Here is a 72,089-nt window from a genome sequence, read left to right as displayed (position 1 = left end):
ATTGTTCTGTTCATGTTTCTTTTTATCTAGTTTGCGAGTATTAGAGTTTGTTTAAATAAATATTGCTGCAATTAAGATCCTGCATTCTTCCCTGCTTCAACCAACATGTGACAACATCCACATTCAAAGAGAGAAATGATTATAAAGTCAAAGGACATAAACTGAGCCCTAAAATACTAGCATAAGTTTGATGAGTTTTAATAAATAAATGATGCATGTTCCTGAAAATCTCCATGAATGAGGAACATAGATCTTCCAATTATTACTTTGAAAACATTATAGGCACAAATCCCATGTTTCTGTCAAGAGAACTATTAAAAATATTTGATCAATGACACAATTATCTAATGTAATAAACACATTAAACATATACAACAGTGCCATAACGTTTTCAATTCAAGAACTGTTTTTTTTCCCAGCTGAACTTTTGTTTATTATAACAGATGACATCATAAACAGCAGGTTTAAAGGTGTTCTAAGTGATGTTGGGTGATGTCACTTCCTGTTGATGTGTCAAACAAAAAGGAGGCCAGATCAACCTTCCCTCCATATCATCATCCCGTTCCCTCCCCCGCCCTTCCGTGCTTCCTGAAACAGGTTTTTCCGATGTAAATTCTGGACTTTGCGCGTTCCTTCTCCTTTTCCCTCTTCTTTGTTATTTATTCATCAGAACGTCGTCTCTTTGGTCGTGTTTCGGCCATATCAGAATTCAAGAGAATATAATTCTAAAGTTAGTCGTTGTCTAGGACATCTCTCTTCTAGCTAACTTCCCTCTTCATGCTTCTCTGTCCTCCACTCCCCACACCCCCTTCATGTGCACGCGCACTAACCCCACAAGCCCAAATAATTATTGTCGGTTATTGGCTAGAACACTGTTTGTTATGATTTGTGGTGCAGGTTGGCCCAGTTTGTTTTTGTTGCAGTTTGTAGAGCCTGGACAGTCTACAGAGACCGCATTTTTTTACAGTGTGTTCAGGGGACAGGCAGCTAGCGGATAGTGAGGATATGTTTGCTGTATGTGATAAAAAATGTTTCAGCCTAAAAAATGTGTGACCAGAAGGGAAGAACACACACTGCAAGCACATCATCAAGGAAAGTGTGTTTCTCACAGCGCACCATAACCTTTTATGGAAGGTTTGAGTGGTTTGTGTGTGTGTGAGGCACAATGCCAGCAAATTAGCTCAAAGAGGAAAATAAATAATTATGACAAGTTATATTTGAGTATGTATGTGTGCGTATGTATAATATATATATCACAATGTATGATTTTTTAACTATTTATTTGTATGATACAGCTGCAAATAAGTATTTGAACACCTGTCTATCAGCTAGAATTCTGACCCTCAAGACATGTTAGTCTGCCTTTAAATGTCCACCTCCACTCCATCCTAAATTAGATGCACCTGTTTGAGGTCGTTAGCTGCATAAAGACACCTGTCCACCCCATACAATCAGTAATAATCCAACTACTAACATGGCCAAGACCAAAGAGCTGTCCAAAGACACTAGAGACAAAATTGTACACCTCCACAAGGCTGGAAAGGGCTACGGGGAAATTGCCAAGCAGCTTGGTGAAAAAAGGTCCACTGTTGGAGCAATCATTAGAAAATGGAAGAAGCTAAACATGACTGTCAATCTCCCTCGGACTGGGGCTCCATGCAAGATCTCACCTCGTGGGGTCTCAATGATCCTAAGAAAGGTGAGAAATCAGCCCAGAACTACACGGGAGGAGCTGGTCAATGACCTGAAAAGAGCTGGGACCACCGTTTCCAAGGTTACTGTTGGTAATACACTAAGACGTCATGGTTTGAAATCATGCATGGCATGGAAGGTTCCCCTGCTTAAACAAGCACATGTCAAGGCCTGTCTTAAGTTTGCCAATGACCATTTGGATGATCCAGAGGAGTCATGGGAGAAAGTCATGTGGTCATCATGTGGACCCGAAGCACACAGCCAGGATCACCAAGGAGTGGCTCTGTAAGAAGCATATCAAGGTTCTGGCGTGGCCTAGCCAGTCACCAGACCTAAACCCAATAGAGAATCTTTGGAGGGAGCTCAAACTCCGTGTTTCTCAGCGACAGCCCAGAAACCTGACTGATCTAGAGAAGATCTGTGTGGAGGAGTGGGCCAAAATCCCTCCTGCAGTGTGTGCAAACCTGGTGAAAAACTACAGGAAATGTTTGACCTCTGTAATTGCAAACAAAGGCTACTGTACCAAATATTAACATTGATTTTCTCAGGTGTTCAAATACTTATTTGCAGCTGTATCATACAAGTAAATAGTTAAAAAATCATACATTGTGATTTCTGGATTTTTTTTTTAGATTATGTCTCTCACAGTGGACATGCACCTACGATGACAATTTCAGACCCCTCCATGATTTCTAAGTGGGAGAACTTGCAAAATAGCAGGGTGTTCAAATACTTATTTTCCTCACTGTATACACTCACCTAAAGGATTATTAGGAACACCTGTTCAATTTCTCATTAATGCAATTATCTAATCAACCAATCACATGGCAGTTGCTTCAATGCATTTAGGGGTGTGGTCCTGGTCAAGACAATCTCCTGAACTCCAAACTGAATGTCAGAATGGGAAAGAAAGGTGATTTAAGCAATTTTGAGTGTGGCATGGTTGTTGGTGCCAGACGGGCCGGTCTGAGTATTTCACAATCTGCTCAGTTACTGGGATTTTCACGCACAACCATTTCTAGGGTTTACAAAGAATGGTGTGAAAAGGGAAAAACATCCAGTATGCGGCAGTCCTGTGGGCGAAAATGCCTTGTTGATGCTAGAGGTCAGAGGAGAATGGGCCAACTGATTCAAGCTGATAGAAGAGCAACTTTGACTGAAATAACCACTCGTTACAACCGAGGTATGCAGCAAAGCATTTGTGAAGCCACAACACGCACAACCTTGAGGCGGATGGGCTACAACAGCAGAAGACCCCACCAGGTACCACTCATCTCCACTACAAATAGGAAAAAGAGGCTACAATTTGCACGAGCTCACCAAAATTGGACAGTTGAAGACTGGACAAATGTTGCCTGGTCTGATGAGTCTCGATTTCTGTTGAGACATTCAGATGGTAGAGTCAGAATTTGGCGTAAACAGAATGAGAACATGGATCCATCATGCCTTGTTACCACTGTGCAGGCTGGTGGTGGTGGTGTAATGGTGTGGGGGATGTTTTCTTGGCACACTTTAGGCCCCTTAGTGCCAATTGGGCATCGTTTAAATGCCACGGCCTACCTAAACATTGTTTCTGACCATGTCCATCCCTTCATGACCACCATGTACCCATCCTCTGATGGCTACTTCCAGCAGGATAATCCACCATGTCACAAAGCTTGAATCATTTAAAATTGGTTTCTTGAACATGACAATGAGTTCACTGTACTAAAATGGCCCCCACAGTCACCAGATCTCAACCCAATAGAGCATATTTGGGATGTGGTGGAACGGGAGCTTCGTGCCCTGGATGTGCATCCCACAAGTCTCCATCAACTGCAAGATGTTATCCTATCAATATGGGCCAACATTTGTTATTACTTCAGTGGCGAATTCAAAAAGCATTTGAAATTCAAATGCTTTCTTTACTGGTCTGGATCTCTTAGCGCTGTGTGGTGTTGCTTGATCAGGCTCGCGTATAGGGCTCGCGAGTCCCGCTTCACAGGTCAAAACTGATAAACGGTCCACACAAACACAATAAGAGTAGCTCAGTTTAGTTCCTTACATTGCATTTGCTAGTTGATATTGTGGCCGCCCCACCCGCGACGCGCCTTCATTTGAAATAACGAAATTTTGGTCGGCAGAAAAAATGGTCCAACGAACCGTTCGGTACGTAATGCGTACCGAAAACCGAACCGAAAGCCTCGTACCGAACGGTTCGATACGAATACGCGTATCGTTACACCCCTAATATATATATATATATATATATATATATATATATATATTACACATTTATTTATTTAGTTTAGCTTTCAGAATTAACTGTAGTAGAATTTTTTGTCCACCGAAATGACAATATTTTATAAACTCTTAAGAAAGATTATTCTCCTGGCTAAGAAGAATATCCTCCTTATTCTATTAGTACTATTTAATTTAAGGGTACACGACAACGATATGCTTAAAACTGAGAAGTTTTTCCCTTTGAGTTTTCCGCGTAGACGACACCGTTGTCAATTCGATCCCCATTCACATGGGGATGGCAAAAAACGACAAAAAAAACTGTATTCTGCGTTTTTTAATAGTTCATCAGCATCATGAATGAATGAAGAATATGAACACCAACCTCTTTGTTCTTCAGGATCTTCAGTGTGTTTCATTCTGCAGGGTTCTGGATCACTCATGTTCTCACTGTCCTCTTTAATAAACTCAGTCTTTGCAGATTTCAGCTCTTCCTGATGCTCGTCTTCACTTGTAGCTGATGAGAATATTCCAGCATTTTTAAGATAATTACAGTGGGAGGAGCTTCACTGATGATGTGACTAATGTGGGAGGAGCTTCAGCTTCACTGATGATGTGACTGATGTGGGAGGAGCTTCACTGATGATGTGATTGCTGTAAGAGGAGCTGATCTGCAAAAATCAAAGTTGTCAGTTACGGAGTTTGTTTTAATACTAAATTACACATCTAAGCATTTATGTCTATATCTTAGGGCTGCACGATTAATCGTATTTTAATTGCGATAACGATATCTGTCTGCCACGATTAATTAACCATAATCGTCGCGAGATCAATGTGTAAATACCAAGCACAAAACAATAGGGGTGTAACTAGGGCTGGGTTTCGATTCAAATTTCAAGAATCGATTCGATTCCGATTCTCAAGATCTTGAATCGATTATCATTATTCGATTCGATCCGATCTGATCCGATCCGATCTTCGAGATTTAGATAATGATTTTTGAAAAAAGCATTTTTTTCCAGCTGTTACCTGAATTACAGGACTGTAGTTATGCAACATATTGATACTATTATTATAGACATTCAACTGCAAATTAATGGAGTATTGGTGGTTGTAAAGAACAATCCCCCTTCCAGAGTGTTGATACAACTGCTTTCACAAACTTGCACTGGTGTAGACGACCGAGGACGCAGAGGTATATCAGCAGCAGTAGACCGATTATTTAGACGCAAACCTGATGTATTATTAAAAATGACATTAAGAATTTTCCAAAAAGCTGCTAGAGTTCAGATGCAAATGCACCTTTATTTTTTATTTTAATGATCAACATTTAGAACACATTTGTTCTAAGCCAGTGCAAATGTAAACAGATTGTTGGTTACTGGCTTCACAGTAAACAGACAACGTAGAGATGCGCGGATGGGCTAGCTATTATTTCAACCGCATCACAAAACTCACCCGTCCGCACCAACGTTTTTGACAAATTTTCAAAACAGCACCCGCCCGCCATCCGCTTAATGTATGCATATATTTTTTATTTGATTGGCTAACCGCCCGCCACCCATCCGAATTTAATTAAAATATAATTTTTCGTCACGTCATCCGCCCGATCCACGGTTTATCCGCGGAGTCCGCGGCTGTAACCGCCAACCGCGCATCTCACAGAATGTAAATAAAATTTGAACTTACAAAACCTTTAGAAAACCTTTGCTTTTGTCAAGCTCGTTCTCTGCATTGCTTCTGAACCCGAAATGGTGCCAGATCGCAGCTTTGAGCGTTTCTGGAGTCCAGAAACGCTCAAAGCTGCGATCTGGCACCAATCTGGAGTTTTCAAAGCAACCGCTTGCTTAACCTTACTGACGTTGTTTTAATGTCCTTCCACCTCGCGTGCATGCGTGAATTCAATGACGCGGCAAGTTAAAGTTCACGGGGAAAATCGATCCCCTGAGTTACGGATCGATCTTTAGAAATTAATATGAAAATCGATTCAGAATCGGTGAATCGATTTTTTTCAACACAGCCCTAGGTGTAACGATACCCTCATGTCACGATTCGATATCACGATACTGAACTGACTGCTGATAAAACAGCTTCACCGAGACGAGACTACAAAGAGATATGCATTTGTTTGTGTGTGATTCCTTTATAAAAGTTTCCAAACATACATATTTAATGGCATGAAATTACAGTGTAATCACTAGCCCCGTTTACACGCACACTTTTTTGCTGTTCTGATTGAGATCGTTCCGATTGACGGATTCCGGTTGACTGTTTACATGGGATGTTATCTAAACCGATCTGGTGTTTACATGTGCTGACACTTTCAATCAGAATCATTTTGTGACACGTCTGGAAGCTCATTATTTCCGCGTTTTCAATCCTGTCAAGCCGCGTTTCCACTGTCGGGCCAGTGCGTTTCTTTCCACTGCCTGAAGTTCTGCAGCGCTTCACTAAAACACGCCCGTAACACACCTCTCTGAGTACGTCACACAAACACATCATTTCACCAAAAAAATGGAAGTTTTATCAGAAAACTATCAGAAAGAAATCACTGGAAACAGCAAAACAAACACGACAAAAGCGACCGTTTGCAGGCATTTTTGTTGTTTAATTGAATATTTAAATCCCAAGCATCGATGTTTTAGCCTGGCTCCGCCCTCCTACGTACTTCCGCTCAATTTCATTTTCCTTCAGTACTACGTCTGGGACTGCTGTATATTCTTAGGTTTCCAGAAATCAATTTTTTGTAGGACCAATCAGCGAACAGAGGGAGTGGCTGAGAACGATGACGTTGAGATCGTGCGCTAGTTTGAGTTGACATACGTCACGACCAAATGTTAGCGATTGGTTATGGCAGATCCAGAGTGACTCTGGGCAGATCCAATAGTTTTAAACTTCAACAGAGTACCCGCCTACAAGGAAGTTAACGCTTGTCAATGGAGAGAAGCCAGACTCTCTGTACAAATGAAATGTACGAGAGTCTGGTAGAACCAGGCTATCGATGTTTTACCACAGTTTTACAATAAAAAGATACATTGATCATAATGAATTAATTTGTGTCAAAATTGCACATTGCTCACACATAAATAAAGTGGTTTACTGGAAGGTCTTTTTAAAAAAAAGAAAGAGAACAGACTTACTTATTCAGTCGCGTCTATTTCTGTTTATTTGGTAGCCTAGTTACAGGACATATAATATCACATTTAGAAATAATGATGATTTCTACATGCCACCAAAAATACGACACGAGGAGCACCTCTAGAGTTATATTTTCAGTTAGAAAAAAAAGTTGCTTTATTTTTTGATAGTAAAGAGATGACGTAGGCCACTGCAGATAAAATAAAAACAAGATTATGATAGCCTTTATGGTTTGTCTGATTTCTTCAGCGTTATTTACCATGTTTACTATGGTAGCCTAATGGTTAGCGTGCATAATCTTTTGCATCGGGAATAAATATCTCTACCTTATACCGTGATGAATCCACATCGGATCACAAACAGAAGCCAATCACACATGAAAGTGAGTTTTGAGGTAAATTATTTTAAAAGTCTTTAATGCTGATGTAAGCTGACAGAATTATCTGGCGCAAAACCAGGCATGCGCAGAAAGACGTCCACTCAAAGTAATCGGATCAGCTCGTTTACATGGTGTCATTTTTCGTTTGATCGGTTCATGAAAAGGTTTATTCCACCCCCTTCAATCTGACTGATTTTTCAATCGGTTTGAGCATTTTTATTTTCCGATTGAGATGTTGACATGGAGCATTTTCATTCTGATTGGATTTTTAACTGGTTATAATCGGAATACAATGCTACATGTAAACGGGGCTACTGTTAGCTCACTATCTTAGCTTTTTCTGTGCATTAGGTGAGGTAAACTGATAAATATTAGTGATTCTCGTTTCTTTATTAGAACACAAAAACTGGTACCGTTTTGAAAAGAAATTGGGTATTTTTTTATCTCTCTATTTAACCCATCTCATGGTGTGTGTTGCTAAACTAGGCTTTTATTAATTCTTTACACAGTTATGAACATTGATATTTTATGTGCAACAAGCATGCTCAGGCTCAGTGGCCTTACACCTAATTAGATTTTTTATCTGTTTTTTTAAGTGTACTGTTTTGATGCATTTTAAAAAGATGGATAATATATATTATTCAATCTTTCTGACAAAGAACAAAAGATAATGTGAATTACAGTATGTACAATGTTTTTATTTATTTATTAATTGCACAGTGTTTATTATGAGTGTACGTTCTGACGTACAAACCAGAAGCTCTGCCGTTACACTATGTGAACTCACTCAGAAAAAAAATAGTAAAATAAAGTTGTTATTTTTGTGCACAAAAAGTATTCTCGTCGCTTGATAAACTTATGTTTGCTAACTTTGTGGGCCAGCAAGTTTCAATTGCAGAGAAGCCTATGGAGGAGTGAGACAGCTCTCAGATTTGATCAAACGTCTTAGTTTGTGTTCTGAAGATGAATGAAAGTCTTAAAGGTGCCCTAGAATGGATTATTTTATTATTTTATAATGTTTCCTGGGGTGCCCTTATAATGTTAGTATGTTTTTTAGATCAAAATTTGTTATAATTTAGAAATAAAAGGCATATTTCCTAGCCTGATTTCATCCTCTGATTTGAACGCTCTGTTTGAAGGGGCGTGTCTGCTGTAAGACTTCAGTGTTGTTGCCCTCTGCTGTGATTGGCTGACATGCTTGCATATGAAATATCTGGCATTACATGTAGAGCTATCTGGAAAACTTTTACTATTACAGCTTTTATACGTTTTTACTATTACAGCTATCAGGATTAACGAATCGTGAGAAGTTTTTTAAGTAGCCTATTTAGATCTATTCCCATCACATAAAAGGTTGCAGTGATGACCATTGAGCAGATGACAGCCTGTTGATCGCGTGAATGAAGATCTTATCACTGCAATGCGATTTACTGATGCATAAACAGTGTTGAACGACTTTGAGAGAAAGATTATCTGTCTGAACTTGAACAATTACACATCAGAAATTCACATAACCCAAAAATTGCCCCCTTCGTCCGTTTGAGACGCCGAGAGAAGCCTGGCTGCTTGATATTGTTCCAGGTTAGAAAAACAGTCCGTGGTGAAATGGGCAGCGCAACTAACAACTTCGAATTAAACTGTAGCGGTATCCGATTATAGATAGATAGATAGATTATAGATAGATCTGCCATTTTCCCTATGATCCTCGCTTGTTTCTTCCCCTTCAGAACTTCTGATGATTCGGCTGTGCAGTTCCGCCTGGCACTGAGCATGGGCTGGCATATGCAAATTTTTGGAGGCGTACATATTAATGATCCCGACTGTTGCGTCACAGTCGGTGTTATGTGGAGATTCGCCTGTTTTTCAGGGGTGTTTTTCAAAAATGAGATTTAAATAAGAAAGAGAAAACTATGGTGTTTGAGACTCACTGTATGTCATGTCCATGTGTGAGTGTTATTCAGCACTTGCGTTCGGTAGAATGAAATGTCCTTATTCTATATCCGCGGGACTCGCGTGTGTCGCTGATATCTGTCGCTTATTAGCAATCGCGTCCTGCTTCATACCACAGTCATGATAAAAACATCATGTATTCACTCATCCATAAACATTAGATCCATTGGCTTGACGACAAGATCCATAATTCCGCTGGAAATTTTGGGTCATCATCGTACGCCTTTGTTATTGTAGGAGGCTAGCGACCCCTAGCGGCCAAAAAAAAAAACTACAGGTTGTATCTTTAAAGGTATCAGACGAATGAAGCTCGTGAGGGAACGCAGCGCTCTTTCACTTGCTCTACTACACTATCACACATTTGAGTGTGTTGAAGTTATAATGTTATTCTATAGTTTGTTGGCTATATGAGACTAGCAGTAAACTATATCAACATTAGAATAACATACAGATCATCATATTCTAACATTCATCATGTTGAACTATATAACATTGCTTAGTTTTATGCACATTACTCACCTGTCTAATAAAGTACATACAAGAGCTGCGTCTCTGTGAAGTCGTGACTCGTGAAGCTCTGTCGAGTCCAAGTTTGTCACGGACGCGGAGCTCTCGGTGTACTCTATTACTCAAGTCTACACTGTGGCTGCACTTAGTGTTTTTAAAGGACTACTTAGATTGAGTAGAAGTTGCACTTTAGTATTTAAAAACTTAAAGGGATAGTTCACTTTGAAAATAAATTTTGGTATGTTTTAGCTTACCTCAAGGGCATCCAAGATGTAGGTGTCTTTTTTTCCGCAGTAGTTTCAATTTTGATATTTTTAGGTCAAACCGTTCTTGTCTGTCAGTCATAATGCAGGTCGATGGTCACTGTATCAAAACACAAGCACAGAGTCCAAATTAAAACAATTCCCCATCGTCCAAATTAAACAATTCCCCATCGTAAGTACACATTGATGGCCTAAGACACGAAACGAGCGGTTTGTGTGAGAAAATGAACAGTATTTATATCGTTTTTACCTCTTGTAACACAGCACACGTCCAAATGATCTGACGGCGCGGGCGGGTATAGACATAGATGTGGCCTTGGCTACGGTTTCGTTCCAATGAACTGCAGTAGCCAAGGCGACATCTATGTATATATCTATACCTGCCCGCGCCGTCAGATCATTTGGACGCCGCTGTTTTCAAGAGATAACAACGATATAAATACTGTTCGTTTTCTCACACAAACCGCTCGTTTCGTGTCTTAGGCCATCAATGTGTACTTACGATGGGGAATTGTTTAATTTGGACGATGGGGAATTGTTTTAATTTGGACTCTGTGCTTGTGTTTTGATACAGTGACCATCGACCTGCATTATAGGACTGACAGACAAGAACGGTTTGACCTAAAAATATCAAAATTGAAACTACTGCGGAAAAAAAGACACCTACATCTTGGATGCCCTTGAGGTAAGCTAAAACATACCAAAATTTAATTTCAAAGTGAACTATCCCTTTAAATGCCTGTTATTTAATCAAATTGTTGAGAGAGAGAGAGAGAGAGAGAGAGAGAGAGAGAGAGAGAGAGAGAGAGAGCTGATCAAATAATCCCTTAGAGGATTGTAATATTATGAGTTAAAACGATTGTATGAACTTTTTTGCCTGTTTTAACATAAACAGTAGCATAAATAACAGCGTATGAGACATCTACAAAAAAAAACATACCTTTCTGAAACGTCCTGTAACCACTGTTCGTGCACAAGTTCTGCTCGATTCCTCTGCACTAATATTCTCTAAATCAGATTCGGGCTAAAACTGATAAGGCAATGTTGACGCCTGTGTTTACAATACACCGGGCCAAGCTGACCACCAATCAGAGCCCGTCGTGTATTCTTCTTCTTCTTGTTTAATGGCGATTAACTCCTAAGGAGCATTATCGCCACCTTACTGTGCTGGATGGCAAATTAACCTTGGGTGACAAGTCTGAAGTTTAAAACTATTTCCTCTTCCTTCTTTCACAAATGGACCATTGACTACATTTCCTTGTTGAAACTTACTCTATCATCCCACATACATCATCATTATTTATCATACCTGCAATAGAGGTTTCATTGAGCTTCATCCGGAGCTGCGTGTTCAGCTCCTCCATCCACACTCAGCCCCCATGGCGGGTTCAACATTTCAAGCATATTATATTCTAAATCCAAAACCTGAATCATATATAAATGCAAACAGCAGTGCACAGATCGCGATCCGCGTCTCTATAATATATTAAGTAAATGGGAGCGGGAATTCACCGAATTATGAACTCGGCACTTGAGTTGGTTTACACTGTACGCAATACCCCCAACCTCACATCAAATGTCAGTTCCTGTAGATAGGCCAACCTATATAAATATAATAATAAGCAGAAATGTGAAATGTATCTTAGCATATTAGAGGAAGACATAAGATCGAGTAACACTAATAGAGAGATACAACCACGATCGGATGATAAGAGCAAATTACATTTACATTACATTAACGCATTTGGCAGACACTTTTATCCAAAGCGACTTACATTGAATTCAAGGTACACACATTTTACATTTTGTCAGTTCTTGCTTTCCCTGGGAATCGAACCCATGACCTTGGCGTTGCTGGCATTGCTAGCGCCAACGCTCTACTGTGTAGGACTTTTTCAGTCAATTTAGGGGATTATTTTTCTTCCGTTGCACCTCTTGTGTGTGGGGTTCCACAGGGCTCTATACTGGGACCGATTTTATTTTCCCTTTATATGCTCCCTCTAGGTTTGATTTTTGAGAAATTTGGGATTCAGTATCATCTGTATGCGGATGATTCTCAAATTTATTTACCACTGAAACATGGGCATAAATTTGCCATTCAGTCTCTTCAGGCATGTCTGGCCGAAGTTAAGTGTTGGCTTGCGAATAACTTTCTCCAATTAAATGAGGATAAGACCGAGATGATTTTATTTGGAAATAAGGGGTGTGTGGATGATGACTGCCTGGGGTTGTTTCCTGGGAAAAAACTGTCTAGCGTGAGGAACCTTGGTGTCATTTTTGACTCTGAGCTTAAATTTGACCGGAAAATCAATTCTGTAGTTAAGAATAGTTTCTTCCATATTAGATCAATATCTAAATTGAAATCTATCCTTTCTTTTGACGATATGGAGAAGGTTGTTCATGCCTTTGTGTCATCCCGTTTGGATTATTGCAATGTGTTGTATTTGGGTGTGAGTCAGGCTTCTCTCTCCCATTTGCAACTCGTTCAGAACTCAGCTGCTAGACTTTTAACCGGTACTAAGAAGAGAGAGCACATTACTCCGGTGTTAATTAAACTACATTGGTTACCTATACGCTACAGAATTCAATACAAAGCGTTGTTGTATGTTTTTAAGTCTCTGCATGGCATTGCACCTGACTATGTTACTGATTTAATCAGCCGCTGTCAATCCAGTGGATCTCTGCGCTCAAATGATCAATTGCTTCTCATGGTTCCGCGATCCCGTTTAAAATGTAAAGGTGATCGGGCATTTTCTGTTGCAGCTCCTAGGCTCTGGAATGACCTTCCTCTGTCTGTAAAAATGTGTCCTTCATTGGGTGTTTTTCAGAGTGTGCTTAAAACTTGTTTGTTCTCTTTAGCATTTGATAATGCTTTGTAAGTTATGACACATACAATATGTTTGCATTGTTTTTATGTTTTTGTTTTTATTTTCTCTTTTTATACCTTCTGTACAGCACTTTGGTTCCACTTGTGGTGTTGAAAGTGCTTTATAAATAAAGTTGAGTTGAGTTGAGTGTGAGCTACAGGAAATTAACAACTCACCCCCTAACCCAAATCACCCTCACCCAAATAATTTGTGACTCTAATGAGAGCAGTCTCTGTACTATGGTACGGTCTAAATCATGACTGAAAATCCTCACAGATATCATTTTTTTTCTAAAAAGGAACATAATTGTGAAGATACAGCCTTTTCTAGTATCTTTGACAGAAAAGGTAGATTGGAGATCGGCCTGTAATTGACTAATTCTGTAGGGTGGTTTTTTAACAAGTGGTTTAATCATAGCAATTAAGCTTAAAAGCTTTTGGTATGTATCCTAATGACAAAGTAAACTCACTTAGTTCACTTAAAGGAGTCATAACCTAGTATTACCTTGGATACCTACTGCTGTATTATAGTCTTTCAGGCCCTTCTAAAAAAGAAAAGTGAAAAAAAAATAAACACAGAGCTCCTCTGACCCTTATTTCTGAAGGTATTATTGTCTCGCGAGATCTGATGCGATATTTTGGCTGTCGTGGACGGTCATTTTAATAATGCAAATGAGGGGCGCGTTGATTGGTTGCAGGAAGGAGGGGGGTTGACACCGCAGGTAACGCTTTAGCATATCATTCCAAAATGACATCATGGCGCAAGTTGTGAATGAACCCGGCCAGTGTATAAGCGTTAGGCAATCAATATACAACAATAGCCGAATTCATGATGATCTCAGTCATTTGTTTTTTGCAAAGTAACGTTAGCAGCCATTCCCCATGTTTACCTCGAAGCTAATACTCCCGCCAGTGTTGTGCCTGAACGCGTTCATTGAACGATAGTATAGATAGAACGATTCATATTTTGGGCGAACGTGAACTGAACGTACCGCATTACTGCCTGATGAACGTTACTGTGAACTCGTTCATTATGGTGTCTGTGAACGCCACGCTCTCTCAGTTTAACTTCGTTCAGTAGGATGCCAGATTTCTATAAAGCCTTCCAGGCGAAAACCCACCTAAAACCCACCGTAAACCGGCCCTAATATGTAGCGGAAAAACACCCAATCTGGCAACACCAGCCACCAGTGTCTATTGACTCCCTTGTTCGATCTCGTTCATCAAAATGAACAAATCTTTTATTCGAGTCATTTCGTTCATTTAAGGGGCTTTAAATGTTACTATTAACTGGCAAATTCCCCGAACACATCCACCTACGCAATCTTGATCATATTCTGAATTAAGAAATCATTATAATGCAGTCAAAAATCGTTTACAGGGAACATAAATAATTACTTCACCTCGAGTCTTTCGTTTATTTGTCTAGTGACAGACGCAATAGCATACAATAGCCGCATTAGCAGTTAGCTGCTGTTTGTTACACACAGTAGAGCAATAAAAACACAGTCTTACCGTTTCAATTGCAGGCAAGTCTCTGATTGTTGGAATGGCGCTTTTCCAGAGCTTCGAGGCCAACTTCGCCTGATATTGCCCCAAATTTGTGAAGGATTCCGGCGTACAATGTTTAGCACAGCACAGACACCTAACGATAAGCCAGTGGGAAGGGTTGTAGGAACCGCGTCATTAAAAATGAATTTAATCCACTGGTCCCATGATAGCTAGGTCCGTTCTTGGTAGAGAAAACACATTTACATGTTGATTCTGGCAGTCAACAACAGAGTAACTCACGTGTGCACTACGTTTCTGCATCTTTCTCGACTGAACTAATATGAGGGGGAGAGGGGCAGGGCTTCCTGCAGCATAGGTCTGCGGTGTCCATATATGGTATATCCTGCCCCGTCTTGACGTCAAGACGGGGCAGAAATCAAAATCTCGTTTTTTTGCGCGTGCACGTGGGCTATTTTACAAACCCTGAGGTAAACAAACGCTTCACTTTTAAATATCGGCTTCCCGGCCAGTGTATAATCATTATGCAATCATAACATACATTGATTCTCGTGGAAAAGTGAAAATTGCAGGTTATGACTCCTTTAGTAAAACTGCGTAGTGCGTCTGTGTTGCACGTCACACGCATCACACACATGACCAGCGTCGGCCAATAGTGAGCCTACGTGGTGACGTACAACACAGACGCACTGCGCAGTTATACTACGTTAAAAAACTGAAGATGAACAAAGGTCTTACGGGGTTGGAACAACATGAGGGTGAGTAATTACTGACAGAAGTTTCAATTTTAGATGAACTAACCCTTTAACCTGAACAAAGATTAATAAATGCTGTATAAGTGTAGTTCATTATTAGTTCATCTTAACTAATGAAGTAAACTAATGATAATTAACAAACCTTATTGTAAAGTGTTACCAAAACATCTCACACAAAACATATTCAGTGTAAATCTGTATTATTCATTTAACAATATTATAAATAAATCCAAAATATTTTTCACACAAAGATTTGGTACAATAAACAAGTCAACAATGCCTCTGATGTAGTTAGTGTGGTGTACTCAATTAATTAAGTCTGTTCATTCAAAAAGTCAGTTTCTCAACAAAACATAAATGCAAAAATATAACCAAAGATATCACATTTAGTAACACTCAAAGATCGTCACATTAAAAAAAATCATTGTATACAAAAAAAAAAAAAAAAAAGGAACAAAACAAACGCGCTCAACCGCGTTGTGTGACGTACAAAAGTGCGTTTAGTGAGTGAATGTGTGTGTGTGTGTGCAAGGAGGCCTCAGGAAGTCTTTTGGGGAGCTTAAGGTGAAATGTTTGGGAGTACCTGAGGTAAGGCTTAAAGGAGAACTCCGGTCAATTTTAACATTGAGCTCATTTTTTTGTACATTTGGAGTGCTGTCAATACAGAGAACAACGACAAAAAACGGTGTTGCCTACACCGTGTTATCCTCTTTTTAAAATTTGCACCCTGTTGACTTCAATAGGGCAAGTAGTAAGCCTGCTTTTTAGCCTCTTAACATCCTTTAAGTGTCATTACAAGTGCACAGAAAATGTGAGTGATTCCTTCCGAGTGAACACGGGTGGATCTGACTGCAGTAGATGTTAGAGATATTAATAAAAACGAAGTTAATTCAGCCAGCGCTCATACCTTTGTTTACATCCTGTTTTCGGTGGAACGCCATAGTAATCGATTGTCGAGTTCACGCGCGTGATCATTGGTAACTAAACCTATGCGCGTGAACTCGACAATCGATTACTATGGCCTTCCACCGAAAACAGGATGTAAACAAAGGTATGAGCGCTGGCTGAATTAACTTCGTTTTTATTAATATCTCTAACATCTACTGCAGTCAGATCCACCCGTGTTCACTCGGAAGGAATCACTCACATTTTCTGTGCACTTGTAATGACACTTAAAGGATGTTAAGAGGCTAAAAAGCAGGCTTACTACTTGCCCTATTGAAGTCAACAGGGTGCAAATTTTAAAAATAGAATAACTCGGTGTAGGCAACACCGATTTTTGTCGTTGTTCTCTGTATTGACAGCACTCCAAATGTACAAAAAAATGAGCTCAATGTTCAAATTGACCGGAGTTCTCCTTTAAGGAACAGGCAACACTCTGCAGCTCGTGTCAGAAGGGTCCACAAAACGCAGCGAATAATCCCTTTGGTTCGTTATGTTGACTGTAATAACCCAAAACAGTGTGCGTTGAAAAGTTCCACACAGGTAGACTCACATCAGCTTTCTTGTACGTTCACCACCACGTAAATCTTCAATAGCAGATAGTGTTGCACGGTGTACCGCTACTTCAAAAGTATCGCGATACTCGGAAATTAAAAACATCACGATACCTAAATTTATCAGTATCGATACTTAAAAAAAAAAAAACACCTCCCTATGGACATCTGTGTTTTTTTCCTGACGCACGCAGCAAAGAACCTGCCGCTGTCAGTGCCATGTGACAAAACACTACAGCGAGATGACTGCATGTGCGAGCACAAGTGGTCCACGACTCGTAGAAAAAGATGACGCGAGGAGTGACATATGGAAGTACGTTGCCTACCTTGCTCTGTTGCACGGTGCACCGATACTTCAAAAGTAAACCGGAAATTAAAAACGTCACGATTCCTAAATTTATTAGTATCGATACTTCTAAGAATGACCGCGTTCCAGATTTGAGACCGGCGACACACTGGCTGCGTGGCGTGTCCGTTTTTATTTCGGCTCCCATGTTAACTGCCTGCGTGACACACGTGTCTGGGCGCAGCTCGAGACGTGCGGAAAACACGTGCATGCTAGAAATAGAACCAACGCCTATTTTTCACGCGACACGCACGCGTGTTGGAAGCGTTTCCAGGCAAAACAGAATAGGAAAAGATGTTCATGTTTCTATGTAATTTTGACACGAATACATATTAATAAATGACATTTTGATGTTTTAAAGTTTTGACATAAATACAATAAATGTAATTAAAAAAAATATGATCGATTTTCAAATATTGCACCTCTCAATACAGAACCAATTATTCTGTAGCCTATTTTGCCGTCAACACTGCCCACGTTGTCTTTGCTGCTATATATTTATGTTTAACATGAAGTATTGGCCTTCCACAACTCTGTCCCTATATCTCAAATATATCACCAATGAGGCTTATCATATGTTACCAATATTAAACATTGTTTAATATAATCGCTGTTCATATTTTTATTCAAAGTTCAGAATCAAGATAAAGCTCTTATGTTTCTTATGATAAATGAGATAATGCTGCTAAATTTATAAAATATTTCATATTTTGTTCAAATGTTTAATATATCTGCTGTTCATATGTTCATTTATTAGTGTGTTATATGATTAGATTGTTGTCCCGGTTTTAAAATAAAGCACAGCAATGATATTTGAGAGTGTTTCTCCCTTTTCAGGAAAAGTATCGAAATTGCAATACTTGACTTGGTATCGGTATCGAAACAATAATTTTGGTATTGTGACAAGACTAATAGCAGACGAAAGATTTATGCATGAATGAAGAGAAACACGAGCCGTGACTCAGCTGCTGCCTCCACTGTTACCGGCCGCGCTCTCCTTTTCCTTTATGCTTCCTTTTCATACCTTTTGCATCATCCTTTTCTTTCACCGGATTGGTAATTTTTCATTCATTAATTGACAACTGATCACACGTGTGCAGCTTCTCTCTTCTGTGGATCCTCGACTCATGTGTTTTCAGATTTCCTGACTGATTGAATCTCTTGTCACAGTGTGAACACTTGTAAGGTTTTTCTCCAGTGTGAATTCTCTGGTGCAGTTTTAAACATTGCGCTGAAATAAAAGTCTTCTTACACTCAAAGCACATGTACTCTCTCACACCAGTGTGTGTTTTCTCGTGTCTATATAAAGTATGCCGCAGTGAAAAACTCTTTCCACACACAGAACATGAATGCGGCTTCTCCTTCATATGAACTGCCAGGTGTCTCTTCAGGGTTGATGCGCAAATAAATGTTTTGCTGCATTGATCACATGTGACCAGCTTCTCTCCTGTGTGGATCCTCTGGTGTTGCTTTAAATTGTTTAATGTAGTAAAAGTCTTCTTACACTCAAAGCACATGTACTCTCTCACACCAGTGTGAATTTTCTGATGTCTTTGTAAAGATTGCAGCAGTGAAAAACTCTTTCCACACACAGAACATGAATGCGGCTTCTCCTTCATATGAACTGTCAGGTGTCTCTTCAGGTTTGATGCGCAAATAAATGTTTTGCCACACTGATCACATGTATATGTCTTCTCTCCAGTGTGGATCCTCATGTGACTTTTAAAATTACTTTTGTTTGAGAATCTCTTTTCACACTGATCACACATGAACGGCTTCTCTCTGGTGTGGATCCTCATGTGAACATTAAGGTGTGATGATTGACTGAATTTCTTCCCACATTGATTGCATAGATGTGGCTTCTGTCCTGTATGAACTCTAATGTGTCTCTTCAGGTGTGCTAAACAACTGAAACTCTTCTCACAATGATCGCACAGGAACGGCTTATCTTCGGAGTGAACTCTCATGTGACTCTCTAGTTTATGTTTGCATGTGTAACTCTTCCCACACTGAGTGCAGGTTATAGGTTTTTCTGCAGGTTTGACATGATGTTCCTCCTTCTCTTCACTCAGTTCTTCACTCTCCTCCTTCACTTCTCTCAGTTCTTCACTCTCCTCCTTCACTTCACTCAGTTCTTCACTCTCCTCCTTCACTTCTCTCAGTTCTTCACTTTCCTCCTTCACTTCTCTCAGTTCTTCACTCTCCTCCTTTTCTTCCATTGGGTCTGAAATGAAAGAAAAACTTTCAACTACAAATTTTCTAAATAATTAAAAGAGAGGAATATGCAGTGGATGGAGATAAACATGTATCACCGATGCAACAGACAACTGCTATAAAATATTACAATTTAAGTCTTTTTATAAATTAATTTATACTTCCCTGAAACTTTCCATGAATGAGGTACACTGATCTTACGGTTATTTAAAAAAGAAACATTATAGGCACAAATACCATGTTTCTGTAGTGAGAACTATTAAATATGTTTGATCAATGATACAATTATCTAACATGATATGAACATTAAAATACACAAAACTGCCATATTTTGACACCAACATTTAGATTAGGGATGTCAATTTTCACAAATTCCCATGATCGATCGTCGTTTAAATTAACGATCAATTAATCGTTAGTCTTAATACTGCGATATGCGTCTGCTGCAGTGGCATGGCCAACAGCGTGACAGTTTTTAATCTAAATGAAGGGCTAGTAGGATTGTAAAATGTGATTGATCATTTAATTAAAATAATTATTTAATAAACAAATATAACGACGTGCTCTTCCTGGAACAACTGCACGTGCTGAATGAATCTGCTACCGTTAAACTGGAGCACTTTGCTAGCGCGTTATTTAACTAAAATAAACGCATCCTATATGAGATTAATCAGATATATTCAAAATAAACATAATATTAGAAATTATATCTGCAAATTCATGCACAAATGAACTCTTCCTGGAGCAACGCGACACGGCACCTAAACACAAATAATTCACAATGTTTTATTACAATATTGTTCTCTCTATAACGTTATGTAATATTACAGTCCCAATAGTCATTAGGGCTGGTCCGAATACCATTTTTTGAGCTTCGAATCTTCGGTAGTAATGAACATCGAATATTCGAAGCTTCGGAGAGAGGGGGCTGAACATATTCTTCTCTCTAATAAAGGCAGTATTCTCTGTGTCTATGTCCGTTTGCATTCTTATTATTTCGAAACCGTTCATCCAATCGACTTCACAAGGGAGTGCAGGTGCAATATAGATGGACATGCGAGACCCTACACATTCAGAATTAATAAACTTTTAGTAAACTACAGAACAGCGCGAGCGGGAAGCGGCGCACCTCATGCGGGCAGGGCTTATATGCTCCGAGAACGGACACTGAACTAGTGATATTAAACACACACAGAGGTCTGTTAAATTAAGCAATACTTTTAAGGTAGTTTCATATTTGTCTGGCTAACAAATTACTGACACAGTAAAGGGTAGATTTAAATGAAGAAAAACTAAATTTAAATAAAGAAAAAACGAAATTTAAATAAAGAAAAACGAAATTTAAATAAAGAAAAGCGAAATTAAGTTAAATTAAAAACGAGATTAATTTAGATTGATAATAATGGGTAAAAAGGCGAATACATTTTGTTTCTATTATTCTATTTTACACAATGTCAGAGCAACGCAGCTTAACCCAAAACACAAGCTCAAACATGCACTTCGGTCCATACAAACTCCGCTGTTCTGCGCTCCAGCCAGAGAAAACTCCTGTTGCTGGAACACTCAGGCGTCGGTTCTATTCTAACATGCACGTGTTTTCCGCGTGGCTCGAGCCGCGCCTGAGACGCGTGTCTCACGCAGGCAGTGTGCAAACTCCAACCTGTTAACATGAGAGCCGAAATAAAAACGGACATGCCACGCAGCTGAGACGCTCACGCCATGCAGCCAGTGTGTGCCGGCCTTATTCAAGCGCAAATGACAACGGTTTTGCGGGGCGGGGGATCCCAGGCGTGCAAAAAAAAAAAAAAAAAAAAAAAAAAAAAAATTCGAATGGCAAATTTTCAAATCGAATACCAACCCACCGAACGAATATTCGAATATTCGGGTCCAGCCCTAATAGTCATTAGGCTATTAGTCGTGCACTGCCGTTTGAGCTGCACGCGCTGAAGCTGCCGCTTTACTACAGAGTTAATTCTTAACCAAATGCATCCAATATGAGACAAATCAGATATAGATAGGCATACACAAAATAAACAACATTACAACTTACATTTGCACAAAACAAAAGGCTGCGAATGCACACGCAAACTTATAGTCATGATGAAGGTGTAAAATGGTCCCAAACATAACTCCGACGCGTTCGCTTTACATATTTCGCAGTTGAGCAGCGCGCCCGCGCATGAAGACCTGCTTAATCGATGATCGATAAGTTGTATCGATTAAATGTATTATCGACAATTAATCGATCGTCGATTCATCGTTAGCTACCCTATTGTTATTATTATTATTATTATTATAAAGCTAATATTGTTATTCAATTAATATTAGGAAGGAACTACAATTAATTTGCCTTCCTTAAATTCATTACGACATCACCCGCGTAAGGACTCCTCTAAGAAAATGTTTTTAAAACAGACTAAAAAACTACATCCTACATCAAAATTGAATTGCAAGCTGATCCATTTACAAATTGTCAAGAGTGCTTGTTTTAACATACACATCATAATACAGATCCAAGATGAAAATGCCATCGTTGTTCGTCAGTATTTTGTTTCCATGATGCTATACACATTAGTTAGTTAACAAAACATTTTAAGGGGGGGTGAAATGCTCATTTTCACTCAATCTCCTGTTAATCTTGAGTACCTATAGAGTAGTATTGCATCCTTCATATCTCCAAAAAGTCTTTAGTTTTATTATATTTATAAAAGAAAGATAGTCTGTACCGAGTCTTTCTGGAAAACCCCGAGCGGCTGGAGGCGGGCCGTGTGGGCGAAGCTAAAGCTGTGATGACGCGCCGATAGCTAACAACACAGAGACATTTGAAGCAGTTTTACTCACCGCCCGGTTCCAACCACGACCGCGAACCTTTATCATTGTGACTGCTCGATCCTTAAGCATTAGATGATCCGCAAATCCGTCGATCTGGGCTTTGTTTATAAAACAATCATCGTCGAAATGCAGGGAACAAACAGTCTTACACAACTCCGTTGATGCTCTGAAAAAACAAACTCCATCCACTGGTCCCTTAACGCCGGGTTTTTTGGGAATCTGTGCAGGGTTGTCTTGCCCTGGCAACCAAAAACCCACTTCTTTGGTGACATTGACTTCCCAAAAGCCGAGCGGAGCGCTTTGATGAGGTACTGCTTTCGCTCTCTTGCTCTGGTCTACGAGTGTGCGCGCGCGCGCACCCGCGCTCTTCCGGGAGAAGTGCCCTTAGGACCCATATAAGGAAATTCCGCCCCAACTGACGTCACACATACCCATACTCGAAAAAAACTTTCCGAAACTTGTGACAAACCGGAAGGACAATTTTTGGCACAGAGATACTCCTTCAAACGTACAATTTAATTTTTGAAACTTTGTCCATGTTTAGCATGGGAATCCAACTCTTTAACAGTGTAAAAAACTCAGTATGCATGAAATAGCATTTCACCCCCCCCCATTTAAAGACACTAATAACACAGACAATACACTTACAAAAATAATAGGCTAATAATATCACTAAAATGATATAGGCCTAATAACAGTCTTTAGTTCACAAACACAGCACAACTATCTGTGAAAAATCAAAAGCAGCATCAAACACTTTAACAATAAATATTCTTCAAATTTTTTCACTGTCATTAATGTAGGTCCACAAGAGAAATATTAAGTCAGGAAATTAAGATAGTTGCTATACCGTTATTTATATATCCATCGTTGTCTCTGAGAGAATGCGTTGTTAATGATCAGGGTGGGAAATTAACTTCTTTGCCCACAAGCCACAGTGGCTGTGGATGCCCAATTTTACCAGCCACTTATATTTTTTACCATGCAACCACTTTTTCCTGAAGTCCAATTGACCTATCACCGGCCCCTCCCCCAAAACGGCCATTGTCCAATCACACATCATAGCAACCGTTACTCTGTGAGCAGGTCCGACAAACAATCTCCAATCAAGATGAAGCGGTGCGACCACAGCATTTGTAAATACGTGGAATAAGGGCTGCCTCCGACAAAAAAAAACATTTTCTAGTCGACTATAGTTTCATTTAAGCCATTTGTGCACAAATCGCCCCTTTATATTAATTTAATTACTTAAATAGGCTATACAGCCTACAGGATAATGAGCGTTTACGTAATATAGCTGCACTCAAGCGCACGACCGCAGGCATAAAGCTTGCCACAAAGAACCGGTAAAAGTAATTTGGGGTCAGTACGATTTTTTTAAGAAATGAAGAAAAGTAATAGGCAAGGTTGCATTCATTTGATCAAAAGTGACAGTATAGACATTTATAACGTTAGAAAAGCTTTCCATTTCAGAAAACTCTGAAACTTTCTATTCAAAGAATCCTGAAAAAAACAAAACAATTTTCTACATTGATAACAATCAGAAATGTTTATTGAGCAGTAAATCAGCGTATTATTCCCTCAGGTAACGTTAGGTTGCACGTTTTCTTGCGTGGGTGGATGTTGGAATCAATAATCACGTTGTTTGCATTCGCCTAAACTGATTTGCCGAAATCAAAATGCTGACACATTGAAAGTCCTGCTCGGAGCGGTAAATAAACAATGATTTGTCCCTAAATAATGATATATTATATCATAATATAATATATTATATATTATTATTATTGATAGGATGATAACAGGTGTCGTGAACAGCACTGCTGCTGTATCAGTCAGTGGTTAGATCAGCTTTGCAGTAAAAAAAAACAGGACAACAAATCGGAAAAAATCAAGACAGAAGAAGATGTCTACAATGCCTACGTACGGATGCTGGTTGATCACATCCAAAATAAAAGTTTGCGTTTACATAATATATGTGTGTGTACGGTGTATAATTAAATTTGTATATATAAATACACACGCACATATATTTAAGAAAAAATTATTTATATATAAAAAATATATATATTTATATATAATATAAATTAAATATAAATATATAGCCTACAGTATATGTATGCAAATATTTCTTAAATATATACATGCATGTGTGTGTATTTATATATACAAAATAATTATACACAGTACACACACATATATTATGTAAACACAAACTTTTATTTTGGATGCGATTAATCGCGATTAATCTTTTCACAGCCCTACTCATATATGTATCATTCGTCGTTTTGTAGCATTACTCTGAGTTTACCTGAACTATTAAAGACCTGATCCTGTAGGAAGTGTTGGAAGACCTACAATAAAGACATATTTCTCCAAATTTCTCCCAGATGAGTTGTTGTTGACATTCCATGATATAGAACTGTTCGTTTCTAATGAATGACTGAGATTAAGCTTTTTAAATGCGTATGATTGCTGTTTAAATAAATACTTACAAATATATTCGTTGTCTGCATATTATTAAAAAAGCCTTTCAATTATTGGCTGATAACTCAAGACAACATAAGAACTTGGAGTTGCATGTTGCATGCTTTGAATTGCTTTATACTGACTCAACTGAACATGTTTTTGATACTTCACTTTATCAAAGGTTGTCATAAATGTTAAGGTTCAGATGCATAACAGTTGTTTTCTCTAGCAATGCTTTAGAAAGTTGGTCAAATTAAGTGATAATTCTTTTAATTGAATTGATGTATACAAAGCAAGGTCCAACTAAAGTAGTTTGTGCAATTTGTTTTGATAGTAGCTGGTTTATTATTTGCATTTCCTAGCCTATTTCACTTTTCTGACCTCAACAGCCAAGTTTGGTGACAAAATGGTTACTATATTACATGATGGGTCAGGATTTGCTCCATGAATGTAGCTCTAAATTCAAACTGAGCTGTGTACAGTATTTTCCCATATAGGCAAGAAAGTTGTGGTTGAAAATGTTTTCCAGGAGTCTGTGAGAGATGTTCCTTACTCCGTGCTCAATGCTCTGTGCATTGAACAATGATCACCAATCGAAACAAGGAAGAGCCCACTTTTATGTTTTAGGCTATAATTTAAAACAATATATGTAGCCTACAATAATAAAACAGAGACAAAACTCTAGAAAATGTATACATTTTGTTTTGTTTTTATTTGGCACTGTCAATTTTCAAATTTTCTTTCATTGATATCATGCTGTGGGTGGGAGTACCAAAATAAGGGCCTGGCACCTAGGGCAAATTAAAACCTGTATAAGACCTCATCTAAAAGTAGTACGTTTTGATCATGAAAAGACTAGAGAAATCACTAAACTCACCTCTGATTGCGAAGTTCTGTGTAATTTTTTAGAAAGACCACGAGGAACCTTTCCAGATTTTTTCAATTCATACAAGGTTTTAAACATTTCCTTATCTATATTGACAGCCAAAATGACATATTCAACAAAGATGGGTAGGTTTATTTATATGAATTGTGGTTGAGACTTTTATGTGGTTATTCTTTTAAAACATTGCCATATGTTGAATGCTTCACAAACTAGGCTAGGTAATGAACCAATTATTAAATGGAAATGCAGGTCAGAAAAGAAGTTTCTCAGGTGTGGTGGGTCATGGACATATAATTAAAAAGCATGTCATTTAAAGAAGAGCATATAAACCATTTTTATAATATAAAACAATATACATAAAGTTATAGGCTACCTATCCTAATCTTAAATTTGATAAACAAAAACATCTGCCTCAACATATTTTTTCAACAGTTTTTTTTAAAGCATCATTAACTCGAAATTACTTTTATAGTAAGATAAAGTGTCTTATTTTTATTCATATTCATCTGTAAAAATTAAAATGTTAGACAAGAGAAAAACATGGGATCAAGGACAAAACTACTACAGCAGGACTAATCAAATATGTACTATATATATGTAATATGTACTTGGGTCCATTACTGTTGCCTCTTCCAAGAAGATCTGCACTTCTTCATTCTTGAATTTAGAAAGAAAGATTCATGTTTAACAGAGACAAATGTGAAATTCCCGTCCACATCAGCATATCGTTTTTCTTGAGCAGTGAACATTTGTCCTCCATGAATATGTCAGTCAAAGTACCTGGTAGCGTGCAGAGAGATCAGTCCAAATCGTTTCCTTTATGTTCCTTGTGAAGGCAGAGTCCTGTGCTTGGATGGTATAGTGTTTCTCCAACTTCTTTGAAATTGGCAGAATTTGACCACGTTGGACTTCTTTGGCTTGAGATGCAGAGGGGTGGATGTGTATAGCACACCCATCAGATGAAGGAACTCCTCTGCCCTCCTCATGTCTTCAGTCTGTAAATTCTCCACCGGAATTCATAGGGCCCTGCATAACTCCGACTGGTTTTGAGCAAAGTATCTGAAAAAATAGTGTAGCTACTCAATCAGTGACAGGCTACAGCTACTAGCTAACTTTACCGCTGTACACAGACTAACGTATAGCCTACTATCAATTCAACACAGCTCAAATTTCAGAGTAAGGACTTCCAGATTTCGGTATTCGGTTACAGTAGGCTATCATCAACAGAATCCTGAGTGAATGCGAATATGTGTAAGCATAAAATTACTTACCATTCACCACATTACGCTTTAGCGAGTTTCAGCTGTGGCCACACTCGATCGTCTGGCCTTAAAGGTCCCATGACATGAAATTTCCACTTTCTGAGGTTTTTTAACATTAATATGAGTTCCCCTAGCCTGTATATGGTCCCATATGGGCTACATGTGAAGCGAGCGAAGCATAATAATTGCTCAATAATTGGATGTACAAATGAACATCGAATGGTCAATACAGAGCTGGGCTTGCTGAATGTCGGACAAGTAAGTCAACAAATGATATATAAGTGTGTTGCTTTACTGTTTATGGTTACCTAGCTTCTTACACGTAGAATGTGGCTGTCACATTAGCTATGCAGCTATGCAGTTACTTGCACTAATGTAAAGGTAGACAGCATCAAGTTACACACACTGTAACGTGAGTGTTGTACATTTCTTTGTTATTTGGATAACCGTTTTCCTGTTGGTTATATGGTGCGCGATATCTGCATTTCAAGATCGCAGAGCTTGATGTAATTGTAATAAGATACATTACAGACGTTACAGATCTCTCATGAAAAGGCAACAGTAGGTTCATGTTAGCTACATGATAATAAAGATAAATTACAGACGTTACAGATCTCTCATGAAAAGGCAACAGTAGGTTAGCGTTAGCTGCATGATAATAACTGTAAACCATCCGAATAAAGTACCGTATCCAGACATAATATTTTAAACTAACCATTCGGAAACGTCCTGCTGGAGCCGCTGAGTTGCAACTTCTTCATCCGTTGCTTCTCCATCTGGATCAGATTCTGGGTCAAACTGAACTGCTTGAACGACTGTGTGTCTTCGTGCCATTGCAATATATCTAACGTAAACATGCATGGTACCGTTGTGCAAGATGGTCAAGGCCACACCCACCCTCCACCTTGCGCCACCTTTCTCCTCCTCATTAGTATTTAAAGCTACAGACACCGAAACGGCCTGTCTAAAGAAAGCTCATTCTGGGACTGGTTTGTAGTGGCTATAATTCTGCACCGAGGCTGAATTTTTGGAAAGAGATTTCAGATACAGTACTAAGGACCACTTACAGCATGTTTTAATATTTTCCCCTTTCTAATCAAACCCAGACAGACATATATGATGATGTTTTAAACCTCATGTTATTAAGTTACAATGTTATCACTAATATTATTTTACCATGGCTTGGAAGATATATTTTTAGCGCAATTTTCCACTGGACAAATTGCGATTGTTAACTCATGATTTCTGTTCTGTGCGTCTGTGCGCACCAATCTTGCACTTCTATCTACTCCTCAACCAGACCACCTAGAGACTTCGGGTTTTCGGCATTATGTTAAGGAAGGTCTAATCTCGGGAACGCACAAAAAAAATCCAGGAAAAGATTTACTATCTCTTAGTGTTGTGATCCCATGAGGTGAGAAAATTGTGCTAAAACACTCACCGAGTTTGTATTACTTGTTTAACCTCAACATAGCATAGCCTAACCCCATCGCTGCTAGCTTACCTCTTCTCTGCTCTGCGTCAATAACAAGTACTGTTTTCAGAACAGGTTAAAGGTGCCCTAGAATGTGAAATTGAATTTATCTTGGCATAGTTAAATAACAAGAGTTCAGTACATGGACATGACATACAGTGAGTCTCAAACACCATAGTTTTCTCTTTCTTATTTAAATCTCGTTTTTGAAAAACACCCCTGAAAAACAGGCGAATCTCCACATAACATCGACTGTGACGCAACAGTCGGGATCATTAATATGTACGCCTCTAAAAATTTGCATATGCCAGCCCATGCTCAGTGCCAGGCGGAACTGCGCAGCCGAATCATCAGAAGTTCTGCAGGTGAAGAAACAAGCAGGAGGAGGATCATAGGGAAAATGGCAGATCTATCTATAATCTATCTATAATCTGATACCGCTACAGTTTAATTCGAAGTTGTTAGTTGCTCTGCCCATTTCACCACGGACTGTTTTTCTAACCTGGAACAATATCAAGCAGCCAGGCATCTCTCGGCGTCTCAAACGGACAAAGGGGGCAATTTAAACTAACGTTATATTCAAGCGGTAAGTAGTGATTTTATTAACGATAATTTACACTGTGTTATCTAGATCCAGCGCGATATTGTTTTTTCCTCGAGAGACATCGTGGCTTGCAAACGAGCGAACGAAGCGTGGCAGTTGCTCAGTGTTTGGATGTACAAATGAACACAAAAAATATTTGTTTAGCTCCTTCATCCGAGCCTCTGGAGAACCAGTGGGTTATGTGAATTTCTGATGTGTAATTGTTCAAGTTCAGACAGATAATCTTTCTCTCAAAGTCGTTCAACACTGTTTATGCATCAGTAAATCGCATTGCAGTGATAAGATCTTCATTCACGCGATCAACAGGCTGTCATCTGCTCAATGCTTATCACTGCAACCTTTATGTGATGGGAATAGATCTAAATACTTAAAAAACTTCTCATGATTCGTTAATCCCGATAGCTGTAATAGTAAAAACGTATAAAAGCTGTAATAGTAAAAGTTTTCCAGATAGCTCTACATGTAATGCCAGATATGCAAGCATGTCAGCCAATCACAGCAGTGGGCAACAACACTGAAGTCTCTCAGCAGACACGCCCCTTCAAACAGAGTGTTCAAATCAATGGATGAAATTAGGCTAGGAAATATGCCTTTTATTTCTAAATTATAACAAATTTTGATCTAAAAAACATACTAACATTATAAGGGCACCCCAGGAAACATTATAAAATAATAAAATAATCCATTCTACGGCACCTTTAAAGCACTGATAAAGCTGTGGAGCAGATTTGAGGAAGTGAAACATGGTGTCGAAATGTTCAGCATTTTCTTGTAGCTCAGAGTGTGGTAATGGACTCTCTTAGTGTTTAGTGCTGTTTTCATCCTAGGTCCTCCCTATTTTTTATTTTTCATTCTTTTTTTAAAAATTGAAAATTAAGAAAAAAAAAAATTCTTAAAATAGCAGTTACTGCCAAACATTTTCGTGTTTTCTGTAATATTGACCAAGACATAGTCCTGTTCTGAATCGTCTGTTTCCACATTGTCTGGTTCAGAGTCATCCTGATAGAAATCACTCTCCAAAAAAAAGATATGTACCTTTAAGGCGGCAACCTTCCGGTCTCTCTTGTGAAGCCGATACAGAAGTAACTTAAACTGCAGTTCATCGACTGGCCACTAGAGACAGGCTGCAGAAGAGAGTCAATTCCACATTGAGGAAGTGTCTAGGGGTGTCCAAATGTTCAGTGTTTCCTTGTAGCCCAGAGTGTGGTAATGGGCTCTCTTGCCTAGTGTTTAGTGCTGTTATCATTAAGAACGTCCTAGAACGTCTTTTTTTGTCTTTATTTTTTTTTAAATAAAAATAAGTAATATTCTTTTTCCTCAAATAGTTTTGTAGTTACTGCTAAACATACGGGTTTTAAAATAGAGGAAAGCACACTAAATTTTACCCTTCTGATGTTTTAACTACTTTAAAATGGCTTTTTTGGTCACTTATATCTGAATATTTATAGAAAACGACACAGACATCAAGACAATATAAATATAAGTTCACTCAGCTAGTCCTATCACTTGAAGCAGAAAATCCATCCAAGAGCACTTTCAGTGGTTTAGTGAAGCTGATTGCTGTAGCTTATATCCGACTTAGGCATGGGGTCAGAGATGAGGAACGATCCCAGCTTTTTCCCTCTCAACTTCCAGCACTGTACCTTTCAGAGTTGAGAAGCAACATCCAACCAAATCATGGAAACCTAAGGCCTTCTTCTCAGTCACCAGAACAGAGATCGAAATTCCTATAACTGGGATGAAATCCCGACTCCAGAAGCTCATACCATCTTAAAGCTGTAGATGACCAGATCGTTTCAACATCATTGGTGTGCATAAGGTACGAGGTCAGTGTAATGGTCATCATAATGAACCCTTCGCTCGACGTTTGGACTTAGTTGGTAACGTCTGACTAGTTTATTGTCTGTGTGAATCGAAACATTCAGATTTTCACATCAGAACTATGAGGGTACATTTCAGCTTATAAATATGAATATTTTGTTCTCAAATCCAAATCTACAAGCTCTCGACTTTTGCCACTCTTTTACCTTCATACAAGTATTCATTTAAAACGTGAATTCTAACTTTGAAACTTTCCAGCAAGAGCAAGTTTAGTTATGTCTGTTTTTACAGGAATGGAAGAGACAAAACTTTTCTTTTAACTCATGATTTTTCATGCTCTTTATTGTCACATGTGAAAAAAAGAAAGAAATAACTTACATTTAATAGCGTGACATATACACACAGCAAAGTCAAATTTTAGAATATTTTATGACAATATAATGTGAGCAGACACTGATGCAATTCTCAGACGGACGTCTCTCTGTAGAAGAAACAGCTGATATACAAGCTGAAGCAAGAGGATCATCTCAGCATGAGCTTCTGCATGAAGATGAAGGTTTTCAGACAGAAATCCAGCGGATAAACAGACTCCAGTCATGGAAGAGGCTTGAGAGACACTAGATTGAGTCTGGCTTGTATGAAAACACATCAGGGCTTCAGTCTCTAACTTTACTGTAGCTGTGATGATATAGATGAGATTCTGTGCTCTGACCAGATGATGATTCACAATAAATCTTATTCATATTCACAGGACATTCAACAAATATCTGCTCATTCACACACAAATATATAATTCCTCCAAACACCAGAGAGATGAAATCTTCCCGTCTGCTCCTGATATGATGAGATCTTAATGTTTATTTGTGAAGATCTTGTTCTTGTTCACAGAGGCGTAAAGTTCATCCTACGGTTGATCGTCTCTTCCTCTGATGGCAGCATAAGTCACTGTATCATCATGATCCTGAAAGAACAGCACAGATTCTGTCCATCAATGTTTGAACCCCAGCGATTATTATTATTATTATTAGAGCATGAGCTTCATTTATCTGAGAGTCAAACTCATGTGCTGGTATCTACTCACATTGAGTGATTTTACTGGCTTTGTATTGGAAGAAGAGACCTCAGAATAAGTCACATCATCTGTCTGCTCCTAAACATCAATGCAAACGTGCAGAGAGTCAAGTTTAACACACAGAACAGACATATCTCTCACTATAATATGTAGAATAACACAAAAGCTTTTAAATCACATCATTGAACAGACAGTGAACGTAATGTTTGATGATTTAGTGGACTCACATTGGCTCTTGCAGCGGGAGGAATGGACATGTTGATCGTCTCATATGTCCCTTTATGATCATTCTCATCTTTTACCTTCAGAACAAACAGTTAAACTGCATGAATGACACTTTATTGAGCTTTAAAGACAGTAATCAAATCTAAATCACTGCATTACTGAACTCACCGCAGAGTCGCCAGTCCCTCTTTTATTATCTGAAAACAAGTGCCTCATGAAATATGAGTATTTATGATCAAACACACAGGATTTCTCAGCAGGAATAAACTTCTGTTTGAGAATTTAATATAATCCACATGTTTCTATGATACTTACAATCTGAACATGATGTGTTTGTTTGCTCATCTGAACTGTTTTTAATTGTTGTAAAGGAGTAAATCTGAAAACTCACCAGCTCTTTTTCTGCAGATCAGCCAGAGAAGAGCAAGAAGGAGAACAGCGACTGCAGCGACAGAAATCACTATGACTGAAGAAGAGATCGAGCACAGAGTCAGAGACGGACAGGGCAGATTGGGGACAATTATAGACAAAGACAAAACACTGTGACTATGTACCTCTAGTGTCTGTAGTCGAATGACCCTGAGAGTCTGTGCCTGGTGAAAAGGATGAATGGGGACAATTATATACAAAGACAAAAGCCATCGACAATGGTGACATGCTTCATGCCGCAATGCATGCTGGGAGCCACCCATATGTGGCACGATGGTGAGGCGGAGAGCAAGATTAGAACTAAGATAAGCAAAAGCTCACGTGAAGATACTCAAAGTCTTAACTGTAGCCAACTACGCCACCTAGGGACTTTCACCCCAGGATATACTAGTACTCAGAAAATCGAAACCCCAGGTTCGTTCTTTCCAGAGAGGACTGAGACAGTTCTGCCAATTAAAACAATTTTTGTTTTATTGCACATGACAGTCACTAACAAGTACCTTCAATACATTTACCTTTTACATTACCAACACATACAAGAAAAAGGTACTTAAAATAAAGAAAAGAAAAATAAAGATTTAAACATTACGGGCAGCACTTGGGTCGTCAAAAGACACTAACAGGGAAAGAGAATCCTGCCCCACCTCAAACAGTAATCGCTCACTACAACCAACCACTCACACTGGTGTTGCACACTAGAAAGGGAATGAGAAACTCACACTCAAGTGTTAAACCCTATACCCCCAAAAAGAGAGGTGGGCAAAGTATCCTTTTTACCATTGGCCACAGGAGACCCGAGCGCTTACATTAATTACAAATTATATAAACAAAGAAAGAAAATCAAATCATACAGATTATAACAATTACTAATAAAAGAAAATACCACAAAACAAAAACATTAATGAAAATAAAACAACATTCAAAATAGAAACAAAACAGCAGCGTAATCCGGGGCCGTGCGTCTTGCCATTAAAGATAAGCTTACACCGCTCAGAGCTGGAAGCAAGCCTGTTATGCACGTTCCTTCCAACCTACATGCACACACAGCAGTGAAATTAACTTTTTTTTTTTATAAACATGAAACGATCCACCAGAAAAGAGATCATACTCACTGCGTTTTCAATGATTCTAACACCACTGTACAGGTTCTCGCTGCACTCAAATTGTGTAGTGACTGCAGGACACAAACTTTAAAATTACACACTAATATTATAAAATCACATTCCATATTCCGCTCATTCACATACCTGATCACGCAATGAGCAGACTAAATGCCCCGAACCACACGACTCCACTAGGAACAGGCAACCAGGATGCAAAAAGTAACATCCCCAGCCATTTGAATGCTGCATTTTTATTTAGAGTGCAATCATGGTAATTAGTCACCAGACGGTTACCTGACACCACTAAATTTACTGGGCAGATAATTCAGTTCTCCACCAGGGGGAGAAACAAAGGGAAATTCCCAATCTGCTACACATAGTATAAAACTCATGGCTCCCAGCATGCATTGCGGCATGAAGCATGTCACACCACACAACTCTATATAGTATGATATTAGACTTTTATTCAGATTCTTTTTTTTAAATATATTTTCTCCAACAGCCCAAACATACACACAGGCCTATATAATGGTGTGTAAAACAAATGTATAATTTATAATCAGTTCCATATTGGATTCCAAGTGATCAAGGGCTTTTCATTCAAACTCATTTCAAGAGTTCACCAGTAGTGGACACTCGTGCAACATTAGTGAGGGATGAGCATACAGTACTGTGCAAAAGTCTTAGGCATGTTAATAAATTAAATCCAGAAGAACTGCGGGAATGTCTCCAAGATGCTTGAAGAAACCTTCCTGCAAAGCTACAGTACTGTGAAAAGTACTGGCACTTGTGTTAAAATGCTGTAAAGTGAGAATGCTTTCAAAAATAAAATCATAAATTGAATTTATTTATGATTTAACTTCTATCAACAAATTCAAATCAATATTTGGTGTAATGACCCTTTGCATTTAAAACGGCTTTTTTCCAGGTATACTTGCACATAGTTTTTCAGGTAGCTTTGCAGGAAGGTTTCTTCAAGCATTTTGGAGACGTTCCTGCAGTTCTTCTGGATTTAGTCTGTCTCAGTTTTTTCTGTTTCTTCATGTAATCACAGACGGACTCGATGATGGTGAGATCAGATCATACCGGCTGTTGTCAGACTCCTTGTGCATACACAAATCTCACTAGATTATTACAATTAATGGCAAAAAGAACGTTTGGAAATGCAAACTGATATTTCCTACTGACACACTACAGCAAAATATATACAGAACAAGTATTTGATACACTGCCGATTTTGCAGGTTTTCCCACTTACAAAGCATGTAGAGGTCTGTAATTTTTATCATAGGTACTTTTCAACTGTGAGTGATGAAATCTAAAACAAAAATCCAGGAAATCACATTGTATGATTTTTAAGTAATTCATTTGCATTTTTATTGAGGTCGCTTCCGTCCATGTATATTCCCAGAGACCTGAACTCTGCAGCCGACGAGCTCTCTCGGCTTCAGCCCCTCCCTCTCTCCCCTCCCCTCCCTCCAACTCCATCCCCAGTCGGTTCAGCTGATTTGGGAACAGTTCGGCGACGCACAGGTAGATCTGTTTGCCTCCCACGACTCTTCCCATTGCAGCCTGTTTTACTCCCTGACCGAGGGTATGCTCGGATGCAGTGGCGCACAGCTGGCCTCCGCGAGGATGCATTTCCCCCAGTGAGCCTTCTCGCACAGACCCTGTGCAAGATCAGGGAGGACGAGGAGCAGGTCCTTCTGGTTGCGCCTCATTGGCCCACCCGAACTTGGTTCTCCGAACTCGTGCTCCACGTGACAGCGCCTCCCTGGCCAATTCCTCTGAGGAAGGATCTCTTTTCTCAGAGACGGGGCACGCTATGGCACCCTCATCCTGATCTTTTGAATCTCCACGTGTGGCTCCTGGACGGGACGAGGCAGGTTTGAGTACCCTACCACCAGTGATGGTTGGCTACCATCACTTCCGCTAGAGCATCGTCCACGAGACATGCCTATGCGTTGAAGTGGAACCTCTTCGTCACCTGGTGCTCTTCTCGCCGAGAAGACCCCAGTAAATGCCCGATCAGTGTCGTGCTTTCCTTCCTGCAAGAAGGGTTGGAGAGAAGGCTGTCTCCCTCCACCCTGAAAGTGTATGTTGCCGCCATTGCCGCACATTATGTTGCAGTTGAGGGTAAGTCTCTGGGAAAGCACGACCTGATCATCAGGTTCCTGAGGGGAGCGAGGAGACTGAATCCTCCTCGCCCTTCTCTCGTACCCTCTTGGGACCTCTCAGTGGTTTTAACTGCCCTGCGGAGTGCTCCCTTTGAGCCTCTGCAATCAGTGGAGCTTAAGTTCATGTCAATGAAGACAGCGCTCCTGGTTGCATTGGCCTCCATTAAGAGGGTAGGGGACCTGCAGGCATTTTCCATTGACGAAGCGTGCCTGGAATTCGGGCCAGCTAACTCTCACGTGATCCTGAGACCCCGGCCTGGATATATGCCCAAGGTTCCCACCACTCCCCTTCGAGACAAGGTGGTGAACCTGCAAGCACTGCCTTTGGAGGAGGCAGACCCAGCCTTGGCACTGCTCTGTCCAGTACACGCCCTCCGTGCTTACGTAGACAGAACGCAGTGTTTCAGGACCTCTGACCAGCTCTTTATCTGTTATGGTGGGAAGCTGAAGGGAAAGGCTCTCTCCAAGCAAAGGTTGTCTCACTGGATAGTGGACGCCATTGCTCTAGCATTCCAGCAGCAAGGTCGACCATGCCCCCTTGGTGTGAGAGCCCACTCCATCCGGAGTGTGGCCTCCTCTTGGGCTCTAGCGCATGGTGCCTCGCTAACAGACATCTGTAGAGCTGCAGGCTGGGCGACACCCTAACACATTCGCGAGATTATATAATCTCTGAGTGGAGCCAGTTTCTTCTCATGTACTCGCTTCAACTAGCCGGTACTAGATTCTGCTCAGGTGTCTTCGCTTGCTCGCCATTCCACTCCACGGACTGGATCAGTGCGATATTCTCCTCAGGTGAGTTTCCCTGAGAAACGCTGAGTTCCTTCAGCACTGCTGACGCCATCGCCAGAGTTTTACCTCCGGCAGCTTTCGCGGTTGGCTAGGTGCCTCCATGTGCATGGTTCCCCCGTTGTATGACCCCCACATGTGTATTTCCACTGTAAGCCTCCTTGAGCATGTGTCTTTCCCTTGGCAAGCCACCTTGCCACCCCTCGGGTTGAAAGACTTGATTTTCCATATGCAGTCCCTCCGGGTCATATGTGTATTCTAAGACCTCCCTTCGGGCGGGCATTGTGTTGCATATTTCCACTGAGATATGCTTCCCAGTGTACCTTGGTATTCCTGTGATAAGTAGGACTCCTTCGTCCGTGCCAGACTCACGACAGGGAGCTCAGACTTACGCAGGGCACTGGAAGACAGCTGAGAAGGTGGCGTGATTAGACTGGAACCCCCATTTCTGACGTAAATCGTAGTGACCATGAAAGGGAACGTCTTGGTTACGTATGTAACCCTCGTTCCCTGAGTAGGGAACGGAGAAGTTACGTCTTCCTGCCACTTCCGCTGTACCTCTGGAAACGCCGGAGTTCAGTCTCGGCTCCTCAGCAGGAAACATATCTGCATGTTGCGGCGTACTTCCTTATATACCCACAAGGTAGGGCGGAGTTACGCATGCAAATTCCGCAGACCCATGGCATTTCCACTGCCATTGGCTCATTTTGTAATACTCGAAGGTGATTCTAAGCGAAACTCCCATTTCGCCGTCACTGACGTAACATCTCCGTTCCCTACTCAGGGAACGAGGGTTACATACGTAACCGAGACGTTCTTTAAGGTAAAATATATATAAGATAAGATATAAGATATTTAAATCTGTTTATTAGGGCCCAAGCCCTGAAAGGGCGAAGGCCCTATTGTTTTCGTAAGGATTTTTTTTTTTTTTTTTTTGCCTTTTTGCCACTTTTGGGGCCCTTAATATGCTCAAAAACTCTTGAAATTTTGCACACTCGTCAGAACCTGCGGCCATCAGGGCCGGACTGAAGCTGGTACCCGGGCGTGGCAGGGGGGCTCGACAGCGCCCCCTGGAATGGGGTCTGAAAACTTCGGTCAAACACACTTGCATGTAATAATATGAAACTCAGTACACATATATATCTCATTGGGCTGAACAACTTTCGTGCTCTAAGTTTTACAAAGGCCCAACAGGAAGTCGGTTATTTTACGTTGTTTGGAAAACACATACAATGGAATGTGAAATACTCCTCCTAGGGAATTCATCCGATCGCCACCAAACTTGGTGTGAATGAAGTCAAGACACTGAGGATGAATTCTTGCGAACAGATTTTTGATATCTCGAACGGTTTGGCCGTGGCGAGGAAACGAATTTATGGTGAATAATGGGACACAGGAAGTGTGTTATAACTTCTGCGTACATTAACTGATCTTGATGAAACTTCCGCAGTGTGTTCGTTGTAAGAGGCCGATCACATGGATGTGACTATTGTGAGTAAAAGTTATAGCGCCACCAACTGGCAGCAGGAAGTTTGTCACTTTCAAAATGCTTTGAAATCACTCTCTTATTTTTACCCGATTTGCTTCAAACTTTATGTGTATAATGTAAACACACGGCAGATGTAGACCTGTGGAAGGATTATTGATATCTTAGATACTGTTGCCGTGGCAACGCATCAAACTTTAATATTCTTTTCGGATGCTTTTGAGACTCTTAGCATGCTTCAAATTGGATGAAACTCGACAGACACATCACACTTATTAGCCAGTAGACATGTGAAAAGTTTCAGAAACGGGCGTGGCAGGGGGGCTCAACAGCGCCCCCTTGAACGGGGTCTGAAAACTTGGTCCATATATCAAACACGCTTGCATGAATTAATATGAAACTCGGTACACATATAGATGTCATCGGGCCGAACGACATTCCCTCGGTCAAGTTTTACGCCAGCCCAACAGGAAGTCGGCTATTATGGGTTGTTTGAAAAACGCATGCTGTGGAATTTGATGTACTTCTCCTAGAGAATTAATCCAATCGCCACCAAACTCTGTGTGCATGAAGTCAAGACATTGAGGATGCTAAATTGCGGACGGATTTTTGATATCTCGAACGCTTTGGCCGTGGCGAGGACACGAATTTATGGCGAGAAAAGAGAAACACGAAGTGTTATAACTTCTGCACACATTAACTGATCTTGATGAAACTTCAGCAGTGTGTTCGTGGTAAGAGGCCGATCAGATGGATGTAACTACTGTGGGTCAAAGTTATAGCGCCACCAACTGGCAGCAGGAAGTGTGTCACTTTCAAAATGCTTTTGACAAAATGGGGGGTTACTTTTGCCCACAGTTACAAAAATCAATACATATATTGGTCTCATCGAGCCGGACAACTTTCTAATTTACAGTCATTAGCTCCGACCAACAGGAAGTCAGATATTTTGGTTTGAATGTGGATTTCTTTGCAAAATCAGCCTCTGAATTTTTACCCACTCCTCTTAAGTGGTTTATTTTATTCACACCAAACTTTTTCAACATGATGAAAATACATTAAAGATGCTAAAGTGTGAACGGATATTAAATATGTCAAACGGTTTTGCATTTAGCATGCATAGTTTAGCATCCTATGATAAAGAATAGTTTAGCATAGTGTAACTAAAGGCACAAGGGTGGTGGTGCCACCGGCTTGGGCCCGCGATCGCTATATTTTTATATTGGGTTCATAAGACACCCAGACTTGATGAATAACTGAAGTTTTATATATTAAACTTTTTGCAGAGCATTACGAGTGTACGGCTTATTTTGTGTTTCTCTCTTTTTTTGTATAATTGTTTTGTTTACTTTTACATGCATGTTTTTTGATACTTTTTTTGTGAGTGAATGAGCAGTATTTTATGTCTGTTTGGTGTTTTTTCATGGATCTATAGTGAATGCGCTGCATGGATGAGCTCAACATATCGTCTTCATGTGACGCTTTCTGGGAGAATCGAGTGAAAGAACCGGAGTGTTACATGAACACACTACTCTCACTGTTTATACTAAACATGTCATAGAATATGCATAAGTACGCTAATTGGGACAAACCATAAAAGTCCATGAAATTAAACTAAAACAACAACTCAATGTGACAATCATACTGTAGAATATGACTGTCATATTTTGATGAGTTAACACTGAAGTGTAACGTTTATTCGGTAACAATCGTAATTAGGTCATATATGAAATATTAGCTCGAGCAATATTCAAATTTGGGGAAATATTAAAATCATAACTCATAGTCATAATTCATAAATTTCACATATGCTATTACCTTACCTGCTAATTATCAAAAATATTTCATTCTATAACTGGTCTCTCATCAGTCATTCGACCAGCGAATGCTTTGATTATACCAGTTAAGAAGGAATATTTATATTATCAAACCTCAGACAAATTCTCTCCTGGCCGTGGATGCAAATTGCTGGGTTTATGAATTAAAATAAAGAGCTAGTAGCCAGATCTTATCGCAATTTCATTGACAATTACATTGGTGGGATTGTAACACAGAGTCAGTCAAAGTATAAAAGATTTATTTAATCAAAAATGACACACAAAGGATTATATGCATATAGGAAGTAATATAGGCTAATCTACGTACGTAAAATTACACAAGACACACGAACGTTTAAACAAACAAACATAAACATGACTTGATCAGAATGAAAATAGGAAGAAAGTGAGGGAGAAAGTATGGTAATTCACAAACAGAACCTTTTAAGAGACAACTGTGAAAGCAGCTTCGAGAGAGATCATTTTATACGTTACTTGCGATTCTGTTCCTTTGTCTGTGTGAAGCTGGGCTTCGGGACCACGTGCGTATCTTGGCTGGACCGTGTCTCATCGATTTGTAGGCTTGCGTTTCGCGTGAAGTTCTTAAAAACTCACTGAATGTAACATTACCGAGAGGTACGGGAGTCTCTTCCCGGTGCGGGAAGGGCGAGAAAACTTGGTTACAGGACGAGAATGGATTTTTACATCCGCGGTTCGTTTGGATGAAGGCCCTGTCCCCTCTCCCTGCTCGTGGTGCAGGGAGGGGTGAGAGTGCAGAGTTCAGAGTTCGGAGTCACGAGGGTGAGAGCGTGTGAGAGCAGAGAGAGAGAGCGTCTGCTTGTGTTGTTGTTTTTAAAGCAGCGCGGGGTAACGCCCTGTTTGATGACGGGACCCAATGAAATCTTTCGGTTCTGAGGCGGGAGCGTTTCATTGTTTGTGAAGGAACGCCTCTTCTGATCGTACACAGAAAAATTAAAACTTTAATACCACATTATGTCTAGGAATAAACATTTTGTGCGGAATATAGTTTCTATCTCTGTATAAAGAAGCTCAGTACGATCCGTAGGATATCATACCCGACATTAATATCAGTTAATGAAACAGATACATCTCAAATGTATCAACACACGTGTCCATTACATCTGCAGAGGTGCATAAATATCTCAATTTATCCCATCACATCCCATAGACAAGAAAACTACATTAAAACATTTTGATAATGATTCATGCGTGTGTGTAACTTGTATTTTAGGAGTTTCAGAGTGGTTTGGTGTGTGTGTGTGATTCAGAGCGGGTTTTCTGTTGAGATCGGAATGTCAATAATGTCTTTGAAGCTCACACTGTGGAAAGGGGGAAGTGGGTCGTAAAAGGGATTCAGTTACCTCTTGCCAAGTCTGTGGGACTTAGAAAGTGTTTTCACTTTTAATTAGTATATAAATTAAAAGTCCATTTTTACCCATCGAGCCATAGTCGTTACAGAAGATAACTCTAGCATTATGCACTGAAAAGCACTGATGTGAGAAAGACAGTGATGATGTACCTTTAGAAACGTGTGTGTTTCTAGTTGAGGGATCCTGAGAGTGTGTGATGTGGACTGGATTCACTGCTGTCGTTGAATCAGCTTGAGCTGTGAAGATGAATGTTAGTTCAGATCATTAATACTGTACAATATGAACATCATATTTTAACTTTGATCATCACATTACATAAAAAGTTAATATTTTTGCTGTCAAGTTTCGATTCCTTTATTATTTCCAGTTTTGGACTGTTCCTTCACTGCAGTTCATTAGTTTGAAGCAATGCTTTGAGTTACTCTTCTGTGAGAGTCAAAGAAGCTTTTGTTCCCTCAGTTTGTTCTGGTTCAGTGATACTGATAGACCTTAGTGTTACTGACATTATGAGGGTCTTCTAACACTGTTTTCTCACCTGAATACTTGACAGTGTATCTGACTGAGGTCTTGAGTTGATTTCTGTGAATAAGCTGACATCTCCACTCTCTGTTGTCATCTTCATTCAGGAGTGTTGTAGTTAGATTTATAATGATACAGTGATATAGATCTGATGATAATAATATCTGATATCTGGAGTCTGTCTTCAGATCAACACCAGCCTGATTCACCCACAACAGCTCAACTCCCTCAGAACTGACCAAACGATCACAGTATAATCCAGCATATGAATACAACTGACAGGAGAGAGTCACAGAGCGGCCTGGACTGATCTCAGTCTGTGAGGATGAAGATGAGGATGAAGATGATGATGATGATGATGATAATGATGAAGATGATGTAGACACTGAAACTGAACACAAAACACAAATCACAGACTCTTCAATCATCATTTGAGTTTAAAGGGAGAATTTTAAATTGAGCACATAATCATAAACTTACCATGAAGAACATGCAGTGAAACACGTGCATCAGTTCCTTGTTGTGTGTCATTCACATATTGTCGGCAGCTGTATAATCCATAATCTTCTTCTGTGACGTTCTTGGTGTTCAGAGAGCAGTCAGACTCCAGACTCAGTCTCTCATGTCTCTCTGTGTCTTTCTTCTTTATCCCTCCAGTAATCAGGTCAACTGGTGCTGAATGTCTGAAGCTGTTATAGTTCCATGTAGTTGATTTGCAGTCAGAAAGAGTTTTATTACAGGACAGAGAGACATTTTCACCAGAACTGATGAACACATGATCATCCACTCCACTGATACCTGAAACACAGTATATCTCAGTGATCATTATGTTATATATTAATAAATGAGAACATAAAACATACCAGCATAAAAAGCAGAAGTTTTAAATCTTCGTTTTTTGCTCACTTAAAGCAAACAACACACTCTCCAGAATAAACTATTAGTCTTAGCTGTTCAAATCACTGACACACTCTTAATATGAAGATAATTCTTTATCATCAGATGTTTGAGTGACACTATGTCCAGTATCAGGAATAATACAGTATGATCTGTGTGTATCAATACACAACTCTGAGATCACAACGTGAATGTGTGCAAGAATAAACTGAGCATGTTCAAATGAACTCTTTCCAGACTAATTCCACTAAATGTCTTTAGAGAAAATACAGATTTCTTTACCTGTGAGAAGTGAAGAGAGAATGATCAGTCGCAGCAGACACAGATCACACTTATCAGCCATTTTGTGTTTCTGTCAGTCTTTCTCTTCATTATATATAGTTACAGCTCTTCCTTTAAACATCATCAGCTCCTCCTCTGGTTTGTGGTTTGTGTAACTTCCTCTGATCTGATCAAATGAGTGTTGAAATTCTGCTAGAGTTGCTGTTTAGTGACACGATGTCACAGTGAAGTGTTGCTTTAAGTGCGTGTGAAACATGTGAGAAGTGCATATACTGTCAACCACACAGTCTCACCATAGCTGTCAACATTTAACATTGAAAATAAGGGAGATTTCCCGGAATCCATCACCAAAATAAGGGAATTTTTTTTACCCGATTCTTACCCACAAACTTTTAAAAAAGCACTAATCATTAACAGTCTAAAGAGTTTATAACTACACAATATATATTAAAGAATGACAGACCAATGGATATGTTTAAAGTGCTTTATTTATGAACAAAGTAAATATTACTTACACATTTTCATTTGCTACAACGTGTTTTAGCTTAATGTTGGGATACAGAGTGAGAAAGAAACAGAGAGAGAGAGAAAGAGACAGAGAGACAGAAAGAATGTGTGTAAGAGGCAGTTGAACAAATGGATAGAGACAGTAAAGACATTCTGTGATTTTGGCCGTCGGCGTCCTGATCCATCATCGCACATCACACTCATCTACTCTACTCTCCTTGAAGTTCACTTCCTGCTACTTTTTCCCTCTTCCTCCCGCCCGCCACTGCAACTGTCTTCTTCTTCTTCGATAGTAGCCTAAGCTACTGTCTGTATACTGCCACCTGCTTTACCGGAGGTCTAGCAACCCAAGTGCAAGCCACTTCACAGACACAGATAGTTGCGTGTTCTGAGTTAACACAATCAGAGCATAAAAATACGGGATATTTTATGGGAAATTACAAAAACGGGAAGACAGCGGGAAAAGAGCTAAAATACGTGAGAAACCCGGAAAAAACGGGAGGGTTGACAGCTATGTGTCTCAACACACATCTGCTCTGAACAGATTATTGGCTACTTTTGCACACAAGAGAATTACTGTTTGTCTCACTTCTTTCTTTTAGAAGTTTCCCACAATTTTTAAGGTATTTTGAAATGATTAACATCAGCTCCAGTTTGGTGAAACAGAAAGTATTTGCACACACTTCATGAGCGTCTGTAAAGCAGATATTAAATGTCTTCAGGAAGAGTTTCTACACATGGATTATAATGTTCTGCTTTACTCTCTCCAGCCCTGAGAAAATAGATCAGATCCAGACTCCTTTATTAACACTACAAACAACAAATGCCAGTCATTTTCCCTTTGGCCGGTGGATTTGGCAGTGGCACGAGCCGCTCTGACGGGGATAATTCTCGGTCAGCTGGTTTTGTGTGCTGTGACACAGACAGAGCTGTTTAAAGCAATTCAGAGATGCTTTAAAGGCTATTTTGAATTTCATTTGCTGTAAAAGTCAATATTGCAACCCTGGCTCATGTGAAAAACGTTCCTGTGGCAACATTTTTTGCAAGACGCGGAATACGTTGCGCTGTGCACGTTTCACAACAGTATCAAAGTGAAATGTCCAGCGAGTGGCGCTAAAAGTGTGTTTAGTCTTTTTTCCAGAACAGATGAACGTGAACATGGCAACGCTTTATTACGTCGACGTTTTTCCGTATCATCGCAGTTCTGAGTTGAAATGTCCGGTGAGTGGCGCTAAAAGATTAACCATCACGCTTTAAAATAGCGTACACCTACACTATACCCTAAACCTACCCGATAGTGTTAACAAAAGCAAATGCAACATAAAAATGTATTCGTAGCCATGGTGTTTAAGATTATTTATGAACTTTGAGCTTATATCATGACTCGTCTTTCACGGGATTCGAACCCAAGGTCTTCCAGCTGAGCTACTGAGCAAGCTTAATAAGTTATCATAAATGTGTGTGAAAACAATTAAAAGTGCTTGCTGTTTTACTGCCTCTAGGCTTCATTTCTTTTAGAAACTGCAGTAATATGTACATACTGGTGCGTATTTTGCATTTTGCAACGTTTTTCCAATGAAGCCAGTGTTGGCTATATTTTATGAATACCTTGGTGTGTCATTATGAGAGTCAGTATGTGTCATCGGCGCCATGCTCTGAAGATACTCAAGATATTTCTTCCTTGTAAAAATATAAGATATCTTTTATTTTTTCCTTTTGTAATGAAACGGGTCTTGACAGATTTCTTGAGTCACACCGAGAACAATGACACCAATCATGCCGTAGTCGGACTGAACTTGCTGTCCACAGTAATGGTTGTCTTTTGTGTCGGTCACTGTCAGGTTTGTTTGGACGCGTTGTGTTTCATCATCGTCTGCCTGAATCACTCTTTTGTTGTCATGGACACTAATGATTTTCAGCTTTACACTCATCAATCACCATCATCATCATCACCTGTATTTGTGTTCAGTTCTGGTTCATTCTAGTGTCCGGTGTCGTCTTCAGTGGGTGTGTTGCATGTTATTGGCCTTCTTCTTCTTCTTCGTGTGTGTTTCTACACCCCGCGTGACAGTCTCTTTGTGTTGTGGCTTTGAGCTCTAGTGTTTTCAGACGCATGTCATCGCTGGCTGTGAGAACTCAGTTAGTTTGACCGCACTGGTTTAACCCACACACAACTGTGATCATCTCTGAACCCGGTTTAGGTGGACTGGTGTGAATTCTCACACATTCAGAAAACAGTTCCTCTTCTTTCTTAAAGTGGGTTTCTGAAGAAAAGAGAAACACAAGAACTACAACTGACTTCAGACACAGGCTTATGTGGCAGGTCCAATGAAATTCTTCCTGCCTGCATGTGGTTGGTGAGTCTACTCACTGAGTTTCGTCCTATCAGTGCTAAGCAGTAGAGTGTATAGGTGTGTTCGACATCGGCTGCGGCTGGATGTAACCGATCGGCGAGAGTAGCCGCGTGCAGGCGGGGAGGAGCTGCAAACGGAGACGTGAAGTCGGACACTTTCTGGTTCCCGTAGTGACCTTTACCACAGCTGAAGTGAAATAAATGCAATATTTGCCAAATAATACACAGATGTTTCAGAGACATTTTCATTCAATACTTAATGTACTGCTTCATACAGCGTCTGTTTGAACAAGAATAAAGTTCAACATAAGCTACTATCAATGAAGTGGAGTCTACGTTTTTTAATCAGTTTTAATTTGATAAATATAACATCGCAACTACATGAAACGAGTGTTTACTGTTATAAAAACTGATTTGTGAGCTTTAGAGGAACTAAAGGTGTGAGAATAAACACAGACACACGTGATCGTTGTCATGTGGTGAATCCGGCCAATCGTGGAACAGCTGTGTCGTCATCAGCCCTCGTGCAGCCGCTCTTGAGAAGCTGCGCTGGCTGAGTTCTCCGGCTACTCTCGAATTGCTCTCGCGGTACTTTGATGGCATACGTCACAGTCACGTGGCGTCGGCGCTGTATCAAGTCGGACAAAATTTCTAACGGGCATGCACTGCTTCAAGTCAGCCGCCGATCGGTCTGCGCAGAGCTGCATGAAGTCGAACAAGCCTTATATAAACTGGCTGGCTAGAGTGATTGGCGTCACGAGTCACCGCCCCTTTCTTCCCGTGTCGTCATTTAGTCGCCATCCAGGTATGTTTGGTGATGTTGGCTGGGTTGTCGTAGCTAACGTTAGCCTATTTTCAGGGTGGTGTATGAAGTCCTGCGGCTGGCATTGGGTTGAGGTTGTTCCTCTTCTGGAAGGTGAAAGCCATGATTGTGTTTTTTATCTAAATATCCACTCGTATTGTAAAGGCAGGATTGTTTGTGTACAGTCAGAGGTTTGGGTGAAACTGAATAAAGCACAGCCAGTACGGGTTTCAGCATTTCAGTACAGAGGCGCTTAGCTACCGCCGGCGCGCACATTGTCCTCCCGATAGACTGAACGAGCCCTCAGCTTCCAAGCATGTGTGTTGTCTGTCTTGGTTTGGTTTAAAATCTGATTTGGTTCCTGGAGATCACACTCATAAGGTATGTGCTTCTAACTTATTATAGGTTGAGTTGCGATCTTCTGTAGAGATAAGATGATTTTTATTAATAGTAAACCTGTTTAAATCTTTAACCAGTTCAAACTCTGTGTAAGGTTTGAGGAAAGCAGAGTAAGTCAAGCCCGTTTCTGAAAGAGAGGTAACTTATACTCAGAGTCAGTTACCATGGTAACTTACTCTGTGAACCTAACCTGGTCGGGAGCAGGTTATCTTCGGTAAACCCAGAGTTTCTTTCGGTCTCCTCCCCTTTTTTAAAGAGGAAGTGGTGTTTAAACACCTTCATTCATTCTTTCAGTACATTTATTGATTGCTGTTTTTACTGCTGTTTTTTTTTTCTATTTTTTAATAAGATGAAGTCTATATAACTCCTTAACTGCCAACTGAAAATATAATAGTAGATTAGAGTTACATAATGTAGTTCTAAACAAATTCTACAGAATTAAACTGTGGCATTTACTGAGAATCACTGAACTGTGTTGATCTGTGCACCAGAAGTTGATGGACCGTCCTCCTGCTGTTCTTCCACACTCTGGGGGCGCGGGGAGAGATAAGAATACCTGTTTATACTTAGATTTAATCAGGGGCGCAGATAGGATTTTTTAACTGGGGGGGACCAAGCTGTCAGCAAATGATTTAAACTCAATTCGTTATTTGCGTAATTTGGGTTAATGATTTGCATTAAAAAGCCATTGGGGGATTGTTATTTGAAATCATGAATAAACAACAATGACCAAAGGTAAACAAAAGCCTGCCTGATCACCACTAGCAATGCATGATCAGACTGTTATTTGACTAGTATGCCAATCACCCACCAAAACTTCATGTCTTCAGCAAAGTATGTTTTTTTTAAACATTTGCTTATCTCAGCATACAAAGTCTATCATTATGAACAAAAAAGCAAAGTACCTATGTGCAAATAATAATAATAATAATACTAATTGTTTGGTTTTTGAAAAAACGAGGTGATTTTTTTTTTTGTCTCTTTGTCACCTTTATATGACATTTATACAGTCAATTTTTTTCAGTTCAGAAAATCACCGGCTCAGTTTAGAAATAAGGGCCGTTTACACTTGGCCACTTCATGAGTTTTCTGTGATCGGATAGCTATCCGATCGTGAAAAGACCAGGTGTAAATGCCCTCCAAAACGCATTCGAGACAGATTTGAATCCGAGCGCTCAAGCCACTTCAGGAGGTGGTCTGGGCCGCATTCCAGACGAAACTGAACAAACAAGTGTAAATGCATCAACCATATATGTAAATTTTACTCCTCCCAAAAATGCTAAAAAATAAAAGGTCATGTCCCCCCCGTCCCCAGTGCCATCTGCGCGCCTGGATTTAAACTTAGATTCTATAGGCTACTCCACATAAAAATGTGAAATAATCAGAATGTGTAGATTGTTTGATGTGTAGACACATAATATTAGCATTACCTCTGTAGGCCTCTCTGTGGCAGCAGAAACTCTTTATCTCCATCGTCCTGTGAAGATGAGCATTTGGTCGAGTACACTTTATAACACTATTTGTCATAATTGCTGGTGTATTGAGTAGGCGACTTACAACTGCCTGGGGTTCTGTTGGGACAGGAGGCTCCAAAATACAGATATTACCATCAGAATCTGTTGGGACCAACAAAAAACCTAACCCAAAGTAAAATAAATGGACATATCAAAAATAGCCTATATGAAAAATAACACGTATGTAAACCTCTTACATTTTATGAAGGCCCTTGGATCTCCGGGAGTGACTGGCTCTGATGAAGTCCCTCCTGGAATTCCCTCAGCCAATGCTGCTGCACTGCTGGACACTGGATGCTATTTAGTTATGTCAAATGTTTGTAAAGTCAGGTAGCCTACACCCATGATATGCCTTACCTGATTGAATTGTGTTTTTATATTTAATTTTCAGCTGCTGCCATGTTCTTTTAATACCAGGATTGCACCTACATGAAAATTAAAATTTGGTTGAATTACATACTGTTCTTCCAGTTTCACCTCTGATAGTATAACAGTTGGGCAGGGCCGCGGGAAGTGGGGGTGCTGGGGGTGCTGCAGCACCCCCTGTTTTCACAGAATTGTAAATGCAACGCATATGTTTGTTCATTAAAATGTTTTATTTTTTAGCATTTAGTCATTTATTTGTAATAAACACTTTAAGTGGGCAATTTAAAAAGGGTTATTTATATGTTAAATTATCTTTTTAAAACATAAGCGCAGCGTGTTATGTAATATTGTGTGTTTGTGTGTGTCGAAAAAATTTGTCTGCAGCTGCTCAAAAAAAAAAAAAAAAAAAAAAACCCAGTCAAAAACCCCACTGTCAGTGTTTTGTAAGGAACAGGCAAATATGTTAAATATAGCAGGAGACATTTTAATTGTTTACTAATAAAACAGTTTTTTTTTTTTTATGTCAGTGTCGGCTAGACAGATGAAGTTGACGACTCGCAATCTTCGCAGCGCCAGAGAGAAATGCACATTTTAGGCTATACGAATTGCATAAGCAGCGCAGTCTGTTTTCTTTCGTTTTGAATTGTTCTGCTTAAAAGTAGACATTTCAAGCTATCTATATTTGTCAGGTCTGTGAGCTTATAGGCCTACGCTGAGTTTCGGTTCATTTATGAGACGAGCTAGGTTCGCCAGCGCCTCCGTGTCCTGATTATCTATTTTCTAATAGCCTATATTTAGCCTACTTCTTATTAAATCCAGACAATTCGTTGTTGAAACATCGATTGAAATTAAGATACAATTAATACAAAACGAAATTAAATTTAAAGACAGGCTTTGTGCTTTCAGTTTGAGGTCTCTGTGAAAGTTTTAAAACATTATTTCAGTGCCGCTTTAGCGCTCACGTCCGTGGCGGAGAACTGTCTGTAACTTTTTTTTTTTTTTATGAAATAAATTTCTAAAAAAATGCAACTTAGTCCAGTGCGACTTAGGCTATATATTTTTTTTTCTTCCTCGTGGCGCATTTTTTGACTAATATGCGTCTCCGGAGCGACTTATAAAATAGGCTATACGGTAAGTTATTTATTATTTTTGTGCAAATGTCCCATAAAGTCCCATCATTTATGTCACATTGACCGGTCCATTGCATTACGAATAAAAGCAGAATCAATAAAGTAAAAAATGTAATGTGCAGTCAGGTGGTTGGAGTGTGTGCGCGTTTTTTGACGAGTTTTATAGTCTTGATAGTTTCTTATTCAAAAGTGGTGCAGACCTCTTTTTGTCTGGCGCTGTTGCCATGGGTAACTCATAATATCTGTGCTCCATTGATAATGGCTTTTTATAGTTGTGGTGCATGCACTTAACTCAGAGTCAGTCAACTCAGAGTTGATTGAACTAACTAATTTCAGCTGTTCTGAAACAAACTTTATGGCCAACTAAAGCAACTAAAGGAAGAACGTTGTCAATGTTAGATGGTTTGGAAAAGACTGATTGGTTCAGATATGGCAAAGCTCAGAGCCCGATCAAGATAACGGCAGAGGCTTGATCCCACGACAGATATACAAAACAGACCTCCTTATTCTTAAGTAACTCTCAATGACCCCATTGAAAAACCACAGAGACTAAGACTTTACCTATAAAAATACATAAAATCTTCCCAAAACAATTCTTGATGGACTTATTATCAAACATTGTTCAACTACATAATTCTATATTGTGTCCACAACCTATATGTGTGTCTATTATGCTTAGATCCCATATAATTCATGTAATTGTTATAACTATTAGATGTTTGAATGAAAGTGTGTCTTGTTTCCTATCAGTTGTCAGCAACACATCCGGACCGTCAGGTTCCATCACCACGCCCACTCGTTCCCAATCACCTGCACCTGCCGCTCCTCGTCAACGCACCTCCATATATACACAGCACTTTCACCAGAACACTGTCAGATCTACTCGTTAGACACTGGACTCAAACTACTCTCTTCAACCACAGTATTATCTACCAGTCTTCCCGCCGTTCTGTTTGTCTACAAGTTAAGTTGGTTCCTGTTTTATGTTTGCTTTTGCATTATTTCTTATGATGTGATTTATGTTCTGAATGAAGCCTTTCTGTTTTGAGTTTATTATTAAAAACATCTTTAAGTTCATTTACATCTCTCTCTCTCTTCCCTCCGAGCGTGACATCAGTACGATTGTATTTTCTTAATTCCAAAGATGGCTTGATTGAAATCTGTGTAAAATATTTCATATTCTTATAATAATAATGATGTCTAAACTGTGGCCTCTTTCCTCTCTGCTAGAGCTGGAGAGTAAGGAGATCACAGATAATGCTTGATTTACAATGAGAAGTGAAGAAAATGCCACATCTCAAATAAAGACAGTGTCTAACTCAGTGAATGTTTGTCACACAGACTTGAAACGCATGTCTATACAACGCTTGGAATCTCTATTTTTAAAGTATGTAAATTATATAAAAAACAAATATTCTATTTTTAAGTAATCCATACGAAAGCAGTGGCATGTACTTTTTCTCAAACGCGCCCTCATTAAATTTAATTTGAACACGCCCACGCGCGCACAAACGATTGACATGCAAATGATCCATGCGGAGAAACGCAGACCTGTAAACGCCCTCATCACCTCGAAACAAATAAGCAGAGACTTCGTAACTTACTCCTCTCTGCTTTTCATCGAGATTGGAAGACTGTAAGCTGTGCTGTGCTGTTTACCTTGAATTTACCTCAGTTTTACCTCAGAAGAACGCGATTTGAAGATGAGAAGATTTTTAAGGTAAGACATGTTAAACTGGTCATGCCAGATTAAAATGTATGTTATGAAATGAGTTTGGAGTAAACATGAACTAAGCCTAATGTCATATATGTACATGTATATATAGACAGAAACATGAAATGTGAGCTAGAATTGTAGGCAACCTTTCAGTGCTTGTATACATGTTCAACAGGAGGATGTTTTTATATTCTATAATAAAACACAGCATGGTAAAAGTAGGCTAGTATATATATAGGGGAGAGCGGGGCACAAAGTAACGCTTTTTGACTTTCTCAGTTTGTGTAAATCTACTTACAGTTCAGAGTATTTATTTTTTCCCACATTAATTTCCCACATGTCTAGTACAATTATGTGTTTTTGTTTTATTAATACAGTATATACTTTTTTCTTGATATACCCCGAAAGATTGGAAGTTAAATGTGACAACATGCCCCATAGGTGGGGTACATTGTAACATGTGTGGGGCACATTGTAACATAACATATGACAGCTTAAAATGTTATCTGATCTAATAAAAAAAATATACAAAACAAACTAAAATATTTTCTAAATAAAATACAATTAAAAAACTTTTTCATATAAAATAATGGCAATTTTTAATAATTAAATATAAACTCATTTTTGAGTTTTGACTACGAACACATGAAAACACAGCTATACAACATAGTTCAAAACAAATAAATAATTAGTAATTTCTGAACATTGACTCTCAGTCTTTATTCACCTTTTTCTCACGTTTTCTCAATACAATTAATAAAAGTATAGAATATAATAGCATATTTCTAATAGGGGCACATTGTAACGCAGTGTTACAACGTGCCCCGCCTGCACAACTGAGATTTAAACCCTGCTAGTGTCTTCTGCTAGTTAGCTAAGCATTAAATAACTATCTCAACTGTTAAATAACATCTTGGAGATTAAAATAATATCAGATTTGTCTTATTTTAAATAAACACAAAAAATAGAGATGAAAAATTAACTTAAGTAAGAAATTTACTTTTGCTATGGTTTAATAAATATTTATGGATATCTTCCAAAAAAATAATAATTTTGGCGGAATTTTTTTTTCTATATAGTGTTGATATGGCAACTAGTAAATACACCAAGTTTCGTCATCCAAGCATGTGCGGAAGTATTTAAAACAAGCGTGTTACAACTAACCCCGTGTTACGTTGTGCCCCGCGCTCCCCTATATATATATATATATATATATATATATATATGTATATGTATGTATGTAGCAGAGCGGGCGCGGCGTTGACTCAAATTGATATAACATTGGGCGGAACAACAATTTATACCCATGCTCAATACAGTTTATTATTTCCGACAACGCCACTTGGGGAATTTCGCCCCAAGAATTTAATATAACCTCTAAGCTAAGGCACACACAGATCCTAACCACAGTTGGAGTCAGAGACATAGGTGATTGAAAACACTCATTTTATTAATTGTTAAAAGACAGTTCTTTTTTTATAAAAGGTGTTGACCAGCAATCACTCCCTTCAATTTATTAAGTTCTAGAGTTGGCTGCAGAGGAACCTGGGCATACCCAAGGGGCAGTCTCAAGATATCACCTCTATGAAGAGCACTCCATTCAATGCACAAACACACCAGCACAGCACACACTCCACGACTCATGCCAGAGAAGACCACGACTGCAGTGAGACCCTACCACCTAATTGGTCACGCGTCTGCCCCCGGGTGCCCAGGCCCTGCCAACAAACAAAAGGAAAAAAACATTAAAGAGCAGTGTTATGCAAAACAAAATAACAACAAAATAATGAAAATTATCATACAATTCCAGGGCGGAACCAACTCCTTGGTCCCGACCTGATCGTCACCTAACAAACCCAAAAATAACAAAGAAAAATCACATAAATACAGCAGTATAATTCAATCACAAACAATAAATTAAAAAAATATATAAATTTACTAATACAATAATTGGATTCGAAACAAAACACAGATTCAAAAGTACTCAATCTTTGAAGATAATAGAATAAGTAAAGTAAAGAAATAAACGAGAAAAGGGAAATAACAAAAACTCAAAACATATCACGAAAACAGAGTCACCGTTCACCGGAAACAGTTCACTTGAAATGGTTCACTCGAACAGCTCACTTAGAACGGTTCACTCAAGACGATTCAATCAGATGTTTCACTCGAGACGACTCGCTCGTGACAGAACAACACACACCAAAAACTGAACAAAACAGAACCAAAACAGAACAGCAGCTGATGAGGCCCAGCACGGACAAAGCCTTATGACGAAGCACAGAGCCGATAATGCTCATTCAGAAATTCGATACCGTCCATTGCGCATGCCTAAAAACAAACAGAAAGTGTTACACTGAGAGTTCTTCATATATATATATATTCAGATCACAAAGATTGCTATCAATCTTCCCCCTTTCCCTGCAAACGAAGGCCCAGGTGATCTGTCCACACTCACTCACTCACTCTCACACACACACACACACACACACACACACACACACACACACACACACACACACACACACACAAAGACACACACTCACCCACAAACGCTTTCTTTTCATGTAATGTAGGATAGAAATATTCTTTTAATGTATGCATATTCCTATATTCATGTGTGTGATTAGTTTTGCTTTATAATAGAGGTGTGACTGTCTAATGCGTAGCCTTGAATCATAAATGTTCTGGTTTAACCCTCTGGAGTCTGGGGTGTTTTTGGGTCCTTGAGATGTTCTGACATGCCCTGACATTTGTGCTTTTTTCAGTTGCTTATAAACATATTAATGGCAGAAAAAAATACACTCTATTTAGCACAAACAGGACTACCATAATATGTGAGCCACATGTATGTACATGTTTTCATTTTTGAGAGAATAATGTTTATGCATGGTTATTGAAAAACCCTAAAATGAAAGTTTCTGAAATAAGGCCATAAAACACATACTAAATATGTGTCAACAAGACTTTTGACTAATGGATCGTTGCCTAGAGTTTTTTCTTCAAAATGATGTGAAAATCATCCTGCCTAATCATTCACATAAAACGATACATTGATTTAAGTTTTGCGAAACACTTTTAGTTTGGAAAGCCAATATGCGGATGGGGCGTAAACGATCCAACAGCATCATGCATATTTAGTAGTTCACACCTGATGAGACAATGTCCCTGCATACTTAATGAGCCATTCATTGAGGTGTGTCACCTATAGCTAACTTAAATATACGAGCTTGATAAAAATGATCATTCTAGAAGAAAATTTCAGATGGCATTTAGAGGCTTTTGCATCTGAACTCTTCATATATATATAAAGATGGGTTTGCCCCCTCACATATACTAATGTGCCACAAACAGGACTTTAATATCACCAAACATTCCCATGTTATTACGGTGTATCCATATAAATGGCCTACCCTGTATTTTTTATTAAAAAGGTTACAATTACAACAATTCAAGTGTAATCCTTCTTTTTTGATAATTTTTGATATTTTCTTCATCTCAGTATAGCAGTAGAGTTTGCTAAAAGCTGTTCATTCAATACAGCAGTATTTGAAAATCGTTAATATTTTGTAAAATTACATTTATATTTGCATTTATGTCAAAACCTAGACACTTTATTTCAACATATTTCAGTCGATTTTACTCATCTCAGTATAGCAATACAGTTTGCTAAAACATCATCATTCATTCATTCACACACGCGATTTAAATTTAAACTGTCTTTTTGTGAGCTGTGGTAAACAGCGCGCATCTCTGCCGTTCATTCATTCATAAACAGAAACCAGATTACTACACCATAAATGAAAAAACTTACTACACCATTCCTCAGCTCGCTCCTCGATATACGCACTACTGAGGGACATTTTCCATTATTATTATTCCTCACAGCGCTGTGAGACGGTGTAAATAAGTTCGCACACACATAGTTCGCCGACCATAGACTGTAAACACACATATACACGCAATGTTTTGACACATGGAGCTTGCATAAATGCACGGATTTACTCCAAAACATATATCTGAGCATCTCTATCATGGATCGTCGACTACAGAAGAGATTTGGAGGTGTTTTTGATGAAGATGAAGAGGAGCTGCGACGAAGAACAGCAGAAAGTAATAGGATATTCATTATAATTATCAGTTTATTGCAATTTATTTGAGTAAAAACCACAATTTGCAATTACAAATGTTCTAAAACATTTATTGTTTTCTTTTTATATATTTTATACATTAGTTTGAAAACGATCACTTCTGGAATGTTTATACATGTAGTGAGAAATCACTGTTTTTGCTCTTAGAATTGTTCAAAATAAAGGTAATTTTGTTCAAATGTTCAAATGTTGTGCTGAAATTGTTTTTTTTCTTGTGTAGTTTGAAGGGCAGAACAGTTCTGAATTGATATACATGTATGTAGTAGGCCTATGTAGTGTTTACTCCTTATGTCAAGGTGTTGGGTGCCAGGTGTCCATTTGGAGTCTCCAAATTGCATTTTGGAAAGGACGCCTATACTTTTCTTGAATAAAAGCTTACAGAAACTACATTTTTGGGAGTATCATCCTCAAATTTGAATCTAAACATGGTCAGACATTCAGTTTTATCTTTATGGTGTTTTCAGGCCCTTAACATAAAAGTCTGATAATTTTTTTCCCTAAGTGAATTTAATTCAAAGAAATTGCGAGTCACTTTCATGTAAATTTGACCTTGTTTTATTCTGTTCCTATGCTACTTTGAGTTATAATGACTCTCGTGTAACTAAGTTTCAAGTGTCTAGTTTAAAAAAAATCAGAGTTATGAATGTGGACCATAGGGTTTAAGAGCTACAGACATTTGTATTTGGGTATGTCATTTTCTGAAAATTCTCAAAAATAGGGGCGCTGGTTAAGAGCATGGCTGGACTGGCCATTGGGCATACCGGGCATTTGCCCGGTGGGCCGACGTGCTTTTTGGGCCGATATATCTCATACTCATAATTTTTTTTTTTTTTTTTTACGGCCCATAAAATTTGTACATCGGCGGCCCATTCGTTTTGTTTTGTTTTGCTTAATTGGCGGCGCTGGGTTTGTGCCAGTGTAATGCATTGGTCAAAGTCAGTGTTAGTTTTTTTTTCTGACAGACCAGCCCATGAAACACGTAGATCAGCGGCCCATTGGCTCTTTTCTTGATTGACACTGGGCTGGCCCAATCACAACTTTAAACGAGTGAGCGAGCGTGCAGCAGTGTCAGTGTGTATCTGTCAAAATAGATGGAGAAGAAACGCAAGGAATGTGCAGATAAATAGCGTGAAAAAATAGAACCAGGCCCTTAAAGCAGACACTGTTTACAAACTGTGTCAAAATATATGTTTTCTGACCTTCATCAGTTCCTGTGGCAGATGAGGATAGTGAGGACGGAGGATCAGGAGAGAGATGAGAGAGTGTAGAGTCCGCGGTAAGCAGAACTACTTTCAAAACACTTAGGCCATGTCATGAGTGTAGGAACCCATAACCCAGTTAGGCATTATTTCCACATCTGCATAGTTGACGATTACCGCAATTCACTAGAAATTTAATAAGAGGCGTTTGTAAACCATGTTTTCCGCCAAAATAAAAGCTTAATGCAGTTTGCGTCAAAATAAAAGATCATGTGCTTATCTCTTTCAAGTATAGAAATTGGTACAACATTAATTATGAAAGTTTCCTTTATTTTTTAGTGCATTTGTTTTACAAAATATGGCTATTACTGTCATTGGATTAATATTATAACTATTATTATGTAGTAGGTGTAATGTAGACACTGTAAAAGAGGTTTGAATTTTTCTTTGTTTAATTTGCACACTGAATATGGGTTGGAGCTTTTAATTTTGAACTCTCAAAGTGCACCAGATTGATGAATTTAACATTAAAATGCACAAAATTTTCTCACGGGGGGGCATGCCCCCGAACCCCCCTAGAAGGACCGAGGTCCCACCACCATAGTTTTAACAAAAATCCTGTAAGAAACACTTGTATTGCTATGCCAGAGACACTTATAGCTTGTTTTAGGATTCACCACTGTGGAGTATAGTTCAACTGTATTAATAAATATCAAATTTTGATTTATTTCATCTGTTAACTCTCACTCGTTCCTATACTCACTCATTAAATGGCATTAGTGGTTTTAATGAATAGGAGTTGGTATGCAGATATTTAAGGCCGTGCAAAGATGAGTGGTGTTTATGATCATATAGTGGGCCGGTCTGGGCAAAAATGCCCGGGCCGATTTTTTTGTCCCAGTCCAGCCCTGGTTAAGAGGTTAATTGTTGTAAAGGAGTAAATCTGAAAACTCACCAGCTCTTTTTCTGCAGATCAGCCAGAGAAGAGCAAGAAGGAGAACAGCGACTGCAGCGACAGAAATCACTATGACTGAAGAAGAGATCGAGCACAGAGTCAGAGACGGACAGGGCAGATTGGGGACAATTATAGACAAAGACAAAAGACTGTGATCATGTACCTTTTGTGTTTTTCTTCGAATTATCCTGAGAGTCTGTGACTGGTGTTGGTGTATCAGCTTGAGGAAACAAGGATGAATGTTAGTTGAGATGCATCATAATAATATCCAGAATGAGGAGAAGAAGAGGTGAGGTGTAGCAAACCTAGCAGCTTAAACTTTATTTTCCCAAACTAAAGAGAGAAATCCAACATGAGAACACACACAGCAAAATCCCCAGAATCCTACACATGATCCCACTCTAAAGAGTGTTAAAGTAACTCTGAATCAGAGTTAAAGTTAATGAGATGATAAAGTGATTAAAGTGATGATTGAGCATTAGTGATGAACACCTGCTGTTAACAAGCAGAATCACTGAAGAAAAGAGAAACACAAGAACTACAACTGACTTAAGCCACAGCCTTATGCCGAGTTCACACTGAACGATATTAAGCCTGATTTTCGCTCGCCAACAGGTTTTGTGAGATCTTTCATATTAGTGACAATCATGCAGTGTGAATTATCAAAGACGCAATCTGAGAGAATCGCAGACACCCGTGAGATATTTTGCTAAATATGTGAACCTGTCGGCGATTCACAATCCTGCTGTGTGAATGTGTTTTGACTGAAAACTACATCAGCGATGACCGACAGCCAATGAGAGAGCAAGATACAGGACAGCGGGATGTTCGGGGAGGAGTTATAGACTAGAATTTCAGCATTTTAAGAGATATATTTACAATCATATCAAACAGAAATAAAGCACAAAACATTTGCTTGACCAGCAGCAACATTTTTTTTCTCGTTTTTGCTGCAAATCAGCGCACAAATAATTTGCAATCTTCTTGCAGGCTATTATTATTAATAACAATTTAGGTCTCACACACGTGTGATCTTGCGTTGTTTCCTCATCACTTCTCGCGTGTGTTTGGTTGTGAAATGTAGTTTGCGGACCAGACAGAAGTTGTCTGCGATTCTTTCTTTTGTAAAGTCATGCAGTGTGAACACACACACCAGCAACTGATTGTTACCCTGGATAGTCGTGCAGTGTGAAAAGAACAGTGACCCGACTACTGTGTGAACTCTGCATAATGCCAACATCTATGGTTTAGATGTTGATGTTTTATTGAAAATGTTTGGCCACCATTATGGTGACGGTAAAAGTGGTTGTTTGTTATTAATAATTGGTGGTGGTTGAGGAGATTCCTCCTTCTATGTAAAGCACTTTGAGTGCTGAGAAAAGCGCTATATAAATGTAATGAATTATTATTATTATTATTGTATTAATAGTCTATATTCACCAACAACACTTTCTTGCAACAAAACAGACATTCTGGATTTAGGTTTTTAAATACATAATGGGATTTTTAGACACACAGAGACACCAAGAATCAACATATGAATCCAAACAATGGTGACAACAATGCTCTAACAGCCCAAGCATACATACAGGCCTATATAATGGCGTGTAAAACTCATTTATAATTTATAATCAGCTCCATATCAGATTACATGTGATCAAGGGCTTAGAGCATTTCATTCAAACACATTTCAAGAGCTCTCCAGTAGTGGGTACTTATGCAGCATCAGCGAGGGATGAGTAAAAAAGTGGATGTAAACGCAGCCTTAGAGTAAGAAATTGAGGTCGGCCATTTTCTCTTCAGTTTCATCTGAGCTGTTGAGGTGAATGGCAGGACAAACTTTCTCCGGTCAGACAGAAACAAAATGTTGGCAGAGATAAGTATTTTTCTTTAAGGTCAAAAATATATAATATATATATTTTCAAAAGATATTTAAAGGTATAGCGGAGGATCTTTCCGAATTTTAGATAAGAACCGCCCTCTCCACTTTTTGAAAAAATGCACATGCGCAACACTCTCCCTGACCCTGCTCCCGAGAGGGAACGCCTATTAACGTGTGCGAGGTTCTCCTCGTGCACGCTCTGTTTACAAGTTGCTGTCGGCATCGCTCATACAAGATTACTTTCCAAAAGAAGATTTGCACTTTTTCTCCAAATAGCATGCCAAACTTTACCTGTCGAGTAGAAACTTCGCGACTGAGGCATCAGTGGGAAGCCCAACCTGTGTTATCAGCGCACGCCATCGTGTGAAACAATCTCCCAAAAACACTCTGTACTTGTTTCTCTCTTCTGATGCCTTTATCTTCTTCTCATACAGTTCGTACAAACTTTTTCTCTTGCGACCCTCAGACATTTTCAAAGGACCCGGTGAAACGGCGAGCTTCAATGAATGGCTTAGCTCTAGCTCACCACACATAAACACCTGAAAGTGCGCATGCGCAGAAAGCGAAAACTAAGGGACGAGCCAGGGACGAGCACGTACGACGGCCTTACGTAAACATATCACCAGAATGATTGACACTTAGGTGGACCAATAGTTTACACTACCCACCCGGAAAAAGAAAATCCTCCGCTATACCTTTAAATCAGTTTATTTCATATTGAGGTCATAAGACACCCAGACTTGATGAATAACTGAAGTTCTCTTACGAGAGGTTTTCTCATATTGCGTAAGTTGCTTACGCTACGGGTAAAGTAATCTTTTCTCAAGATATTGAAGCCAAAAATCATCCTTAATTTTGTATTTATTATCAATTGTTGCAGCAGCTAGCAGACCTAGAGCGGGCTAACTAGCACGCTCATTGGCTGCTCTGCGGCAACTGCAGCAGTCTACCACTGAGCCCTGCGTGACATCACGCCCAAAAAGCGCCCCCACGCGTCATAACCCGCCAGAATGGGCGTGGCTTAGCGTATAAATGGACAGGCTCGGGAGCTGCTTACCTGATTTTCATTTCTTCAGCGACGCTCTCCGCATTGCTGGATCTTTGAGAAGAAGCCGCCGCCGTTGAAGCAAGCGACAGAGCAAGCTTAGGACAGAGGCTGAGGAAGCCTTCAGCCATCCGTGCCTGCTACACTATCCAGCATCAGTATCATTTTTCTGCCAGTGTGTGTTCTCCGCTGCGCGAACACACACTCTCTCTTCCGCTTCCTCCCTGCACTCGATGGCAGTGCTTCAAATTCTACAAGCCGATCTCCTCCGTGAGTGGGACGAGAAAGGTGCGGACCAGTCCATCATCACGGATTTAAGGAGCGCGATGGACCTTTCCCTTCGCGCTACTAAATCCGCGGCCCAGGCCGTTACGGAGAGGCATCCTTGGTTGACGCTTGCAGACATGAGGGAGGCTGAGCGAGTCGTGTTTCTGAACGCCCCACTCTCTCCGTCCGGCCTCTTTGGCCCAGCTGCTTTCAGCGTGCCGCTGTGTTCAAGCATCGAGAGCGCGCTCACCGCGCCGATACCTCAGATACAGGTTCACGAGCCCACGCAGTGTGGCGACCGGAACCGAGAGGCCATTCTACCCCTAGCTATGCACGCAAAAGCATGGGAAGCTATTCCGGGAGTGTCAGAATGGGTGCTGAATACAGCGGGGCTAAAGCGGGACTATACGCTGCAATTCGCTCGCCATCCTCCGCGCTTTCTAGCACGGAAAAGTGAATCAAGAGGTAGCACACCTACTTCGCGCAGAAATAGCAAAGCCACCGGCTATACCACCTTCCCAGAGCGAGTCAGGCTTCTACAGCCGGTATTTCCTTGTACCAAAGGAGGATGGGGCTCTCAGACCTATCTTAGATCTGAGATATTTGAACAAAGTTCTCATGAGGCGACCTTTCAAAATACTCACGACCAGACATACTTTCAGATTCAGATAATACCCCATCACAGGCCAATCTTGAGATTCGCCTTTGACGGTCAGGCATATCAATACACCGTCCTCTCGTTTGGCCTGTCCCCAGCACCCCTTACATTTACGAAGTGCATGGACGCGGCTCTCGCTCCCCTCAGAAGTCAGGGCAAGCGAATATTGAACTATTTGGACGATTGGTTGATACAAGCACAGTCGGAGATAGAATTAAATTCTCACAGAACGTTGCTTCTCAGCCACCTGGAAACCTTGGGTCTCACGGTCAATTGGACCAAGAGCTCATTACTGCCCAGTCAGACAGCCTCTTTTCTGGGGATAGAACTGGACTCTGTGTCTATGACGGCCCGCCTGTCGACACAGCGTGCGCGCCGTGTTCGAAACTTGGCCGCTTCATTCCGGACGGGCAGCCTTGTTCCCCTGAAAAAGGGCCCTTTACTTAAACTGTCTGGAGATGATAGTGGTTGAGAATGCGCTGAGGCACTTCCGCCCATGCCTGCGGGGCCACCATGTGCCTGGTTCGCATGGACAATATGTCAGTGGTGGCCTACGTGAACTGCCAGGGCGGTATCAGATCCCGAAATCTCAATGCTCTGGCGAAACGCCTCCTTGTTTGGGCTCAGCACTCCCTGCTCCCGCTGAGAGCCGCGCATGTGCCTGGTCGCCTGAACAGCGGTCCAGACAGACTGTCCAGGGACAACGTTCCTCCAGGAGAATGGTCCCTGCATTCTCAAACAGTCCAGCTGCTGTGGCGCCTTTTCGGCAAACCTATTGGCGTCAAAAGACAACGCTCATTGCCCAATGTTCTTTTCGAAGAACATGGACGCGCTGGCACAAGCATGGCCCAGCTGCCCACTGTACGCTTTTCCCCCGATCTCGCTGTTACCACATGTAATCAGGAGAATTAGGGGAGCTGGCCACTCGGTGCTCCTCATAGACCCGCGATGGGAGAACCAAATTTGGTTCCCGGAGCTAATGCGGCTGACGGACCTAGCCCCATGGCCAATTCCGGTGAGAAGGGATCTCCTCTCTCAAGCCGGCGGCTCGATTTGGCATCCTCATCCAGACCGCTGGTCTCTGCATGCATGGATAATAAATGGACGCTGCGTGTCTCCTGTTTGGACCTAATGACTCTAAAGTCATCCTCAAGCCGAGACATGGTTATGTCCCCAAAGTGCTTGGCACTCCCTTCAAAGCGCAGGTGATTACGTTATCGGCCCTATCAGGATCTGGTAGCGAAGTCGATGTTAACCTCCTTTGCTCTGTTAGGGCGTTAAGGCTTTACGTCACGTGCTCCACCACCTTCAGGCGCTCAGAGCAGCTCTTCGTTTCATTCGGTGGGCGCGCCAAGGGCCTTGCCACCTCAAAACAGAGTCTGTGCAGGTGGATAGTGGACGCTATCGTGGCACCATATGCGTCTAAAGACCTGCAGTTCCCCTTGGGCATCAGGGCTCATTCCACTAGAGGCATGGCCGCTTCGTGGGCTTGGTCCAGCGGGATTTCTATTCACAATATTTGTATGACAGCAGGCTGGGCCTCCCCCTCTACATTTGTTATGTTTTATAACCTAGAAGTTCCTGCCCTGCAGGCTAGACTTTTGTCAGTCTAAGTTACGAGTATGTTCTGCTCAGATTCGTTCGCGCGCAGGCTATTCTCACATTAATCCTAGCTCCCCTGGTTGAGCTGGACTATAAGGGTAGATATTCCCTTCTCAGTATGGACTGGCTGTGCCACTCTGAATTCCCTGCCACATGATACTGTGTGCTTATGTACATGTACTGGCCCACTCAAGTTGGCCGTCTTATTCCCACTAATCTGTGTCCCCCGGGTGTCCCCCTGGGACTATATGTGGTTGATGCTTGGCGCGCTCGGCGTTGACAAGGGGTAAGCAACTTACACAATACGAGAGAACCTCTCGTAAGAGAACGTACTCGATTGCTAACTTAACCTCGGTTCTCTCTAGAAGAGGGAACGAGTATTGCGTAACCTGCAGTGCTCGCGCCTCAAGCTGGTCTCGCTTCAGTCGATGAAAACCAGGTAAGCATCTCCCGAGCCCGTCCTTTTATACGCAAAGTCACGCCCATTCTGGCGGGTTATGACGTGTGGGGGCGCTTTGGGCATGACGTCACGCAGGGCTCAGTGATAGACTACTGCGGTTGCCGCAGAGCAGCCAATGAGCAGCGCTAGTTAGCCCGCTCTAGGTCTGCTAGCTGCTGCAACGCGTTGACAATAAATACAAAATTAGAATAATTTTTGGCTTCAATATCTCAAGAAAAGATGACTTTACCCGTAGCGTAAGCAATTTACGCAATACTTGTTCCCTCTTCTAGAGAGAACCGAGATTACGTTAGTAACCGAGTACATTTTATATGTTAAACTTGTTGCTGAGCATTACGAGTGTACAGCTTATTTTGTGTTTCTCTCTTTTTTTTTGTATATTTGTTTGCTTTTACATGTATGTTTTTTTATCATTTTGTGAGTGGATGAGCAGTATTTTATGTCTGTTTGGTGTTTTTCTTGTATCTACAGTGAATGCGCTGCATGGATGAGCTCAACATATCGTCTTCATGTGACGCTTTCTGGGAGAATCGAGTGAAAGAACCGGAGTGTTATATGAACACACTACTCTCACTGTTTATACTAAACATGTCCTAGAATATGCATAAGTACGCTAATTGGGACACACCATATAAGTCCACGAAATGAAACAAAAACAACAACTCAGTGTGACAATCATACTGTAGAATATGACAGTCATATTTTGATGAGTTAACACTGAAGATAACTCTAGCATTATGCTCTGAAAAGCACTGATGTGAGAAAGACAGTGATGATGTACCTTTAGAAACGTGTGTGTTTATAGTTGAGGGATCCTGAGAGTGTGTGATGTGGACTGGATTCACTGCTGTCGTTGAATCAGCTTGAGCTGTGAAGATGAATGTTAGTTCAGATCATTAATACTGTACAATATGACCATCATATTTTAACTTTGATCATCATATTACATAAAAAGTTAATATTTTTGCTGTCAAGTTTCAAATCCTGTATTATTTCCAGCATCGCGTTTTGGACTGTTACTTCACTGCAGTTCATTAGTTTGAAGCAATGCTTTGAATTACTCTTCTGTGAGAGTCAAAGAAGCTTTTGTTCCCTCAGTTTGTTCTGGTTCAGTGATACTGATAGACCTTAGTGTTACTGACATTATGAGGCTCTTCTAACACTGTTTTCTCACCTGAATAATTGACAGTGTATCTGACTGAGGTCTTGACTTGATTTCCATGAGTAAGCTGACATCTCCACTCTCTGTTGTCATCTTCATTCAGGAGTGTTGTAGTCAGAGCCCTGATACAGTGATCTGATGATGATAATATCTGATATCTGGAGTCTGTCTTCAGATCAACACCAGCCTGATTCACCCACAACAGCTCAAATCCCGTATAAAGAATCCAATCATCACAGGAGAATTCATCATAATAAAATCCAGTATATGAATACAACTGACAGGAGAGAGTCACAGAGCGGCCTGGACTGATCTCAGTCTGTGAGGATGATGATGATGATGATGATGATGATGATGATGATGATGAAGACACTGAAACTGAACACAAGACAAAAATCACAGACTCTTCAATCATCATCTGAGTTTTTAAATTTACCACATAATCATAAACTTACCATGAAGAACATGCAGATAAACATCAGCATCATGTCCTTGTTTCTGTCCATTCACATGTTGTCTGCAGCTGTATAATCCATAATCTTCTTCTGTGACGTTCTTGAAGTTCAGAGAGCAGTCAGACTCCAGACTCAGTCTCTCATGTCTCTCTGTGTCGTTCTTCTTTATCCCTCCAGTAATCAGTTCAACTGCTGCTGAATGACTGTTAGAGTAGTTCCACGTAGTTTTAGATTTGCAGTCAGAAAGAGCATTATTACAGGACAGAGAGACATTTTCACCAGAACTGATGAACACATGATCATCCACTCCACTGGTTCCTGAAACACAGTATATCTCAGTGATCATTATGATATATATTAATAAATGAAACATAAAACATACCAGCATAAAAAGCAGAAGTTTTAAATCATAGTATTTTTCCTCACTTAAAGCAAACAACACTCTCTCCAGAATAAACTATTAGTCTTTATCAGAGAGCTGTTCAAATCACTGACACACTCTTAATATGAAGATAATTCTTCATCATCAGATGTTTGAGTGACACTATGTCCAGTATCAGGAATAATACAGTATGATCTGTGTGTATCAATACACAACTCTGAGATCACAACGTGAATGTGTGCAAGAATAAACTGAGCGTGTTCAAATGAACTCTTTCCAGACTAATTCCACTAAATGTCTTTAGAGAAAATACAGATGTCTTTACCTGTGAGAAGTGAAGAGAGAATGATCAGTCCCAGCAGACACAGATCACACTTCTCAGCCATTTTGTGTTTCTGTCAGTCTTTCTCTTCATTATAAATAATTACAGCTCTTCCTCTACACATCATCAGCTCCTCCTCTGGTTATTCACTTCCTCTGTTCTCATGAAATGAGTGAATCTCATTTCTTTATTTTAGCAGTTTTCCACATGACGTTAAAATCTAGAAATAGGTACAATTATTCCTTTTAAGCAGCAAACTAATGTTATTACTAATAATGTCAAACGATCCCCATTCACATGGATCCGCGAAAACGACTTAAACACTGGTTTCCAATATCCATGACTAACTTGTAGAAAATTAATATTTAAAGTATTTTGAAATGATTGACGTCAGCTCCAGTGGTTAAACAGAAAGTATTTGCACACACTTCATGAGCATCTGTAAAGCAGATATTAAATGTCTTCAGGAAGAGTTTCTACACATGGATTATAATGTTCTGCTTTACTCTCTCCAGCCCTGAGAAATAGATCAGATCCAGACTCCTTTATTAACACTACAAACACCAAATGCCAGTCATTTTCCCTTTGGCCGGTGGATTTGGCAGTGGCACGAGCCGCTCTGACGGGGATAATTCTCGGTCAGCTGGTTTTGTGTGCTGTGACACAGACGGAGCTGTTTAAAGCGATTCAGAGATGCTTTAAAGGCTATTTTGAATTTCATTAGCTGTAAAAGTCAATATTGCAACCCTGGCTCATGTGAAAAACGTTCCTGTGGCAACATTTTTGCAAGACGGTAAAATACGTTGCGTTGTGCACGTTTCACAACAGTTTCAAAGTTATATGTCCAGTGAGTGGCGCTAAAAGTGTGTTTAGTCTTTTTTCCAGAACAGATGAACATGAATATCATGAAACATGAAAACAACGTTTTATTACGTCGAAGTTTGTCCGTATCATTGCAGATCTGTGTTGAAATGTCCGGTGAGTAGCGCTAAAAGATTAACCATCACGCTTTGAAATAACGTACACCTGCACTATACCCTAAACCTACCTAAACATCTTCATCTTTGTGTGTGTTTCTACACCTGCGTGACAGTCTCTTTGTGTTGTGGCTTTGAGCTCTAGTGTTTTCAGACGCATGTCATCGCTGGTTAGTTCTCAGAACTCAGTTAGTTAGACCGGACTGGTTTAACCCACACACAGCTGTGATCATCTCTGAATCCAGTCTAGGCGGACCGGTGTGAATTCTCACACATTCAGAAAACAGTTCCTCTTCTTTCTTAAAGTGGGTTTCTGAAGAAAAGAGAAACACAAGAACTACAACTGACTTCAGACACAGGCTTATGTGGCAGGTCCAATGAAATTATTCCTGCCTGCATGTGGTTGGTTAGTCTACTCATTGAGTTTAGTCCTATCAGTGCTATGCAGTAGAGTGTATATAAACTGGCTGGCTAGAGTGATTGGCATCACGAGTCACCGCCCCTTTCTTCCCGTGTCGTCATTTAGTCGCCATCCAGGTATGTTTGGTGATGTTGGCTGGGTTGTCGTAGCTAACGTTAGCCTATTTTGAGGGTGGTGTATGAAGTCCTGCGGCTGGCATTGGGTTGAGGTTGTTCCTCTTCTGGAAGGTGAAAGCCATGATTGTGTTTTTTATCTAAGCATCCACTTGTATTGTAAAGGCAGGATTGTTTGTGTACAGTCAGAGGTTTGGGTGAAACTGAATAAAGCGCGGCTAGTACGGGTTTCAGCATTTCTCCTCCCGATAGACTGAACGAGCCCTCAGCTTCCAAGCATGTGTGTTGTCTGCCTTGGTTTGGTTTAAAATCTGATTTGGTTTCCGGAGATCGCACTCATAAGGTATGTGCTTCTAACTTATTAGGTTGAGTTATAGGTCGAGTGGTGATCTTCTGTGGAGATGATGATTTTTATTAATAGTAAACCTGTTTAAATCTTTAACCAGTTCAAACTCTGTGACGAAATGGTGTCAGTCAGAAACTACAGTGAGGTTTGGTAAAGAGATCTCAGTGATCGACACTTCTGGACTTTATGATACTGAACTTAATAATGAGGAGGTTAAAACTGAAGTAGTGAAATGCATAACATACTCCTCTCCTGGACCACATGCTTTTATTATCGTGATTAAAGTGGGTCGATTCACTGAGGAGGAGAAAAACACAATACAGCAGCTCAAAGAAGTGTTTGGAGAACAGATGGAAAAATACACTTTAATCCTCTTTACTCACAAAAAAACATTTAAAGAAAACCATTGATCAGTTTCTACAGGAAAGAGATTCAGATCTTAAAGAACTTGTAGAGAGTTGTGGAAACCGGTTCTTCTGTCTGGACAATAAGTCTGCTGGATACCTACAAGTCAAAGATCTGATGAGGAAAATAGAGAAGATGGTGGACACTTTACAAATGACATGTTTGATGAGTCAAAGAAACACATTCAGGAGATTCAGAAGCAGAAACTGCATGAGAAAGTGAAGCAGTTTAAACAGGAGCACAAACCGGTCACTCAATCCGAATGGCAGAAAATATACTGGAGTTTAACCCTCTGGGGTCTAAGGTGTTTTTGGGGTCCTTGAGATGTTTTGACATGCCCTGACATTTGTGCTTTTTTCAGTTGCTTATAAACATGTTAATGGCAAAGGTGTAAATTCACTCTATTTAGCACAAACAGGGCTACCATAATATGTGAGCAACATGTATGTACATGTTTGTATTTTTGAGAAAATAATGTTTATGCATGGTTATTGAAAAAAACTAAAAATGAAAATTTCTGAAATAAGGCCACAAAACACATACTATATATGTGTCCACAAGACGTCTGAATAATGCATTTTGTCGCCTAGAGTTTTTTCTTCAAAATGATGTGAAAATCATCCTTCCTAATCATTCACATAAAACAATACATTGATTTAAATTTTGTACGACACTTTTTGTTTGGATGGGCGTGATTCACACTTGAGGAGACAATGGGCCCCCGCATAATGAGGCTGCATACGTAATGAGCCTTTCATTCAGACATGTGACTGAGCCACAAAAAATAATGCAAGGACAATATATATAATTGGTTCACAGTTTTTGTTGTTGTTTTTTCCTCAAATTTTGCTTGCAAATTGTATAATATCCAAAGTAAACATTTCTAGTAATTGTGCAGTTAATTGTTCTCATACTGTATTTTCAGATTAGGAATTATATATTCTCTACCCAATATATTCTCTACCCAAATGTGTCACTAATAAAGCTTAAAAAAAATTATTTAAAGAGATATATATATATATATAATTTTTTTGTTTTGTTGGTATTTTATTAAAAAAGGTTATACAATTACAACAACAATAAAAATTGTAACAATATTTCCAATGTAATCTTTCTTTGTAAAAACTAGAGAGCAATAGAGGAGAAAGAGAGAGCAATAAAGGAGAAAGAGAAAGAGCAATAAAGGAGAAAGAGAGAGCAATAAAGGAGAAAGAGAGAGCAATAGAGGAGAAAGAGAGAGCAATAAAGGAGAAAGAGAAAGAGCAATAAAGGAGAAAGAGAGAGCAATAAAGGAGAAAGAGAGAGCAATAGAGGAGAAAGAGAGAGCAATAGAGGAGAAAGAGAGAGCAATAGAGGAGAAAGAGAGAGCAATAAAGGAGAAAGAGAGAGCAATAAAGGAGAAAGAGAGAGAGCAATAAAGGAGAAAGAGAGCAATAGAGGAGAAAGAGAGAGCAATGAAGGAGAAAGAGAGCAATAAAGGAGAAAGAGAGAGCAATAAAGGAGAAAGAGAGAGAAATAAAGGAGAAAGAGAGCAATAAAGGAGGGGGAGAGAGCAATAAAGGAGGCTGAGAGTGAGAGAATCAGTCGTATGAAGGCAGATCTTGTAATCAGAGCTACAGGGAAACCAGCAGAACAGACCATGTGTAGAGTTCAGTGAGAGATTAATCAATCATCAAACATGACAAAACTTATTTATTGATAATGATTTTTATTTTTTCTTATTGTCAATAAACTGAAATCATCTATGAAACAGAATATTACATAATTCAGTACATTTAAACCATGATGTCACTTCCTGGTTTGTGTGAAGATCTGTTTCAGAAGATGTGCAAAATTAAACAAGGCACTTTACCGCACACATTGTTGTATTGTGTTTGAGCGTGTGAATAAAACAATTATTTTAATTGATAATATTTTGTTGATAGTGTTCCTGAGCTGTGGAAGAACATCCATGCTGCCCTTGTACATTAAACAGTCTGGATACAAGCACCTTTTTATGATATATATATGAGCAGAGTCCAAAAGTATAGCTGGAAATTAGTCTTTTTAAAAGAGTGCCTGATCCTCACTGTTTTCCTCTGGGATTGGGTCAGGAATTGACTGAATAATCTCATCAGCCCTCTGCTGGTAGATGCTGGAACAACACCATCATGGCAGTAACATCATTTATTCATCGACAGCAAATGTGATAAAGGCAATGCTTCATGTAAAATGTTAGTGTTTATGTGTGTTTAAAATCTGCAAAATAAAGAGAAATAGGACTATCACATATGCAAAACCTCAGATGATCTCTTATAGATCATTTAACTGAGAGAGTTACTCAGGAGAATAGAGAAAGCTCAGATATGCAAGACTCTGAAATGGACTTCAAGTGCAGCATTCAGTGTGATTTCCAGATGATGGTGATTTTGCAGGATGATTTGAACACGTTCAGAGAATAGCTCTGTTCTCAGAACAGGTTAAAGCGCTGATAAAGCTGTGAAGCAGATTTGAGGAAGTGAAACATGGTGTCCAAATGTTCAGCGTTTCCTTGTAGCTCAGAGTGTGGTAATGGACTCTCTTGACTAGTGTTTAGTGCTGTTATCATCCTAGGTCCCCCCTATTTTTTATTTTTCTTTATTTTTAAAAAAATGTAATGATGCAGAGGATGAGCACGAGGAGGAGGATGCAGAGGATGAGGGGGAGCATGTTTTGGAGACAGTCAGTGGTGCTCTGTGGCGAGACCAGCTGTCTGCAGAAGAGGCCCTGGAGGAGGTTCCCATTGACCACGACTATTTGTAACAGGCAAGTAAGAGAATTGTAAGGTTTGATTTGAGGATGTGAGTATTTCTTTTACTCTTCCCTCTTTCTGAAAATAGCTCAGGTACATGGCAGCTGTTGATTGAGTCAGCCCTGCAAACCTGTTGGTAGACAACTTAGTGGACAGTGGAAATATGCAGTCAAACACTCTGGAGAGCGTCCCAGATGATGTCCCACCAGCAGGAGGCCTTACCAGGGTCTCTATTGTGGAGCCCATCCCGGTCCAGCGGCTCCACCAGGGTCTCCCTGCTCAGCTGAAAGCGTACATACATTTGTTTTTCTTCGTTTTTCCAACCTGTTTTATGTACCGTTGATTTGAATTGTTTTCCTGTTGTTGTAAATATTTGTAAAAAGTACTTGAAATCATTTTCATTTTACATGGTAAAAAAAAAAACATGTATAGAAGAATGTATCGTTTACAAATGACTTCCATTACAAAATTCAACAATGTCCAGAACAATTACTTGTGTTTTATTTCCAAATGTAAACTCGTATTACAAAAATAAATGTACAAAAATGGCCTTGCTTCATTTACAAATAACTTAAATTCCATATATCAGTTTTAACTTACATAACACAAACAGTGTACAGAAATTACTTTGTTTCATTTACTAATAATTGACAAAAAACATACAAAAATTGCTTTAATAACCAAATGTAAATTATATTATTGTTTCTCGATCATTCTCTCAAGGAGAGAAAACAGTCTGTCCATTCTCTCCCTGCTCTCTTGTGCTCTCCTCTCCTCCATTTCCCTTTGAACCCTCATGTCCTCCTTCATTAGCTCAATGAGCTCGTCATGGCCTCTTTTTCTGTGGCCATGGGGGGGCTGGGGCT

At 39.7% G+C, this 72,089-nt stretch overlaps 3 protein-coding genes and 1 pseudogene across 4 annotated transcripts in view; 1 reads left to right on the top strand and 3 right to left on the bottom strand.

The window, feature by feature from the left end:
- Positions 1-11,244, bottom strand: part of LOC307165889 (uncharacterized protein) — a gene marked incomplete at its 3' end in the record, with an annotated part of 14,613 nt that extends 3,369 nt beyond the window's left edge. Inside the window, exons 1-2 of the mRNA XM_079883952.1 lie at positions 11,090-11,244; positions 4,298-4,583 (exon numbers count right to left, since the gene is read on the bottom strand). Coding sequence (XP_079740078.1) covers positions 4,298-4,355 — 58 coding nt within the window. The 5' untranslated portion in view covers positions 4,356-4,583; positions 11,090-11,244. The remainder of the gene's footprint in view (positions 1-4,297; positions 4,584-11,089) is intronic.
- A 19,754-nt stretch (positions 11,245-30,998) lies between these two features.
- LOC307162042 (uncharacterized protein) lies at positions 30,999-42,929 on the bottom strand. The gene is made up of 10 exons (XM_079877109.1): positions 42,864-42,929; positions 42,165-42,482; positions 41,701-42,075; positions 41,315-41,401; positions 32,532-32,570; positions 32,369-32,443; positions 32,146-32,174; positions 31,980-32,054; positions 31,762-31,830; positions 30,999-31,641 (listed from the first exon to the last, which is right to left on the bottom strand). The coding sequence occupies exons 1-10, from the start codon at positions 42,922-42,924 to the stop codon at positions 31,585-31,587; spliced, it is 1,185 nt and encodes a 394-aa protein (XP_079733235.1). The 5' UTR covers positions 42,925-42,929; the 3' UTR covers positions 30,999-31,584.
- Positions 42,930-44,200: 1,271 nt separating this feature from the next.
- On the bottom strand, positions 44,201-65,833 carry LOC307165885 (uncharacterized protein; the record flags this gene model as incomplete). The annotated part of the gene is made up of 7 exons (XM_079883937.1): positions 44,201-44,282; positions 45,526-45,634; positions 57,957-58,031; positions 58,120-58,176; positions 64,652-64,738; positions 65,045-65,410; positions 65,488-65,833. 7 exons carry the CDS (start codon positions 65,831-65,833, stop codon positions 44,201-44,203), a joined length of 1,122 nt encoding a protein of 373 aa, XP_079740063.1.
- Positions 65,834-67,162: 1,329 nt separating this feature from the next.
- Positions 67,163-71,234, top strand: LOC307165880 (GTPase IMAP family member 9-like; annotated as a pseudogene). Its single transcript has 3 exons — positions 67,163-67,169; positions 68,124-68,750; positions 71,098-71,234. The product of its transcript is annotated as a GTPase IMAP family member 9-like (transcript).
- Positions 71,235-72,089: the final 855 nt, after the last annotated feature.

This window comes from Squalius cephalus (assembly GCF_949319135.1).
Source record: "Squalius cephalus genome assembly, chromosome: 1".
NCBI lineage: Eukaryota > Metazoa > Chordata > Actinopteri > Cypriniformes > Leuciscidae > Squalius > Squalius cephalus.
The sequence above is the reverse complement of the archived record's forward strand: the minus strand, read 5'-3'. Positions and strand labels throughout refer to the sequence as shown.

What these genes read in the sequence shown, in the direction of transcription:
- LOC307162042 (XM_079877109.1), bottom strand. Translation starts at nt 42,924, where the DNA reads ATGGCTGATAAGTGTGATCTGTGTCTGCTGCGACTGATCATTCTCTCT. An exon ending in TTCGACTACAGACACTAGAG is followed by an intron (nt 32,444 to 32,531) that starts GTACATAGTCAC and finishes TCTCTTCTTCAG; the next exon opens with TCATAGTGATTTCTGTCGCT. An exon ending in AGCCAGTAAAATCACTCAAT is followed by an intron (nt 31,642 to 31,761) that starts GTGAGTAGATAC and finishes CTGTTCTTTCAG; the next exon opens with GATCATGATGATACAGTGAC.